The following is a 66258-nucleotide window of genomic DNA, read 5'->3' as shown; positions in this document are numbered from 1 at the left end:
CCGAAACTAAGAAAACACAAGGAAAGTAAAAGGTCAGCAAAGGTGAACAAAAAAAAGATCTAAGACACCGATGTTAAAAGGAACTTACAAATCGAAGGAAGAAGAGGCCCAAACTTTTTTAAAAAACTTGGCCATTCACGAATCCCTACGATGTAAGGGAGGAGCCAATCTACCCAGTCATAAATGTGAGCGACCAAAGGAGGAGGCGAGATCTTGGCTGCATGGGAAGAAAACAAGAGGTCAAAATCCACGACCAAACACAGGAGAAAAATCAGATACCTACAAGCAGGAAAATTAGGCACTTACGAGCATAATTCCAAGCCTCAGGAAAAACGTAGACATTGGCCACCACGTCCTAGGTTCTGACAAAAAAGAAGTTGAACCAGAATTGACGGTTGGCTTTGTCGTCCATCTTCACCACCAAGCACTTGCCTCCTCGATGGTGAAGATTCAACACCGTTCCCCTATAAAAGCTAAGGGAGAACAGATGTATTAAGTGTCAAAGTGTCAACTCGACCCCGGCTAGCTCGGCAAATTTGGTAAGCATCTTTATAAGTTTATAAACATACGGAACAAGCTAAGATGGGCAAATGCCGTAGTAATGACAGAACTCCTTGACCAACGGTAGGAGAAGAGGGGAATAGTCGACTTGGAAAGGGTGAGCGTAGAGGGCACATGCTGAATTTCCCACAGCGGGAATTAACTCGACATGAGTGGCAATGCCGAATTTGGCCTTAAGCTCCGCCAACTCCTTTACCATCATCACTGATCAGAAATCACCAGGTACGGCCTCAAGGGCTTTGGTAAAGTCGGATCTGGAGTCAGGGTTGCGTGGTACTATTTCCTCCACTAACGGGAAATTTTCATCCTCAACGGCAGTAGAAACACTCTCCACGAGAAGGGAACACAATTTCCAAGGGGACAACACGACTCCCCTCCCCAGTCTCAGAAGGTAATTTAGACATGGTTCAAATAAAGGAAGGAGATTAACAAGCAAGAAGGAGTGAAGAATAATGAGAATCGCTGGGGAAAAAAGGGTTTAAAGAGTTTTGCAAAGAAGACAATGGAGAGGCTACTACTTAAAGAAACGAGAGAGTTGGTAAAAAAGTTTTAACATTGATAAACTTTACCCTATTTATAAGGTTGAGAGGCGCCGGAATCGAAACTGCAGGCCATGATTAACACGAAAATATAAGTGATAGAGCTAATCAAAGGTCATGCCCAAATCAATACAACACGTCGGGAAACAGCGTCATTATGACGCATGATGTCATGCCAACACCTTTTCCCTTGGCCCAAACGGCTCTAACAAACTTCTCGGGAAATTCAAAAAAATTCAAAATATGTGAACCTCAGAAGGCCACATAGCCTTGTCTCCATGACCATGGCTTCAGCCAACACGGAAGAATTGTGTCATGAATAACATTGTCCACTCACCGACATCGTATGCAGGAATGACCTCGATAAGTGGAGGGACTAACTGTATGGGTCAAAATTCATCTTAAGTAAAAAACGGTGCTAGTAAAACATTCTTAGGATACCACGTGCTGAAGTAATCTAATTATCAGCAAAGGCCATAGTCGAGGAATCAACAAGGACCAGGGCCGAGGTCGAGGACTCTTGACAGAAGTATAATGGCTTGTTTTCAAGATAGGATATTAGAGAGAATATTCTAGTGGATATTCTCTGCATTTGTACTATTATGATTTTTCATTTAGGAACATGTTCCATATAAATAGAAATACATAATGATAAGGGACATGTGATATTCATTTTGTAAAAAAATACACTTTGACTTGAGAAAGAGAATCAGATCTCATTGCTAAGATACAAACATTACCTTTTCACTGAGATTCTTGTCTACACTTTTCCACCAGATCCGAGAATAACTCAAATATTAAAGGGGTTGTCCATCATTTATCATTGTTAGAAAGAACATTCACTTATTCCATTATTTTTTAGGTGACTCATTCATTCTAGTTACTTAAATGCTATTTATTGCTATTCATTGATATTGAATGCTACACTATTGTCTTTGATTTTTGGAATATTTATTGCATGCTATCGCCATTGTCCGACTATATCTGCACAGTGTTTGTTGCTTTTTTAAGAACTCCATCTTAGAGATATTATTGTTAGCTAAGATTAACCCTCATTTATATAAATTTAATTATTTGAACCAAGATCTATATTTTTTGGTCAAACAACTACTTGCATCATCACCCAAGCGCAAAGAGAACACCATATCTTGTAAAACAAGAGCATATACTATAGCTCCCTTGCAACTCTGCTATGCAAGGATAGGTATTTTGTATCATTCAGTCCCATTCTTCTAAAGTGTTCTTGTGTTTAACGAACTTCATGCAACCAAAATAAGATACTTCCCCAGGGGTTTTTTTCTTCCACTAAAAAAACCCTTGGCCATTCCTTTCCAATTCTCCTAGGCCAGGTTCACGTCTTAATGAAGACTCTCCACCCCTTAATTAATGAAGTTTAAGACTTTGGTTTTCTACGATAACTATACATAATTTTTAATAGTAAAGTTTTTGTCCATTTCCTTTTTTTTGGGGGGGGGGTTTCATTTCTTTCAATATTTTGACGACTTTGTGGAAAATCTAGGCAGTAGGTACCCAACTAAAAACATTAAGGTAATGATAAGAGAGTAGACCAAGACCTTTATAAACCTTTAAGAGTGCCCTAATGTACCTGATGTGGGATATCATATACTTCAACTTCCTCCAACATGTGGAACCCAATTTTGAGGTTCTTATGTGGACTTCACAATATTAAAGTTCACACTCGGCTACGATTGTATACATACACGTGCAAAAATGAGCGTCTCAAAAGTTGATTTTGACACTGTATGAAACAATATGAGTATCCAACCCAACACTTTTAGACAATGGATATAGTTCAAAACCTTTATAAATCCTTTCAGATGCCCTTACAAAAGGGTATGTGGAACAATATATAACTCAACAAAATTAATTTCGCTTAATCATTTTCTCTTTAATTTTCTATACTGACCAGTTTTTCCCTTAAAAGTGGTTAGTGTACAATGAGTTGAACTTTTAAGATGGCAAATTGTAATCCTAGAGGTTTAGATGGAAAAATGAAATATAGCCTAAAACTTGAAAACTTTAAGAATTGTATAATTGGAAAGATGATACAAATCTATACCTTGTTTTCTACACACTACAAGAAATAGAGCAACCTTCCAAGCTTAGAGCTCAAAGTACACATCTTCCGGAAGAGAAGGGGTCTCTTGGCATCCTTATGGATCAACTTACGGGTGCTTTAAGTAAAATTGCTTCAACAATGAATAAGGGAGGCTCTAACCGAGAGCATATGCTTCTATAAAGGAGCATTTATTTTACAAGGTAAATAATCTTATTAATAATAGAAAATTTTCACGTAAACAAGCAGTATACCAAAAAGTTAAAAATCTACACCAAAATATGATTCCCCTTCTCTAAAGAAAGCTAGATCTACTCCATAATATGATTCCTTTCTCTAAAGGAGGATTTCTAGCGCTCTAATTCCTACTTCCTTTTAGCGAAATGTTTAACAAGTTATTTTTCTTTAAAAATTGAAGCTTTTCAGCATACTGAAAAGTGGAAACAAATTCTTAACCTATCTCCACTAAATTCACTATTTCAACCCCTCTATCACAAACTTTTCTTTTTGGTGGGAGGTCAACTGGTCCAGTCATCATGGCTATGTAAGAATAAGAAAAACATGCATGCGCAAACATAATACTTTAGCTTGTGGGTGGAGAAAAAGGGAAAAAAGCATGCACGCACACATAAACATAGGCCACATTACCTTAGAAGCATATGTTGAATCAAGTGGCGCACTGTTATGTCAGCGTTGGCCAATTCAGTGAATTTCGTCAACATCATAACCACCTTAAAGATATAAGAGGCGAGCTACGCAGGGAACACGTTGTAGTAGAGGCATAACTCTTCAATCAACGGTAGCAAAGGGAACAAATAGCTGATGATGAACGGATACGCGTAAAGGGCGCAGAAGCTAGGACGATGGACTTGCACTTCGTCGTCGCCCGCAAGGACCAACTCCACGTGACCAGGTAGGCCTAGCCTAGCCTTGAATTTGGTTAATCGCTCAACCGTCATCATTGATTTAAACCTCTCCGTCACCACTTCCGTCACCTTGTTAAAATCGGGTTTAGCCTCGAGGTATCGAGGTACAATCTCCTCTACAGTAGGAATGGTTTCCTCCTCAATGGCGACTCCGCCATCTTCCCCCTGGTCAAGAAAAACAATGTATAGAGAAATAGAATAATCTTCCATATGGATATCTAATGGTAGGTCCACCATTGTTGTGGAAAGAGATAGTGAAGCAAAGAAAACAACAGAGAGATAAAAGGGTTCCGCGAAGAAGAAGAAGAAGCTCTGCTTATGAAGTAAAAGGATTTTGGAAAAGTTTCAAAATCAACAAACCACCCCTATTTATAAGGCTTGGGGGCACCAGAATCAAAACAGCAGGCCATGATTAGCACGAAGATCGAAACGACAGAACCAATCAAGGGTCACACGTGAATCAATGCAACGCATCGGGAAACGATGTCATCATGACGCATGACGACATGTCATCATTCTTTCTCTTGGACCAGATGGTTCCAACACACTTCCCGGGAAAATTCAAAGAATTCAAAATGAGCGGTCCTCAGAAAGCCACGTTGCCTGATCGTTACGGCAACCACGACCTGTATAGCCAGCTTATCAAGCTTGACCACAAACGACACTATCCACTCACTGACCTCGTCCGCGAGGACGACCTCAATAAGCGGAGGGACTAATTATATGGGCCAGAAAATATCTTTGCTATAAGCAAGCCACGTCAGCACCATTGTAGCCTTCATCAACCACTACGTGCTATCAGTAAGGTCCCCATAAAGATCGGCCCCAGGACGAAGTAGCCTCGAAGCAATAAAGGGTGCGGTCGAAGAGTCAGCAAAGATCAAGGTCGTGAAGTTACCGTAGTTCAAGGTCGAGGTCGAGCATCTTAGACAAAGTTATAACAGCTAGTTCTAAGATAAGACATAAAAGAGAATATTCTAGTAGATATTCTCTGTCTCTGCACATGTACTATTAGGGTTTCTAGGAACATATTCCTTATAAATAGAAAGAGACACAATGATAAGGGACATGAGATATTCATTTGTAAAAAACACATTAACTTTATAGAGAGAATCCGGTCATATTGCAAGCATACAAAACAACCATTTTACTAAGATTCTTGTCTAGCATTTCCACCGGATCCAAGAACAACCTAAGTGTTCAAAGGCTTATCAATCAGAATTGTGAGAAAGAAGTCACTCACACGTTTTATTTACTTAAATGTTATTTATTGCCATTCATTACTATTTAATGCCACATTCCATTTTTTGAAATCATTGAATGTTGTTATTATTGCTTATATCCGTTGCCATCCGGACAAATATACAAGTTATTTGTCACAACACCAATAGCTTTATCTTTAGGATATTATTTTTAATTAAGATTAACTCTTCTTTATTTAAATCTAATTGGTTGAATCAAAATCTATATTTTTGGTCAAACAATAATTACCCTCCTCAATCCGAACCAAGTTAGAATTAACTATCGTGCTTTATTCTACCATCTTCAGAAGTGTACAGCAAAATAAAAAACAAAGTGCGCCTCAAAGCAATTAAACTCGACTATATGGATCATTATGCACTTCGTTCTACGTTTGCCATTCTTTAACATTACAGGTTCTCTGCATTTTTTATTAACCTACAGATCTCTAAAACAGACTTAAAAAGGCTCCTAACAATATTAAACATAATTATAAATCAACCGATCTAAACTAGTTACTCTATCCGTTTCAATTTAGATGAGGTAGTTTGACTTGACACGGTGTTTAAGAAAAAAAAAAAGGCTTTTGAAACTTGTGGTCTTAAAAACTTAAGGGATAAAAGCTTTGTGAGAACATGATATTTGTGTGATTATAAAAGTTTCTCATTAAGGATAAAATGAAGAGTTTAAAGTTAAATTATTTTCAAATTTAAAAATGTATCATTTATTTTAGAACAGACTAAAAAGGAAAGTAGCTCATCTAATTTGAAACGGAGTGAGTATATAATTGCATGTTTGGCCAAGCTTCTCCAAGACCACCAAAAAAATAAAGTATTTTTTTTCAAAGTTGAAGTGTTTGGCAAATATTTAGAAGAAAAAAAGCGTTTTTGAATAGACGCAGAAGTAGTTTTGTAAAAGCAGAAAAATTAACTTTCTCCCCAAAAATACTTTTAAAAAAAATACACTTATTTTTTTAAAACTTGGCCAAACACTAATTTCCGTTTAAAAATGTCTTCCAAATTAATTAGTCAAACAAAATGTTACAATTGTATGATCTCGAAATAAGCTGAGCTGGGCAAACCGCTATAAGTCAGAAAGATTGTATGATGTTTTAAAACAACTTCCTTCTGTGATTTTACCTTTCACCTTTAACATTCTCAAGCATCATATCACACCTATGAAGCACTAATATTCCATATTTTTTTGATAAAGTGGTGCAGTTTCAGTCTTGAACCAAACCACCGTGAGAATTCTAACGGAAGCCACATCTCGTATGAGCCTCGATCATGTGTTTTTTCTTTCAAAAACAACAGAATTCTCTCAGCATCGTTGAACAAAAACCATCGAGCTTGTTCCCTATTTTCCCCAAATTTTTAGAATCATAGCTTGCAAATTGGTGAGACCTAAACGGGAAATCAGGTGCGAGCACAAGATTTTAGCTGAAGAAAAACGAAGAGAGCGAAATCTTGTGTGTGGAATTGCAACAATTGTGGCCAATTTTTCTCCGAAAAAAGATCTTGCTTTGCTGCTGGAGAGAAGGAAAATTGAGTTCTTTCGGTTGAAAGATTCATTTCATGGAAATTATTAAAACAATCTGGAGAACTACTCAATCTTCATTTGAAACGTGTTTGTAGACTAAATTTCTGGTTGAAATATATCATACTGTTGTTTTCTTTAAAGCTTTCTGCCTTTGCTAGTTTCCTGCAAGTTCTTGGAGACCAATACTTAGATGAAATTGATTCTAGTTTAGAGGTCTGGCCTCCTTAGAATTCTCACGCAGTTTAGTTAAAAATATGGACCATTATGTAATAGGATTATTATTTTAAAGATACCGGATTGTTTTGGATTTTTTCTCCAACTTTATGATAGTCCGGCATCAAATTTTAAAGCATGCTATTTCAGCAAGTTTTGGTAACTGTCAGGATTTTACCACGAGTTTTAATGGATCACCAAAATCCTTTTTTGCATTGTCGCTGAATTCTCGGCGCTTCAAAATTCTGGTGTCGCTAAGATTGCTTCCCAAAAATCCGACCACAGCACTTCAAATTTTTTGGCTGGAGCTTATTTTCTCAAGACTTATGTAACAAGATCAAAATTTCAACGGTGATTCTAAAAAGATCCTCATAATTTTTTGATTTGAGAATAGTATATTTGACCCATAATTTCAAAAGTAGATTGATTTTATCAAGTTTAAATATTAGATCCTCTTCTGTATATACACACTAATGCATTTATCTTTTGAAATGCAGACTTATCATATAAATAACAAAGATTTTCCAAAGAGAGAATTAAATTGAACCTTTTTGGATAAGTCTGTCAAAGCACGTTACTATCACTAGTTGAGGATAAGTTTAATTGGAAAAATTGCATTAAAATTGTTTGAGCTTGTGTTATTTTATTGGATCTTTTCTAAAAAATTTAGAAAGCAGACTCTTGCATTGTGATTCATCAAAAGGGCAGGTTAATACAATTTATACATACAAATACAAAGTGAAATAAAAAATAACAGAGAAAGTAAACGAGAGGGAGACTAGAGCTTCTGTATACAGCTTCATTTAACGACACCGTTTTATCTCCAGAAACTCAAAATTTCTCTTAAACCCTACTCCTCTCGTTACACACACAACTTCCAAAAAACAAATGGCTCTCTTCAGAGCTCGAATTGCTGCTTCTTCTTCTCTTCTCAGCAATGCCATCCACCGCTCTTTCTCTACCAGTAAACTCTCTCTTTCTCTATTCAATATCATATCTCTCTAAATCAATACAAAATCTCTACAATTTAACCTCTCTTTTTTTGTTACAATTTACAGGTCCATTTGAAGCATTGGCATCCAAAATGAAACCGTCAAAGGAGCTGGAATCAATGATGAACCAATTCAGTCTAGACATCAGTTCCCAAATCGGAAGTTGCATGCCATTAGGCATGATGCGAATTGGAACCCTAATTCACAATATCGAGATCCGACCCGGACAAGGCGGAAAACTAGTTCGTTCAGCTGGTACGTCGGCGAAAATCCTAACCGAACCCAGCGCTTCAACTAAGTACTGCGAAGTGAAGTTACCGTCCGGTGTGAAGAAATTGATTGACGTTAAATGTAGGGCTACGATAGGGCAAGTATCGAACCCGGAACACGGGACGAAGAAGTTAAGGAAGGCGGGACATGCCAGGTGGCTAGGACGGAGACCGACAGTTCGAGGTGTGGCGATGAACCCGGTGGATCATCCACATGGGGGTGGTGAAGGGAGGAGTAAGAGTAGTGGAAGTCATGGCAGGGTTTCGTTGACTCCTTGGGGTAAACCTACTAAATCTGGGTATAAAACTGGGCCTCTTAAGAGAAAAAAGTAGGTATCTTTTGGGTAATTTGATGGATATTTGTTTGTTTAAGATTATTATGTTTTTGGATGAAGTTTATGGAGAGATAATAATATTAGCAAATCAAGTTTGAAACTTGTTTATCAAAGAGCCGATTTGAGCATTATAGGTTCGCCTTCATTATTCTACCACAACTTAATTGATTTACTACATTCGAACTATATTATTTGTTCTTATTAAGTGCACTTTTTAACACATACCGGGTCTGAGCCAAAGTAGGTTAGATGATTGCATTTTTTAAGACTCTAAACTCGGTTAGATGATTGCATTTCATTTGCTTTATGTTTTCTTTCTCCATGCCAGTATTATAGTATAGTTCTTATTTTCTTAAATGTGGAGTATAACTTGGATATCGTTGATTCTTGCTCTGCATTTGTGGAAGCAAAGGTATGGTGATGTCTTTCACTATTATCGTCTATTCTGTCTTAGGCACGCGCACAGGAATGTATTATTATTTCTAATGTTGCTTTTCCTTTCCATAGCCTCTGATAATGAAGTTTTTGTGTAAGTTGCACGCTTATTGTTTCCAACATAATTTTGAGTTTCTTGAGTAGTTAATGAGTTGTTGATGTGACAATCTGCCATATCATATTTATGCATTTCCTTCAATAAATAGAGTTTTGTTTTTTCTCTGAGTTTTTCTTGGTATAGTCTTACCTCGTTTTCTTGTATTTCCCTGATGTTTTACATAAATTACTTTTTGATTCCATTCCTCAACTAGATTGGGTAATTGAGCCGTACCTGTTGTTGTACTTTTTGCTTCCATTAAGATGATCTTGCTCAGAAAGTCGAGGCTTTCTCACATGCTGTGTTGTGGTCTTGAAGAATTCAATTTGTTTAGGTTTGGGAGGTGCAGCGATTTACCTCATGAAGGCATAATAAATGGCTAATTCAATACAAAGTCTCTTATGCTTGATGGCATGCTTGGATTTGTTTTCTTGGACCCTAGAGATATTATGTTCGTAGCTGTGTTGTTTTGTGCTTTTCCATTATGACAAGAGAAAAGTTGAACTGGTCTATGGATGTGTTGTCATACAGTATACAAGTGTTGTGAATAACTTCAAATTTGACTCTTTGATATCTGAAATTTTAGATAAGTGGGTAATCAACATGATGGAAGTGTTGAGAGGGGTATTGACTCTTGGAATGCCATCAAGATATTTGATATGCTAGTCAATTAAAGAATTTGGCTTTGCGCATGTGTTGTTTGCTTAAGATGTTTACATAAATGAATTTATTCTCACTGGAATCACTTTTTTACATGGTATAAGACATGTTTTCCCCCCTTTGTGGTAAACTTAACATTTGACTCTTTTCTTGTCACATTTGAGTTTGATAGAGCGTCTCTAGCTATAACTTTTAGTTCCAAGTTAACTATGAGTTCAAGGACAACCGCAGGCGGCTGTTCTTGGCGTATAGTGCTGGCTTGTTACGATAAGTCCATGTGCAGACATACTTAGTGCTAAATAAATTATGTATACTTGCGATAAGATTGAGTCCACTTTGTACATTTGCTGAGCAGACCACTCAGACATTTTAGAAAAGGAGAATAAGGTACCTAAGGTGTAACTTAGTGGTCAATGAAGTTAGTGTAAACCTTGGAGACCAAGTTTCAAATCCCTACCAGACAGTAAATATTAGGTGATTACTTCTCATATGTCTAAGCCTTAGTGGATAGAGTTGCTCGATACCTGTGCTGGTGGGAGGTAGTAGGTTTAGGAGAAAAACAATGCTGGGGCAAGATCAACCATGCCTATCAGAATAAATATTGAGTCATTGAACTGTGATCAGCAACCTTCCTAAAATTCAAGTTGACATTTTGAGGTTGAGGGAAGATGCTGATCAATATTTGATGTGCAATCTCAAGATATAGATCGAAGGCCCAAGAGCTTGACCAAAAATTCTAAACATTTAGTGACTGCGCCGGTTGATTCTATTGGCTATGATATTTACTCCAGATTAAGTATTCTCTTCTCTTTAGTTGTAACAGGCCATTAAACTGTCTAATTAACTTGCTAAGCTTTAGGCTAAGTGCTATTTGGACGTATTGGTGCACTATCAAGAGACTGGAGATGTTACTGAACTGTTTCAATTAGAAATGATAATATGAGGAATGTACCTTGTATAGTTACTGGGAGGGGAGGGTGTACGAGCGGTCATTTTTCAATTTAAAGAGGATTAAGACACTAACTCTTTGTTCTGCCTTTCAATACAATACTATGGGTTTTAACCCCCCTCCTCAGCCTCTATTTTTTGCTAATTTTTTCAAAGTGTTTTACATTTTTTTCAGTATCCAAATTATTAGTGCTTCAAAGCTGCTCACCTTTTGCAAGGTGCGTGAGGTTCTTGTTTCTACTCAATATTTTCTTTTTCAAATTTCTGCGTGGAGTTCTTCAAACTTATTCATGATACACTGCAGTGCAGCCAGTTCAAACAGAACACAACAGGCACTTATAACATAATATTCCATAATGATCTTAAGGTATTTTTGTTTTCTTAAATGACAAGGCTAGATTTCTCACTTCTGCTATGGTAACGCCCTGTCTAACATTTTCTTGAAAGCAACAGCGCATAATCTAACATTTGAACTCTTAAGAGTAAATTATCTGCTTGTATATACATTTAATTTCGAAGGATTACTTTGGGAAAATGGATGTAATCCATGTTCGTGAATGAGAGTTTCTTTAGTACATGTTTTTTGCAAATAGAGCATATATATTGAGTTGAAGTCAGGAAAAGGGTTTGTTTATAAAAATAGATACACATCGTATCTTATTGTTGCGAGACTTGACTTGCCCACAACTTCATGTCTTACTAAATTAACAACCCAAAAAGAAAAACGAAGACAGCAAATTTGTGTATAGAACCTTCGTTCTCCTATTGTTGCAACTAAACGGTCCTAAAAGGCTAAAAGCATATGCACTTTGGATTGATGCAATAGGAAGTGATGTATCTGATTAATGCTATAAACAGACAGTCGTTTATTCCTAGGCAAATCAACCAACTAGTTAAGAAAATTTCTGTCTTCATTGAGGCTGTCACCTTTCTCGGTAAGGAAAGTAGAGGTTTTCACATGCAAGTCTCAATTGACAAGTAAATCAGAGCTAGAAATAAATTTTCTGATGTATAGTTTTGTTACTATATGGTATGTCTAACTTGTCCTTTTTGTCTTATATACTTCCCAAGTGTATTATAAGGCATCCCAATATGAATTTTGCCCAAGGGAATGCCCCACAAACTAGTAATTGCTCAGGATAAGGACATTAGTTGTCCCAATCCTCAATGTATTTACCTTTTGGATTCTAATATATAGATTGAGGTCCAGTCTAAAACTCACACCATATTGGTGATTTTTTAACTTAAAAAAAGAGAGACTTGAATGCATTACATGAAGGATGTGAAGAAGTGTACTATTATCTCTGACAATATTGAGTCAAATTAATATCTATGGTGAATCTCCCTGATAAATAATTAAACATTATAATTGGATCACCAAATCTCTATGACATACAACTCTTTTGATCATTTTCTAGCAAAAGCAAAATACATCGACAACCACTTTAATTTGTCCACAGTTTTCATATTTTATCTCAATTTTGTTTCATTCGAACACTTTAATCATATTTTTACTGTGTTATTTAGACACAAAAAGCTAACATGTCAAGGTAAGCGTTACTCACATTTGTGAAAAACGTGAACTCTTCATACTTCTTGCTGGAAAATGTAATTTTTGCTGGTCTGATATCAAATCCAAAATTTGCTATCAATTAAAATGTTGGAGCTGATTTAGTTTCCAATTTCACGGGCTATTGAGTTCGCTTCGAACGAGTGAAGGTGAATCGAAGTGTTCCTGGTGGTTTTATAGCTCGTTGACTGGTGGTGTTAAAATTTTGATTTCGTCACCGATGGATTGAAGCATCTTCGAGGAATCATTCCTAATATTATTGACTATCTCATAAACTGTAAGTAACCATTTTACTGTTGGAAATGTCAGCTCCGACATTATATTGAACACCGGCAAAGCTTCAATTGGCCGGAAATGGAGTTCCGGCGGTCCAAATCGAAAAAAACCCAATGCGAAAAGCTTTTCTGCTGTCATGGCGAATGTGTCTAAGCTTTCTCCCACTTACTTCATCCAGCCAAACTCCATGCTAATGCAAAAAGAAATTTCAGCTGTTCCGAGCATACAAGTTATTCGACAAAATGACACAGTGAATTCCCACAAGTTATATAGCAACAAATTGGTGCTAAAGGACTTCAGAACTCATCTAAAGTCGTAAATTTCACAATCATATAACTATAACTTTTTTTTTTTTCTTCATGTAACTTAATTTTATCACACAAAAATAATATAACTATTACTTTTTTTCACCAAAATCATATAACTATATTTTCTCATAAAAATCATAAAACTTTTATTAATTCATACAAAAAATCATAGTCAATAGTATTTTCTTATTTTCTTATTTGGTGATTTTTTATTTTCTTATTTTCAGTCTAATAAATAATAATTCAATTAAAATAGGGATATGCCAACCCGACTTGACTCACCCGACCCAATACTCATATATAAAAATTAAAATAATACTAAAAATAAATAGTAAATCCTTCAAAACATGATACTTTTATCTTTTATTTTTCTTTTCAAGATTTTTATTCAAATCAATAGCATTTATTTTCAAGTGCTCTCTAATTATACCTTTTATTTCCTTATTTTTGTCAGAATCTTATGTATTCCGAACTAAGTTTCTTACGGGGAAGAATTTATGTTTAGTATTATTTTAACTTAAGTATATGAGAATTGTTGGGTCATTCCTATTTTAAGGGAAAAATAAAAAATTAATCAGCCAGCCGAAACTAATTGCTTTTGCTAGCCAAAATATATATAGAATGTGTATATTATATGTATATAATACACACATATATATAAAAATAAATATTTTATCGACTATTATTTTTGGGAACGGCTAAAAATATACTCATATTTCTCCTATTTTAAAAAAATACTATCGAAAAATTTATTTTTCGACCGCTATAATTTTTGTGTGAGTTAGTGAAAGTATTATGATTTTTGTGTGAGAAAACAAAGTTATATGACTTTGATGAAAAATATGATTTTTGTGCGAGAAAACAAAGTTATATAACTTTGTGAAAAATAGTCACAGTTATATAAGACCAATTGTGAAATTTAATCCTAAAGTTCCTACTGATGCCGGATTGCAAGCAGACGAGTGCTGATAATAATCTTTCTTCTTCTTTATAGCTTCAGCTGGTCGGAAATCGTGGTGAGACGACACAACAGGCCCAACCTTAACTCAAAAAATTAGCGAAAACACTAACTTGATCGATTTTGCAGTTGTAAAATCTGCTACCTGAGTTTGCTTCTGTCGAAGATATTTTCAGTTCTTCACATCACAAGACGCAAAAATTTGAGAGCCCGGTGCTCTTTTCGATATTGCACTGATAGCCTTCTTCAATCGAGCAAACTAGGAGAAATTTGAAAAAGATTAAAAAAAATAAGAAAAGGAGACCTCTTAGCAAATCTGGATGTGGAAATCCAACTGAGATGGAGAAAGAAATATGAATGATTGACGAGAATGGAAGAAGAACTTGGCCATAACCTTTTAAAACCTTTTTTGTTTTAGTTAAATTCACCGGTTTACGTTTTATTCGTTACCATGACATGTGAATTACAAGGAACTTCTGTATTTTGGTGCTTATCAATTTTGTGTCTAAATGATATAATAAAGACCCGCTTAAAATATTTAAATAGAACAAACTTGAGATGGAGGGTTTAAGTGCAAATATAACTCTTTTGTTCGTTTCACCTTCTATAACTTGTGCTTGACAAATTATTTTGTCACAAGATGATCTCTTCGTGTCATAAATGATTTTTGGTCATGTTCTAATCCTTTTTGGTAAAATTACAGATGTTAGCTCTTTGTTAAAAATAAAATAAAATACAAACATTAGTAATCTTCAGGTACTGCTGAAGCATCCCTGACGCTGTAAAAAAAGTTTGGGAATAGATCAAAACTCATAATCTTCAGGTCTGTTTCCTTTTGCTCAATATCACTTCATTCTTTTGCAGTTCATTAGTAAACTTGATAAGCCTCTATGGCTCTTTTATAGAGCATGGTAAAAGATATTTTTCCTGTCAACTTTGTTTTTCTCTTAACGATGGGGGTGCTAGGGCCAACGCCAACTTTACTACCAAGGCTTAGGCAGATGGAAAGAAATCACGTAGTATTATTTTTTTGCTCCCATTGAAATTTGAAATCGAGACCTCATACCTCATGTTCTACTTCCACTTCATGTACCATTAAATTACACCCTTGGGTTGCCTTAACTTCTTATTTTCGATTGTTTTTGAATTATATCATTTATGTTGTATCCTTTTGGAGATTCTTTTCACTTGTTAATTACTTGGATGAACTTGAGAGAAAATTATGGTCGTCCATGAAGACATTATACTTCTATTTTGTGTAAATAAACATTTCTTTTTGAACCACTGAAGTTCGATCAGTCTTTCAACTCTCCAAAATTTTGCCTAAGACAAGGTCAAATGCGGAATTTAGTGCTTGTGTACTTGTTTTGCTAATATTTTTGTCTTACTTGTCTTTGCCGAGGTAATCATGTTAGCTATGCATCTTATAATCTTGGAAGCATAGCTGATGTATAGTCAAATAAGTGCTACAAGGGTGTGTGCTATGTTGAGATTATAGAATTGCAGCACATCAGTGTATTATATTTATCAGTTAGTTAGCTGAGATTGGTTGAATAGTTACAAGGGTAGTTTAGTAATTAGCTGTCATTAATGTTTTGTTTTTCAATATACATGTATATATGTATTGTAGTTAATAAAGAAAAAGAACACACAAAAAATTTCTCAATTTTCTCTCTCTCGTACCTTCCCTTTCTCTCTCTGTAGAAGCTTGAGGACAACCAACAATGGAGGTCAGTCCGTCATGCTAGCTTCACTTTTGTTATGGTATCAGAGCTTAGCTCTAATTTCTCAACATAAATCCTCCTAAATTTCATCAATTTCTCTTCTCGATTCTTAAAATCAGCAAGTACGAGCTCACGCCTTGACGGAAGGGTTTCTGAAAATTTTCATCTAATTTCTTCAAATTGAGCAATCAATTGCTCCGATCCACTTCAATCGATGGCTGGAGACAAGGAAACTCAAAGTACAACTGGTAATTTGGATTCGACTAACCTACTGTACATGCACCCATCGAAAAGTACCGGAACGACGCTAGTTCCTGTTGTTTTTGACGGAACCGGATACAGATCCTGGAGAAGAGGAGTCCTTAGGGCTTTGTCAGTAAAGAACAAAGTCGGATTCATCACAGAAAAGTGTAAGAAGCCTAACACTGATGAAGCGACCTACGATCAGTGGGCTCGTTGTGATGATATGGTTGCATCGTGAATTTTGAATTCACTCTCAAAGGATCTAGCTGATAGTCTACAATATGTCAACGACGCTAAGGAGTTATGACAAGAGTTAGAAGACAGATATGATCAGACTAATGGAGCGAAACTTTATCAACTGCAAAAGGAAATTAGTGACCTTAGTCAAGGGGCTTTGGACATCACATGGTATTACACTAAAATGAAACGACTTTGGGAAGAATTGAACACCTTGAATGCATATGCACAGTGCAATTGTCAATTCACTTGTGGTGCAAAGGCAAATATGCATAAAGCCGAGCAGGATCGAAGACTAATTCAGTTTCTAATGGGCCTGAATGAAGTTTATATAGTTGTGAGAGGCAGTATATTGATGATGAATCCATTGCCCAGCATAGCTCAAGCTTTCTCTATCCTTATCCAGGAAGAAAAACAGAGAGAAGTCAGACCAAACAACAAATTGGTCATGGAGTCCACCTCATTGAGTGCAAATGGACCCGACAATGCCAAGTTTAGGACCAATTACAATTAGAGAGGAGGCAGTATTGGGCCAAACCCATACAATTCAAACAAATCAAACTATCCAACTGCTAAGTCTCGGATGTTCTGTGACTATTGTAAAAGGCCAAGACACACCAGGAACAATTGTTACAGAATTCATGGTTTTTCACAGGACTTCAAGTTCACAAAAGGGAAAAATACAGCATCTGCTGCAAATGTTCGTGTAGATTGTGAGGAGATGGAATAAGGAAATCAAAGTCAGGGACTTCAGAACCTAACAAAGGAGCAGTACAACCAATTACTTAGCTTAGTGGAGAAATTCCGAGGAAGAAACACAGGAGAAGGTCCTAACAACAACATGACTTGTGGAGCTACAAACTTTGCAGGTATTCTAGCTTGCTCTACCTATAAAGAGATTGCTGAAACAACAGTGTGTAGATATTCTAAATCAATTGCTGACTTGTGGATATTAGATAGTGGAGCCTCAAATCATATGACATATAGAAAATCCTTTTTAAAGAATGTTAGAACCTTGATATATCTTTTCCTAGTTACCTTACCTAACGGATATAGAGTGAAAGTGACAGAAATTGGAGATGCATCTCTTGGTCCTATGCTAACCTTAGTTAGAGTATTATATGTGCCTACTTTCAAATACAACTTCATCTCTATTCACTCCTTAACTGATTATCTCAATTGCATAGTTAACTTCAGTACATACCTTTGCATGATGCAGGCCCCTTTAATGAAGAGGCCTCTGGAGATTGGTAAGGCAATGAGTGCATTGTACTTCTTTTGCCCTGAGTGTCATGGGTGTTCAGAGCTGGTTCATTTTCTGTTCCTATCAATCTTTACTCTCATTCTTGTTTTCCTACATTGACTGATGTTGTAAATACAGGAAAGAGTCACAACTCACCCATACAATCCTTGTCAAGTGTAAATAAGTCATCTCAGTCACATAACAATGTCAATGTAAATACTCTTTACTCAAGCAATAAAACTGACTCTTCTTTTAATGTGAGTTCTCTTTTGTTGTCTTTATCATCTCATGAAAATAACAATGAGCATCTATGGCATAACAGGATGGGCCATGTACCCTTTGTAAAAATGAGAACTATCTCTACTATACCTGTTGAATTTTCCCACAAGCAGCCATTCACTTGCCATGTCTGTCCCATGGCAAGGCAGACAAGGTTACCTTTTGGCCAAAGAACTTCATCCACTTCCAGAATATTTGAACTCTTACACATGGATTTATGGGGGCCATATCACACAACCACACATGACAATTACAAATACTTCCTTACCATGGTTGATGACTTTAGTAGATCAACCTGGACTCATCTCTTAAGTAGCAAAAGTAACACTCTTCAAGCCATCAAAGCTCTTGTTTCTATGATTGAAAATTAGTTTAGTACATCAGTCAAGACTGTTAGGTCAGATAATGGGCTAGAATTTGTGAACAATGAAAGTATGTTATTTTTTCAAGAGAAAGGCATAATCCACCAGAAAACTTGCCCATACACACCACAACAAAATAGTGTGGTTGAGAGAAAACACAAATACCTGCTAGAAACAGCTAGAGCTTTACTTTATCAATCCAAATTGCCAATGAGATACTGGGGAGAGTGTATACTAACTGTTACATATTTGATAAATAGACTGCCTTCTTTAATTCTCAACAATAAATGCCCTTTTGAGCTCCTTCACAACAGAAAACCAACATATTCACATCTTAGAAGTTTTGGTTGCTTGTGTTATGCCACCACACTCAAAACTCACAAAGACAAATTTGAACCTAGAGCCACTCCTCATGTGTTTGTAGGATATCCCTTTGGGACCAAAGGATATAAAGTCCTTGATTTAGCCACAAAGAGGGTACATGTGTCTAGAGATGTTATGTTTCATGAAGATGTTTTCCCTTTTGCCATTTCACCTGAACATTCCTCTTTCCCTTCTGTGTTGCATATGATAAACCGCAATTCCCCATGTCCCAATTCCACAGTAAATACACTTGATGATCATTGTAATCATGATAGAGATGCATCAAATTTTGTCACTGAAAGTCCTATATCTGATACACCAGACATTAACCTTTTGTCAAACTCTACAAGCACACCAAATCATATTTCATATGTAAGCCTAAATCCAGAATCAAATGCTTCATCTGTAGAACACTCAGAACTCCACACTGCACCTTTCAACCAAGCACCACATAACATAGAGCCTAATATTGATCAATCAACTAATCAACATAGAAGATCAAGCAGGACACTTAGCACACCCTCACACCTCAAAGACTATGTCTATACACTGCCCAATTTACAACCAAAAAGTCACTTAAACAACAACACAAACCTTGAACATCAATTAGCTCCTGCTTCACTTACTCCTAATTCAATTACTTCCCTTTTCTCCAACAATCATTCTGTGTCCTTTAACATATTGAGCCATGATAGCCAGCAATTAGTTAAGAACATTTCACATGAGTGTGAACCATACTCTTATAAGGAGGCAACCTTGAATCCTGCCTGGCAAGTAGAAATGACACAAGAATTTGAAGCTTTATATACTAACCATACTTGGGATCTAGTTAAGTTACCTACAGGAAAGAAGGCCATAGGATGCAAGTGGGTGTACAAGATAAAGCACAAAGCAGATGGAAGTATGGAAAGATACAAAGCAAGGCTTGTGGTAAAAGGATACGCACAAGAAGCTGGGATTGACTATACAGAAACTTTCTTCCCAGTGGTTAAGATGACCACTGTTAGATCGCTGATTAGCACTGCAGTAAAGAAAGGATAAGACCTTTATCAGCTGGATGTGAATAATGCATTCCTACATGGAGATCTACACGAAGAGGTATACATGGAAATCCCACAGGGTCTGAAGGTAGAAGACACACAACTTGTCTGCAGACTAAGGAAGTCTTTGTATGGCCTCAAACAGGCTAGTAGACAGTGGTATGACAAGCTGACAGAGTCCCTGTATTTTAGAGGTTTCAGACATTCAATCAATGATTACTCCTTGTTCTACAAAAAGCAAGGTGAGTCATCAGTTTTTGTAGTTGTATATGTTGATGATGTGATCCTTACTGGGAATAATCTTGAGGAAATTAAGGCACTGAAGACTTACTTGCATAATCAATTCAAAATAAAAGACTTAGGCAAGTTACACTACTTCTTGGGGCTAGAGATGCTTTACAAGGATGATGAAGTGTTGATCTCCCAAAGAAAATTCACCACTGACCTACTGAAAGAGTATGATTGCCTGAGGTATTCTGCTATTTCATCTCCACTAGAGTCTTCAATCAAACTGAGGGCTGAAGAGGGCACTCTGCTGTCTGACCCATCATATTATAGAAAACTAGTTAGGAAACTCAACTTTCTCACAAACACAAGGTTGGATATTGCATACAGTGTACAACACCTAAGTCAATTTATGCAGGCACCAAGAGAGCCTCACCTGAAGGCTGCTATACATGTACTCAGGTATCTGAAGAATGATCCTACTCTAGGCATCTTTCTGTCCAATAATCCTTCTTACAAGGTCACAACCTATTGTGACTCAGATTGGGCAGCATGTCCTGACTCAAAAAGATCTGTAAGTGGGTATCTAGTGCTCTTTAGAGGTAGCCCCATTAGCTGAAAATCAAAGAAGCAGACTACTGTCTCACTATATTCTGCAGAAGCAGAGTACTTATCACTGAGAAAGGTGGTTGGAGAGCTGGTATGGGTGCAGAGATTATTGGAGGAACTCACAGTTCCATGTACTGATCTCATTCAAGTGTTTTGTGATAGCCAAGCAGTTGTACACATTGCTAGGAACCCTGTGTTCTATGAAAGGACAAAGCACATAGAAATCGATTATCACTTTGTGCGAGACAAGCTACATGATGGTCTAATTACGCTTCATCACATTTCTACTCATGATCAACTAGTTGACATTTTAACAAAGGCTCTCACAGGAAATAAACATTTAGACCTTCTAGACAAGTTGGCAGTGAGTTCCTCACCTCCAACTTGAGGGGGGGGGGGGTATTGAGATTATAGAATTGCAGCACATCAGTGTATTATATTTATCAGTTAGTTAGCTGAGAATTGTTGGATAGTTACAAGGGTAGTTTATTAATTAGTTGTCATTAGTATTTTATTTTTCAATATACATGTATATATGTACTATAGTTAATAAAGAAAAAGAACACACAAAAAATTCCCTAATTTTCTCTCTCTCGAACCTTCCCTTTCTCTCTATGTAGAAGCTTGAGGACAGCCAACAATGGAGGTTGGTCCGTCATGCTAGCTTCACTTTTGTTACTATGCATCGGATTGGTAAAGTGTTACAAATTAGAATTCCGAGTGTTGTAATTCTGAGATCAACCTTAGATGGCATTGAGTGGAATCACAATGAAGGCAACCATGATTAACTACAGGTCCACTTTGAGATGAAATTACTTGTCGGGAATGCCAGCATTGCTTGGACAGAGTTTTTCACCACTTTTTGAATTTGGAATCTGTACATACGTCATAGCTTCATGACCCGATGATTGCCATGGTTCATCAAAGTATTCACTATTTAATTGCTCCTTCCCCCGTACAAAAATAAATGAAGAAATTTATGTTTGGCATTTTCATCCAAGGGTATTGGTAGAGTTATCTGGTACCTGTGCACATGGGAGGTTGCAAGTGGTATCAGGTGGAATTTGCGCAAGCTGCCCTAATCATCGCCATTATAAAAAGAATATTGGCGTTTGGGAGTTGGTATTTCTCGTCTATGACTCAACTCAATCCAAGAGATTTCTAATGTGTGCAAGAAGAGATTGAGTTGGTCAATTTGATCACTGCTAACTATTTTTGTTTCCAGTTTTTCTTTTTTGGTGCAACGGGTATTATTGTTTCAGCTGAAATAAATGTCTATCACCTCCCTTTGGTTTAATTCCTGACACGGTGCTTGTAACTTTGCGATTTACAGAATCCTACAAATAAGCGAGAGATACATTGTTGATGGCAAGGACAAAGTTGGTTTTCTAGAGATTGCGAGGCTATTAACCCAACATTTTCAGAAGGCTACTTAAGTTCCAGTCAGGCGGCTACGTCTGTAAACATTGGGTACTTTGTGTTTGTGGATACTGAACTTTGTTGTTTACCTAGCTGGCTAGCTTTTTTTAGTTTCTAGTAGCTCTTCTGTTTTCCTTCACCCTGGTTTGAGTTGCCAAGGAGGGTCGATCAGATGCTCTTTAAATCAAGTGTTTTGAAGTTGAAACGAAAAGCAACAGGGTAATGGTAAAACTAACACCACCATTGTTCATCCATCCCAAAGATCCTTCCTTGTTCCTTTCACAATTTGAAGTTAAGGAGGTGGACTACACTTTTATCCCCGGTTGTGGTGCTTTTGGTAGCTGCAACTAATTTGGCGAGGCCGTCAACTTCAGCATTCTGCGCACATAGAATCTGGTCGAACTGTCATTCGTCGAACTCGGGCAGCAACTTACAGATTTCGGTCTGATATTTTTGCAACCTTTGTTCTTTGATTTGCAAAGTCCTTGTGACTTGGTTGACTACGAGTTGGGAATCACAGCACAGTTTCAACCACTTTTCCCCATAATTGAGTGCTAACCTCAATCCTGCAATTACGGCCTCATACTCGACCTCGTTGTTAGTCATATCTAGGCATCTTATGGACTGGAATTACTTCGCTGGTATGGACCTTGAGTACGAGTCCTAATCTAGATCCGAAGGCGTTATATGCGTCGTCGGTGCATAGGACCCAGAGGTCTTGTGTTTGGGGAGAAGCTTGGATGACTTTCTGCTCGACTTAAGGCATTAGTTTTTCACTGAAGTATGCGACAAAGTCGGTGAGCACTTGCGACTTTATAGCCGTTCGCGGCTGATACGTGCTATCATGCTCGCTTAGCTCGATGTCCCACTTGGCCAGCCTTCCCGATAGCTCGGGTTTATATAAGATGCCTCTTAGGCAAAATGTGGTAACGACCGAGATAAGGTAGAACTGGAAATAAGGTCTAAGCTTTCGTGAAGCTATGACTAGTGGCAGGGCTAGTTTCTCGAGGTGCGGGTGCCTCGTCTCGGCGTCGACGAGTGTTTTGCTAATGTAATAAATGGGAGATTACGTACCTTTGGTTTCTCAACTCAAGAGTGCATATAACTACTTCGGAGACAGCCAGGTAGACGAGGAGATGTTCCCCCGGTTTGGGCTTTAAGAGAGAGGTGGTGATGAAAGATACGCCTTCAGTTGTCGCAGAGCTTGTACGCACTCGGGTGTCCACTCGATGTTGTTGTCCTTTTTGAGTACGCCGAAAAAGCTGTGACATGTGTCAGACGACCGCAAGATGAATCTCGATAAGGTGACAATTTGACCAGTCAACCTTTGGACTTGCTTCTTGGTAGTTAAGAGTTCCGGTATTCCTTCAATGACTTTGATTTGGTCTGGGTTGACCTCGATCCCCTGTTATGATATTAAGAAGCCCAAGAACTTCCTAGAGGCTACGTCAAACACGCATTTCTATGGGTTTAATTTCATTCCGTACCGTCTTAGTATGTCGAAAGCTTCCTTCAAATGGTCGATATACTCCTCTGCCTTTACGGATTTGACCAGTATGTCGTCGATATATACTTCCATGGTCTTCCCGAACTGATCTTTAAACAGTTTCGTGACTAATCTTTGATATGTAGCCCATGCATTCTTCAGCCCAAATGGCATGACCCTATAATAATATGTTCCTCGGTGGGTGATGAACGTGGTTTTCTCCTGGTCCTCTTTTTCCATAAGTATATAGTTATAGTCTGAGTACGCGTCCAAAAAACTCAACAATTTGTGCCCAGCCGTTGCGTCGATGAGTTGGTCGATATGTGGTAACATGCACTAATCCTTTGGGCATGCTTTGTTCAAGTCCGTGAAGTCTATACACATCCGCTATTTCCCATTTTTGTTTTTGATCATTATTACGTTGGCGATCCGTTTGGGGTACTTCGACTCCCTGATAGAGCTATTTTCTAATATTTTCTCCACCTTCTAATGGACGGCATCATTGATGGCGGGATTGAACTTATGTCTCACCTGCCTTACCGAGGGGTAGAACGGGTCGACGTTTAATTTCTGCATGGCGATCTCCTTGGGGACGCCCAACATATCTGCATTGATGAAGGAGTTTGCAATCGATGTAGGCCTTTTTGCTACAGTCGCTAGGGTCTAATTGAACAGGATCGAGGTCCTCTACAGTCGAGTCCGCAACCTTAACCATTTCGGGATCCATGTTGATGTCCCTAGTATCTTCTTGTGTTGACCTCGGCCCTGTTGATTGCTATGGCTTTTTTCCTTATCTTTTTTTTGTTGGGTTGTCGTGATGTCCAAGGCGATGCGGTAGCACTCTATGGATGTGCAATGTTCTCCCCGTATGTTGAATATCCCCCAAGGTGTTAGGAATTTAATTACTTGGTATACGCTGGAGGGGATGGCTCTCATAGAATGTATCCACGGTCGTCCTATTATGGCATTGTATGCGGTGGCCTGGTCCATGATGTGGAATGTCGTCTCCAGCGTTACGCCGCCATCCAAGACGGGGAATGTAATTTCTCTCGATGTCTGTTCAACTGCATTATTAAAATCGGTTAGTGTGATGCAGCGTGGCACTACTTTATCCTCGAGTCTCATCTGGGCGAGGACTCGGGGATGGATAATGCACACTCTACTTTCATTGTCTACCATGATACGTTTGACATCAATATCTAAAATGCGCAAAGTAATGATGAGAGCATTATTATGAGAGAAAGTCAAACTGTAGACATTTGAATCATCGAAGATAATACTTTCTTCGAGTCCGTCATACCGTTCGCAGATGATAAATCGTTTGAGTTTGTGAGTGGTGGTGAATTTAATGTCATAGATGGAGGCGTCGTCGCTACCGTCGATGATCATGTTTATTATACGAGCTAGTGACGGCAGCTTCAACGGACCTTGGTGTTCTCATCCTCTGGTGAAATTATTTCTCCCCTTGTCGCCCAGCAGCTCTTTGAGGTGTCCATGCCGCAACATGTTTACAACTTCTTGCCTGAGGGCGATGCAATCGTTTGTGTTATCGTCATGTTGATTGTACGAGTTGGTGATGGCAGCTTCGGCAGACCTTGGTGTTCTCGTCCTCTGGCAAAGTTATTGTTTCCCCTATCGCTTAGCAGCTCTTTGAGGTGTCCCTGGTGCAACATGTTTACAACTTCTTGCCTGAGGGCGATGCAATCTTTTGTTTTGTGTCTACGCTCCTGGTGGAACTAGCATAGGTCATCGAATTTTCTGGTGCTCGGATCGTACCTCATCTTTGGCGACCACTTCACCTTCGTTCCGAGCTTCTCTAGGGCATAGACTATTTCTGTAGGTGAAACACAAAAATTATGAGCAGATAATAAGGGGGCATACCTCTCTCGTTCTGGTGAGTCCCCGTTCTCGTCCTGGATGGGCCTTTCTCATGGTGGAGAGAAGATAGGGCGGGGGCCCTGAAGTATGGCTGGTGTCGTTCCCTGTTGGGTCGGGAGACCAGGTGATCTTTCCTGATGTTGTCTCTTTGTAACTCGGCTTGTACCGAGATGAGCCGATGAGTTGGTCCGTTAGGGTCATCCTCATCTGCTCGGAATTCGGCACAATAAGCATTATGGGTCTCGTCCCAAGTGGTTGGAGGGTATTTCATCAATCAGCTCAATAGTTTTCTAGTCGCTCTTGAACCATCTCTGCTCAACCCTATTTGAAAAGCCGCGACCGCCATCCCCTCGGTTTGGTAGGGTCATCCTTACCCTGTTGAATCGGTCGAGGAAGTCCCTCTCCTAAGGACCGATTGATGGCGAATATGTCATTTACTCTTGTCTAGGCTTTCCTGGCTCCGGCATGCGCCGTTACGAACTTATTGGCCATTTCCTCGAAGGTTTCTATGGAGCGGGCCGGTAGCTATGAATACCATGTTAATTCCCATCCCATATAAGTTTTGCCAAATTTCTTCACCAAAATAGAAGACATTTGTTCCTTGGTGAGGTCATTGGATTCACGACGGTGACATAATAAGTCACGTGGTCTTCGAGATCAGTCGTTCCGTCGTATATTCTAAGATACGACGACATTTTGAAGGTTTTTGGTATGCCATGCGGAGCTGCTTCTTCGCTGTACGGATGCTCTACGAACCTGCCGGCATCCCTCTTTGGCAATAGCTTAGGGACGCCCAGTATCTTGTCGACTCGTTCTTGGTATTCTTTCATTTGATCTCTGAGTGCTTTATTTTCATTCTCTATTTCTTCCATCCTCTTTAGAATAGCGGCGAGGGCGTTGATACCCTCATTATTAGTAACATTGTGAGTTATACCTGGTGTTGGAGGGTCTGGTTGGTCGCCTTGTTCGTCTGCTCGTTGTACTGTGTAGGTTTTTGCAGTCTCTATAGCCGTGCATGGATTGGGCTTGTTGAGCACGCTTACTAGCGTATCGGTCAGCCATGCTTTGAGGAGCTTTTTCACGGCTGGTGGCGTCCCTTCTTCTGTGGACGTAGAGGCCCCTTTTCCATTTGGTTTTGTTATGCTACAATGGGGCGGAGGTGACCTCTCGCGCCTAGGGGAGGCAGTGGGCGTCACGTCCTTGCCCAATGTTTCACAGCTCTCGTTGATAGCATTCATGAGGTTGCTAGGGAAATCACCTATTACTTTTGTCCTCTCTCCTTGGTTATCTGCCATGTAGGTTTTTGTACGTACAAAGAAAGAGAAAGATCTCGGGGTTTGTGAGGTTAGTGACTCACGTTAGCTGTAGATCCAAAGGAAACTAAGAAATCTCCACATACGTCGCCAAAATGTTTGACCAAAAATATAGATCTTGGTTCAACCAATTAGATTTAAATAAAGAAGAGTTAATCTTAACTAAAAATAATATCCTAAGAATAAAGTTATCGGCGTTATGACAAATAACTCGTATATTTGTCCGGATGGCAACGGATAAGCAAGAATAATAATATTCAATGATCCCAAAAGATGGAATATGGCATTAAATAGTAATGAATGACAATAAATGACGTTTAAGTAAATAAAACGTGTGAGTCACCCGAAAAGGGATGAGATCAGTGGATATTTTTTCTGACAATGATGAATGATTGATAAACCTTTGAACACTTAAGTTGTTCTTGGATCCAGTGGAAATGCTAGACAAGAATCTTAGTAAAAAGGTTGTTGTGTATGCTTGCAATAGGATTAGATTCTCTCTATAAAGTCAATATATTTTTTTTAAAATGAATATCTCATGTCCCCTATCATTATGTCTCTTTTTATTTATAGATAACATGTTTCTAGAAACCATAATAGTACATGTGAAGAGAATATCTACTAAAATATTCTCTTTTATGTCTTATCTTAGAACTGACTGTTATAACTCTATCTAAGATGTTCGACCTCGATCTTGAACTACGGTAACTTCACAACCCTGATTTTTGCTGACTCTTCGACCGCACCCTTCATTGCTTCGGGGCTTCTTCGTTCTGGGGCCGATCTTTGTGGGGACCTTACTGATAGCACGTAGCGGTCGATGAAGACTATAATGGTGCCGACGTAGCTTGCCTATAGCAAAGATATTTTTTGGCCCATACAATTATCACCTTGACCAAACAAAGATGATAAGATTAAGACATTAATGTTGCCATTTGTGCAAACAGTTTTCCACTAAAGATTATTTAAATCTCTTAAGTCTTAAATGACCAGTTCAAAGCACGAAGACTTCGGTTTTCTTGTTGACATGTTTCGCTCATTATTCGTGTTAAAAGAATCCTATTTTAACGTAGTACCGGTTCGTAGTCTTTTACAAAGTTTCAAAGAAAAATGTCCGATTAAATTAGAATCTGATAATATACATGATATATAGTTATTAGAAGATGCGAGAAAGTTTTAAAATGACATATCAAAGAAAAATGTCCGATTGAAATAGAATTTGACAGATATACACGATAATGTGATTGGAAGACGTGCGGAAATTTTAAAATGACATACCAAAACAAGATAATGCAAAAGTAATAGTATTATTATATGTCAATTTTAAAGTTTTTGAGATCGGCAAAGGTTCAAATATATGTACTTTCGAAAATGATTTAAGAATATCTCTTGTTATACTATTGGATTATCTATACCCCGGCAGTCATACTTTGGGTTCAAATATACCCTCCATTTAAACGGAGGGACACGTGTCATCGTCTTGTTGATCAATTTTATATATCTCCTAATTAATTAGAAAGACATATTACCCATACCCGAAAAACAATTTTCTAAAGCAATTTTTCTTTTGTAAAAACTGGAAAAAACTAAATTTTTTTACTAAAAACTGAAAAAAAACGAAAATATTTTTTTTCCAATTTTTACAAAAAAACTGCTTTAAAAAAAACTAAAAAATATTTTCTAAAATAATGTTTTTGTAAAAACTGAAAACAAAAAATTGAAAAGCAATTTTCTAAAGCGTGTAAAAACAGGAAAAACTGATTTTTTTTTTAAACTAAAAACTGAAAAAAAAGAAAATATTTATTTTTTTTCAGTTTTTACAAAAATATTGCTTTAGAAAATTATTATTTTTTTAGTTTTTACAAAAATAATAGCTTTAGAAATTATTTTTCAGTTTTCTAAAGCAATATTTTTCTAAAAACTGGAAAAAAAATATTTTTGATTTTTTCAGTTTTTAGTAAAAAATAACATTCAGTTTTTTCCAGTTTTTACAAAACATTGCTTTAGAAAATTACTTTTTAGTTTTGTTTTTCAGTTTTTACAAAAATATTGTTTTGGAAAATATTTTTCAATTTTTTTTAAGCAGTTTTTTTTGTAAAAACTGGAAAAAAAAAATATTTTCGTTTTTTTTTTTCAGTTTTTAGTAAAAATAATTTCAGTATTTTCCAGTTTTTACAAAAAAAAAATTGCTTTAGAAAATTATTTTTCGGGTATAGGTAATGAGTCTTTTTAATTAATTAGGAGATATTTAGAATTGGCCAATAGGACGATGACACGTGTCCCTCCGTTTAAATAAGGGGGTATATTTAAACTCAAAGTATGACTGCAGGGGTTTAGATACCCAATAGTATAACAAGAGGTATTTTAAAACTATTTTCGAAAGTATATGGATATATTTGGACCTTTGCCCTTTTGAGATTGATGGGCTATTGAAGGAGAGATTAGTGTGTGAAATGAACTGAAATACAAAATAGGACAAACAAAAAAAATAGTGAAAATAACACGAGCTAGCTAGTTTTCGGACTGATAATTGAAAAATAGCAAGCGTTTGCAAAGACATTAAAAAATAGTTACTATTTTGTTGCAACACGGAAAGTTCCAGCATAATATACTAGAGATTGGTGCACATGTGTATGAACTTCCAACATATTATGCTGGACCTCTAACACACGGAAAGTTCCAAAATAATATACTGGAGATTAGAGCACATGTGTATGAACTTCCAGCATATTATGCTGGACAAGTATATTATGCTAGAACTCTAGTATATTATGCTGGAACTCCAGTATATTATGCTGAAATATTTTCTGAATTTTGAACAGTGTTTTCATCAAATTCATCTTTACATGGAAAGTGGCTAAATTTCGAGCACCTGTGTATGAACTTCCAACATATTATGCTGGACCAGTATATCATACTGAAACTCCAATATATTATACTAGAACTCCAGTATATTATGCTCAAAGTTCACATGTAAAAAATTTGAACTCTAGTATATTATGCTGGAATATTTTCCGGATTTTGAACAGTATTTTCGTTCAAATTCATCTTGGCTAAATTTCGATTACTTTTGAAACTGTAATTATTTTTTAATTACCACTTGTAAATCTGGCTATTTTTGAATTTCGTACAAAAAAAAAAACCAGTTAAATCCTTCGGTTCTGTATTTTAAAATTTTAAACACCCTACATTCTTTAAACTACCTTGAGAAACATTCAATAACCTTAATTATAAGATTGTCTAAATCACCCTTCATATCTATCTTAAACAGTAAAGATAGATTTGAGAGGAAAAAAAAAGTAAAACTTGTTTTCTGATACGTCACCTTGCTTGAATCAATCAATTTAACATATCAAAATGACTAATATTTGGAATAGAAGGGAATAGTTACAACAGTGGCTAACATAATACATTTGCCACTTCATGTATCATCAACATCTACCAAAATGTGACCAACGTGCAATGTTATGCAGCTATGGCAGAGATGAAAATATCATGATTTGTATGAACAGACAAAACATTCACTAAGTTAAAACTCAGCAACTCCAAACAGCAATACATTAAGTCACAAACTCACATTTGTCAAGTTAGATATATTCTCGAACAGCAGACAGATATCAATTATGTCATTCTACAAACAGCATCTTAAATTTGAGTTTATACGGAATGCTAGAATTGGTATACCCGCATAACAATTACATCCTCTCGACGATAAAGAATGAATTAGGCAAACATTATTACCCTGTTTCAATTTCTCTGCAAGATCATTCGTTATATTGGCTAATGGCGACTTTCACCCAAACCAAAAAAAAAAAGATGGGGCATTTGATGCAATAGTGTACCCGATGTTGATAAGGATTCTTCTCCTTTGTTCACCAAAATTGCAAATTATGGAAGTAGTGCACATGACCTGAAATGGATAAGCACCTGAACTTGAGATCAATCTGGATATAAGAACGAATGATTCCAAGAGAATGTAATATTCAAGTGATAAATTGTCATGCACCTCTTTAGCAATACAGCAACCCTCATCCAGATGAACGAAAAACTCAAGACAGATATGTTATTCCTCTTCGGGTTGGAATTCAAGATCTAATTTCCTCTTTAAATGTGATCTGTCAGCACTGCAGGTGAAAACAAGTTCAAGAGATTTATAATGATACCACATCAAAGTAGTTACAGGTCCATAGAGTGTCTATCGACTAAATGATAACTTCCCACATCCAAAATCTTGATAATATTTGGTTGTGTCAGTATTAGCATTCATATAGTCATTGCCTAGCACAGGATCTTAAGAGCAATCATCTTAGTAATGTTTACAAGACCTTATCATGACTATCATAGATATTACTATTTCTTTGACTACCACAGATATTACTTTATTTTTTCAGATATTACAATTCACTAGCAGTTAGCACACTGGGATATTTCCTTTAAAACAATCCACCAATATAACATCTGTTTTAGTTCGTTCTCCATTTTTTGCAAAAAGTTTATCTCCTTGGGGATAACAGTAACCTGGCCACTAGCTGAACACCCCTCCATCTATTCCTGTTCTCCCCTGCACATGTGGTTTCGAATAACACAGGTCCCACTTATTGTGAACACAAAACCATGCAATGTATAGAAAATGCAAACAAAAAACCCAAGACGTGCATAAGTTTAACATATCAAGAAGGCCAGATACAATGCCAAAACAATATCTGCTTCAGATACCCAATTTTTCTATTGAATGAACAATCGTACTAAAGAACAAAAGAAAGCAAAATATTATAAATCAAAACATTCAAACTCTTAATCATGCATTAATAACGAAATACATTCCGGACTTATTTCCTTTCATGATTTCTATGATAATCAGCGGAAAGAAAGTACTACAGTCCCTAGTTAGATGATCTTACAATAAGACACAGGCTAAAAGAAATTGCATAATAATACGTTGAGAATCTATAAAGCTTTATTACTTGAGGCCCACCAGTGTGTGAGTTCATAGGCAATGGATGTCTTTGGTGCATAACCATATCAGTACTCTACTCCCCCCACCCCATAAAACCCCCCATTTTAAACCAACAGAATGACACCAACAGTATATTACCAAAATGAGATCAAGAACAATGCAAGTAGCCTAAATGGTTAGTAAAAGATATTGCAAAGCATATGAGCTATACCTGTTAATGGTCGGTCTAGTAGGTGGTCTCATCCCAAAGACTGAGAAATCCAGTGACATGGGTACCTGTTCACTCCTCTCACCGGCATTTCCATGGTCATCCATCTTCTCTGGACGCATATTTGCCTCAAATCCTTCGCGCTGTGGCATCACTCTCCTTGACTTTCTTGGTGGAGACAATACTACAGGACCATCATGTGAATTGAAATCTGAAACCCTAGGGTTTGCAGATTCCCGCTTAGGGGGAGGTCTTGGAAGCAGAACTGGTTCCGTAGGTAGAGGTCCTGAAGAGAAGTACCTAATGAAAAGGGAAAGTTCAGCACCCACATCAACTGCAAGTCCGCAGACTAAACAAGACAAAGAAGAAACGTACCTATGCTCCAATGCTTGCTGTGCTGATATCCTAGCTTTTGGGTCGTATGAGAACATCTTTGACAGAAGATCTAAAGCATCCTCAGTAGCCGTTGGAAACAATGTTTTAAGTGGCTGTCCAGGGACATATTGGTACTCCACATAATCAGGCAAGTAGACCATATCAGCCCACTGCGAAGGCTTTGGGGTCCCAAAAGTCGCAAAAATCTTTCCCAGCTGATCAATATCACTGTTTCCCTAATATAGGCACAGATTACAGAACAAATTATTGGTTGAAGTAACAACAGGCAGATAGGAATAGTAAAGGCAGTACGTAAAGTATGACAGAAGTTCAAACAATTATTCCATCAAAAGAATTTGGAAAATGGTGCCAGCAGTAATTTTTTGGTGTATTTGGAAAGAAAGAAACCAAAGGTGTTTTGATGGCATTTCAACTCCAATCTACTCCCTCAAGGCTGCGTTAATCTGTTTAGTTGGAACTATCTCACCCCTGTTAACAGTGCTGATATTTTTGTGGATTTTATTAGCTCCATGATAGTAGCATAGGCTTTTGTACTGGAGCTAATTATCCTATCTCTTTTGTACTCGTTGCATCTTCTTGATGCCCTTTAATGAATCTAATTTACTTCATAAAAAAAAAAATAGTTCAAACCATTATTGGGAAATTGGAAGGAACTTATCGCACTAAAGGGATCACCACAGGAACAAGGAAAAAAAGCTCAGTCTAGTTCCTGTAAGTAATTTGCTTTTTTGCTATGGCTTCATTGTCAACCGTCCAACTGCATGTGAAGCTCTCTAGAATAAAACTACAAGGGACAACTGGTTTACATCTTATTAAAGATACAACAACAACAACAACAACAACAACAACAGACTCGGTGTAATCCCACAAGTGGGTCTGGGGAGGGTAGTATGTACGCAGACCTTACCCCTACCTTCAAGAAGGCAGAGACGTTTCCGAAAGACCCAGCTTATTGAAGATGAAGAAGAAAATATATACATGTCTTACAGTAAAAGATGCATATAAAAAGAGAGTTTCTCCCAGAAATGGAGAAAGTTATTAACAAAGGTTATATTATTGAGAAAATAAGACAGTCCACGTTCAGGAGTTAACATGAGAAACTCTTCCTGAGAAGAGCATTTCCTACATAGTACTATACAAAACATCAAATAAACCAGGTAGCTTGAGTCATGGAAACTCATGATTGCATCGACCAATTTCATATAAAAGGACAAGGATAGTTTGTGAGAGGGATTGCCATGACTATAGACATTCACCTGCAGAAATGGTCGACGCAGGAGGAGCTCAGCAAAGATACATGCAGCGGCCCAAACATCTACTCCAGGTCCATACTGCTTTGCACCAAACAATAACTCTGGTGCTCTGTACCACCGGGCAAAGACCTAACAGTACCCATCAGATTAAAAAGTGCTCTTTACAGTAACAGTAACAGAAGTAGAGACGGGGGAAAATGAATCTGGATTCTACTGCTACATGCACTAATTTGACAACATCTTGGTCAAATTTGTACAGCTTTTCAAAATTTGTCGTATGCATACCACAATAGGACAATTCTTAAGTCTCCAAAAACAAGGTCATACCATCAGTAATTTGCACAAACATTCTTTATTATTGTGGAATGAAAGGTATAGACTAAATAAAGTACATACAAATTTCGTTGAACAGTAACGAAATTGTGTACTGTTCAACACTAACTATATAAAGAGATAGGAGTAACCATGTCAGGTTTGATCATCTCAGATACAGAAAGGTGCAGTATCGGATCACATCTCTTTTTTTTTCCATTACGCATTTTGATAAAAGAACCAAAAAAAATGGTAAAGAAGAAATCCTCCAAAGAAAGTCCAATTCTCAAAACAGATACCTCCATATTTGTTTATACAAGTGGGAGAAACTAATAACTCATATCAAAGGCAACTTTAATGAGTGGGATCATTCCAAGTTATTTTTAGGTTTGATGAAGTCATGTCATGAATTTCCACAAGGAGAACCATAATATGAAGACAAATAAAAAAACTGCAATGAAGTAGCAAGATAAAAAGTAACTTCTGACAGGATACATGCTCCAAGAGTTATACCTGGTGAGTGAATCTTCTATCAGGGCTACCAAATAGACGTGCTAATCCAAAGTCAGCAAGTTTAAGCTGCCCCTTAGGTCCAATCAATAAATTGTTTGGTTTCATATCTCTGTCAGGAAGAAACAGCAAAAATTTAAGGAAGCTGAACACAAGTTGGAATCAGGTGAAAGCGAGAACATACAAGCACATACCTATGCAAGACATATTTCTTGTGACAAAAAGCAAGTCCTTTCAACGTCATCTGGATATAAGATTTTATATCCGCAGGTGAGAGGAAGATATTTCTATCACGAATCACAGCCTCAAGATCTGTCTCCATGAACTCAAACACAAGATGCAAGTTTCCTTTGTGAGGGAAGGCATCAATCAATTCAATAACGTGAGGATCCTTCAGCTCTTTCAATAATTTTATTTCCCTAAGGGCAGTGAAATTCACCCCTTCTTTCTGTTTCCCAAGACGAATTTTCTTAATAGCAACAGTTTGGCCACTCTGCAGAAAATGAAATTAAAGCATACATCAGATAAATCATTATTTCAAGAGACAAAATGAAACCAAATGTTTAATCAGCTATTTAACTAAGCCTCAATCCGAAACCATCTGGGGTCAAACTATATTGAGTCCTTTATATCCATTCCGCCTTATTCAAGCCCATTTCATCCCAATACTTCTAATTAATTTGTCTATTAAGGCAAATTAACCACTCTCTTAAATTAGAGGTTCTCAAAATCTCATACAGCTTATAGGGTTATGCCTTACTGCGATTAGGTACAAAGTGAGCTCCAAAACCACCAGCATCCATCTAAGATCTAGCACTAACAGCATTTTTTTTGGGTGCACAATACAAAAGCTTACAAAGCTCAATTTAACATTCAACTTTGCACGATAAAATTTATATGAAAACATATTCCAGCTTTCATAGACATCAACAAAAGAACAGCTTGGGACTCCTTTCCTCACTCGGGACTAGCTATGTGAAGATTGGAGATAGAAACAACAAACATGGCATTTAACATTCAACAATAAACTATGGTCAAATGTTAATCCCAAACTAGCCGAGATGTAATAGCTTGACTAATTTATGCTGAACGTCAACCTACAACAACCCTCCTCTTTTATGGGGACAGGACTTGGGACTCCTTTCCTCACTCGGGACTAGCTATGTGAAGATTGGACATACAAACAACAAACATGGCATTTATTATAGAATTCCTTCAGCACCCAAGGGTGTCGCCTAGTGCTCAATGAAGTAGGTGCAAACCTTGGAATCCAGGTTCAAATCTAGTCGAGACAAAAACACTAGGTAACTTCTTCCATCTGCCTAAACTCTGGTACAGAGTTGCCGCTATCTACACTGGTGGGAGGTACCAGGTACCCAATGGTCGAGGTGCATTTTACAAATTCTAGAATTATTGAAACCAAAGATGGAAAATGGAAAGCACCGTCACACCCACGAGCTAGCACTAACCGCTTTTTCTTTTTAAAATTCAAAAACCTTCAGAGCTTTCAATCAGTCAACATAAAAGAATGTTAAATTTCAAGGAAAAAACATCAACAATTCATAGAATTAACAATCAAAACATGAATTAAACAAAACCCTAGAAAATCTTCAAAACCAAATACTGCAAAATGAAAAACGGAGAAAAACCCATAAGCGTTATAACAAGAAGTACCTTAGTATCAATGGCCTTGAAGACAACACCATAAGTACCTTCACCTAAAACTTCACGTTTTAGGTAACGATCTGCTACTTTTTTTGTCAATAAATTGTCTACTTCTGTCATTTTTACTGCTAAATTTTTATGGGTTTTGCATCTGTTTCAGTGGTAAACTGTTACTTTTATATAATACTCAGCTAATTGGAGTATATAGACGACATACGATGAAATGGGTCGCTAAATTTTTATCGGATTTGTGAAATTGTTCACAAGGTGTTTGTTGTGTGTTTCAGTGAAGAAGAAGAAGAAGAAGAAGAAGAAGAAGGGGAAGGGGGAAAAAAAGCAGGAGCGTGTAACTCTGTTAGCGTTTCAATTTAGTGGAGATTTTCACTTTAATTTAAAAACACCAAGTGTTTAGTTTATTTATTTATTTATGTGTTCAGTCATTTCTTCGTTTTTTTCTTTTTTATTTTTAACTTCATTTTCTTTTTTAATTATTAAGAAATATGAATATACTTATCCTACTTTAGGTCCCTGTTTTTTTTTCTAGCTACATTAGTGGCCTAAGCGTAAATTCAAGATATAAATTTTATAAATTTAGAAGCTAAAGTTATTAAGTTTAGCTAAACTTGTATTTTATATTGTGCATCCGCCTTTGTTTGTGAGGAGTCTTTGTGATCTAGCTCAAGACTTTGTATGTCGAGATGATAATGTAATTTTTTTTTGTTAAAAAGAACCTGCGACCGCTATCCTTTGGGGTGTATATAGGTAAACCCCTACGCAGGAGCGTAAATCGTACTAGGCAAGCCCCGTACGATGGATTCGATCGAGGAGGTGTAGCAGTTGCTACTAATAATACTAACCACACCAGAACTAACTTATATTGATATGCAAATGGAACTACATTGATGAATTAACAAAAAGTTGCAAGGAGTAACAACTGAAAGAAGAAGGAGATGAGAAATAGAATTACAGAGATATAGATGAGAAGAGAATATTCCCAATAACTTCGGCCTTATATAACCAACCCCTATAACCACATTACCCACATCTCACTACATAATCACATAACTTTGAAGGCATATGTCTCACTCGTTTGCCCGTTCCCATATTGTCCTCAGTAGCATCCTTCGTGGACTCCACATCAGCACCAAACTCGACAGCCCCGTCAACAAGTTCACTTTGTGATTCTGGATTCATAATATTACCCCCTCCCCCTCCCCCCCCAATCTCCAATTAGAACCTTGTCCTCAAGGTTCAACCCAGTAGGTCTTTCATTATTAACAAAATCAATCAAATGAAGTGGTGTAATTTGATTATTTGGTTGCCCTGAATATTTTCTAAGCAGTGATATATGAAAGACTGGGTGGATTTTCGCAGTTACTGGCAATTCTAATTTGTACGCCACTTCTCCAATTCTTTTGAGAACACGAAATGGACCAAAGTACTTTCTTCCCAGTTTGTGTTGCCTTTGAAGTCGAATTGATGCTTGTCTGTATGGTTTGAGTTTCACAAAGACCCAATCTCCTACCTCAAAGTTCAGTTCAGTTCTTTGTTTATCTGCTAGCGCCTTCACTCTTCGCTAGGCTTTAGCCAAACACCTCATTACTTTTGAAGTAAAATTTATTCCACAAGATCACTAATGTTGCTGCCCAAAATATACCTAGCAATTGTTGGTGGTTCTCTTCCATAGAGAGCTTGAAAAGGGGTCATACCAGTTGATGTTTGAAGTGATGTATTGTACCAGTACTCAGCCCATGGTAGCATGGATATTGTTCGACACACTTGTTTAGAGCAATAGATTGTCCATCGTTTTGCGGGTGATAAGTTGCATTCATAGTAAGAGTGGTACCTTGCATTTTATTGATCTCTTGCCAAAAAGAATGGATGAATCGAGGATCACGATCAGTCACAATAGTTCTAGGAGGACCATGTAATCTTGTAATACCAACCACAAAAGCCTCAGCAACCGTACGAGCAGAAAAAATGGATGGTAAAAGTATAAAATGCCCGAACTTTGTGAGCCGGTCAACTACTGTCATAATGGTGATTTTTTCTTTGGAACAAGGTAAGCAAGTAATAACTTATGTGGATGTATCCTCAAATACCATATCCGGCATTGGTAAAGGTTGTAAGAAACTCGGGGGATGATGATGAATATCTTTCATTTGTTGGCAGATCTGACAAATGCTCACAAAAGACTGCACATCTTTCTTCATGTTTCTCCAGTAAAAATTAGAGGCCACACGGTGATAGGCCCTTGCAACCCCATAATGTCCACCAACTGTAGAAGCATGGAATTCATGTAACAGTTGCTGACGAAGTGGTGAATCTGCCGGAATTACAAAATGTCCCTTATAAAAGAGCAATCCATCTTTAAAAACATAATCATTGCGCAACTCGGGATGTTGGTCAAGTTGTAGTTAAATTTCTAGTAATTCAGGATGGCTTCGGTTCAATTCCTTTAACTCATTAACTAATGCCGGAATTTGAATAGAAATAGCCATAAAATTAGCTTCAGGATTATGCAACAATGCATCATCAGCCATGTTTTGTTTTCCCGACCTATAGATAATGCGAAAATCATAGCCTAGTAATTTGCTCAACCACTTCTGTTGCTCCGGAGTTTGGATCGTTTGAGTGGTAAGATTTTGAAGTGCCTGTTGGTCAGTGAGTATTGTAAATTTGCGTCCAAGTAAATATTGTCGTCATTTACCAACTGCCTGGGTGATAGCAAACTTCTCTCGGTGGTAAGTAGAAGCTCGTTGCATGCGAGAGCTTAACTTTCTATTGAAGAAAGCCACGGGACGGCCCCTCTTAGATAGGATTGCGCCTATCCCTACACCAAATGCGCCTGTTTCTTGCTGAAATTCCTGACTGAAATCAGGAAGTGCAAGAACAGGAGTCGAACTTAGACACTTCTTCAAGGTTTCAAATGCTTCATGTGTTTGCTCATTCCATTGAAAGGCATCTTTGCGCAGTAGGTCGGTCAAAGGAGCTGCGATGGAAGCATAATGATAGAAGAATCTACGATAATATCTAGCGAGCCCCAAAAAACTATGAACATCCTTCATATTACTGGGAGGTGGCCATTGCTGGATGGCAACAATTTTTGTCGGATCGACTGCCAATACTTGATGAGATAGTATGTGACCAAGATAATCAATGGTTTGTTGGCCGAATAAACATTTGCTCCTTTTGGCTACTAACTGGTGATGTCGGAGTAGTTGTAGCACCAATTGAAGGTGTGCCAAATGAGCAATCCAATCAGGACTATAGACGAGTATATCGTCAAAGAAAACCAACACGAAACGTCGTAAATAAGGTCAGGATATGTCATTCATGGTGGCTTGAAATGTGGAGGGAGAATTGGATAACTCAAACGGCATAACTAAAAACTCATAATGGACATTATGAGACCTAAATGTTTTTTTCCCAATATCTTCTGTTCGAACACGTATCTGGTGGTACCCAGAAAGTATATAAGTCCAGCTTAGAGAAGTACCAAGACCCATGTAATTCATCAAAAAGCCCATCTATCGTAGGAATTGGAAAGCGATAATGCACAGTCAGGGCATTGAGGGACCGATAATCCGCACAAAATCACCATGTTCCATCCTTCTTTAGAACTAGTAGCATCGGAGAAGAGAATGGACTAGTACTGGGTCGAATGATGCCTTTTTTAACATCTGAATGAATAACTGCTCCATTAGCTTTCATTGAACTTCACTTTGAGGTAGGAGATTGGATCTTTGTGAAGCTCAAACCATACAGACAAACATCAATTCAACTTCAAAGGTAGCACAAACTAGGAAGAAGGTACTAGGATTTTCGCAGCTACTGGCAATTCTAATAGCGTGCAAATTAGAATTGCCAGTAGCTGAGAAAATCCACCTAGTCTTTCATATATCACTGCTTAGGAAATGTTTAGGGCAACCAGATAATCAGATTACACCACTTCACTTGACTGATTTTGTTGATAATGAAAGGCCTACTGGGTTGAACCTTGAGGACAAGGTTCTCATTGGAGATGGGGGTAATGTTATGAATCCAGAATCACAAAATTAACTTGCTGACGGGGCTGTCGAGTTGGGTGCTGATGTGGAGTTCATGAAGGATGCTACTGAGGACAATATGGGAATGAGCAAAATGAGTGAGACATGTCGCGACCCTTTTTCTCTCGAAAACAGGTTTTAACATGTGACAACTCTTTTAAATGTGGGTATTAAAATAGAAGAGTCGCCACCTAACCATTTTGAGGTGCGTTAGGGCACATAATTGCGAGTAACTTTGTTTTGACTAGTCTACGTCACCAAAGATCGGGTAAGGGCTCAAATTACCTTAAATAGAAGGTGTTAGGCACTCTTTGAGGTCCACAACTGTGGGTCCCGACCGAAGTTTACACTATGTGGGATTATTGAATTATAATTGTCCTATGTGATTATATAAGCGATGGAGACAAGGAATTTAAAGGTTCTAATATGAACAAGTGTAAAGGAAATCGGACAACAATCAAACTATATAGATAATCGGTGCAAGTTCTTAGAGGTTACAAGGTACAACTTAATTATTTTAAATTCAACGACTAAGTGCCAACAATAAACATATAAGAGAGGGGGGGTCCTAAGTTTTTTAACCTAAAGGATCACCCCATGCAACATAAATAATACTTTGCAACTCCCTTAGGGTAGGGGTTGCTCATATTATTCAGCGGGTACAAACTATCATCTCCTGCTACCCGATTACTATGTTAAAATTGTTTACTTAAAGCGCTCTTATTTAATTCTAAACCGTCTCATATGTGTGCGCTACCCGTCCCATGCCTATGGCCTAGGAGGTTTTGGACCTACTATTTGGGTGGTTCTAGACTCTACTTGGGATACTCAAAATGATAAACTAGGCACGTATTCAAAATATATAGGACTTCATATAAAGACAATAAATGGCTCAAATTAGCCTCCACACATAAGCAGCAAATTGCACGCAGGCAGTTTCATACATTATGCGGCAGACAATTTCAAATTAGAACATGTTAAAGTCATTAAGTCATATAAACATGGTCTCTATGTGATTCCGATTTTCAGTAGTTTGTACAAGCAGTACTGCAGCTCCAAACTAACGGATTGATAGATTAAAGGAATTGCAGATCCTATAGGCATGATCTCTAATTATTGCACAATGAAGCAGTACAACTGTTTGAAAGCTCAGAATTAACATCGTTGATTTTTATATGCATGTTTCTTATTCGAGTGACAATATCCTATAGGTAGAATTTTTAACAGTTGACAATTGGACTTGATTTTATAATACTTTATCCCTATAGGCATGTCATCTATGTGGGGCAGTATAATGAAAGTAACAAAAATAGCTGATTAATTAATTAAAACCTTATAGTCATGTATCTAGATGAGCATTAGCAAATGCATGTATTATTACATCCTATAGGCATGTTGTCTAATAATTAAGTAATGTGTTTGATCCCTATAAGCATGTTGTCTAAGAGCGTAAACAGGTGTAGCAATTACTTAAACTAACATGCTTTGAATAATGTACAAGTATTAGACAAGTTAATTGAAGCGTGTGTGATTCCTATAGACATGATTTCTATTAGTGTGTAGAATCAAAGCACGTCAAAACAAATATCAAACAAGACAATTAAACCCTATAGACATGTTTTCTACCCGTTCATGCAAGCATTAGAATACCTCATCCCTTTTTTTTACTAATTTTTCCATTATTTGTTATTACAAGTTATTACAGGCCCAACTGAGATAATACAAACTTGAATATGACAAAATATAGACTAAAACAAATATAAGCCCACTAAAGTAATTACAAGCCCATTCAAAAGTAACCCAGGGGGTATCCTTAGGCCTTCTTCAGTCAAACAACAATCCCAAATCACAAGCTCATAAGACAACTAGAGTGCACCTGAATACAGTTCCCAGATCCAACAACACACATGGACCAATCCCAAGCCCAATGAATAACTTACTTACCCAAATGGATGCCAGATTATACAAGTGACGAAATACTCATGGAACATTTTAAACACTTAGTTCCTAAAGCTGTAGCCATCAACAACTCTAGCCAAGACACATAAACAAGATTATGCTAAATTGAAAGGCACACATGACACATGTGAAGCAAGTTCTTGCTATGTTTTTCAGGACAAACAGGTTCACAGTAACAGGATTAAGCACTGTAAGATAGCAAAACATTCTAAGTAGAATTTCAACGTGAAGCATGATCCATAACAGCCTAAAAGAGGCTTTAGATACAAGAGTCCTAATCATGAAAGTCTAGTAGAATCATAGTCAAAGAGGATAGCAGTTTTCTCATGAAATCCTCTAACATGGGAGCCTAATATAATCATAAACAGTATAACAAGAAACCTGAGCAAAGAACCTAGCATGCTCGGTATTAGTCATAACACAGAGACTCCATGTTACACCCCATGTTTTCGTACGTGAGAGTATATCGTAAGTCAATTGATGTAAGCTCGGAAATGAGTTCACCTTTGAAAGTACATAAAGTAAGTTAATCATGTTACCTTGGAGGTTACAAGTATTTAAGATCATGAAAAACAAGTACCAAGAGGGTTTGAAGGTTTAGAAGCTAAACGAATTGAAGAAAATAAGTTTCGTCGAAAGTCAACAAGTTGGGAATGTTATAACATGTACCTTTGGGGTGAGACTATGGTGCTAAACATGATTAGGAGGTTATTTTGTGAGTTTTTTAAGTCTTATGATAGCCGTGTGTTACATTTTGAAGTCAAGCAAGTTGTGGAACAAAATTTGGCAAAGGTCACCACAAGTTACATTCATAAATGTGCTAAAAATTAGGTCAAATATATGTGAGCTTACGGGATGATCCACCTACCAAATTGAAGATCTATGAGTCTTGTTTTTAATGCATTAAACCGTTCATCAATACGATATCGGTGTAGATAGATATTCACATTTTTGCTAGACTGCGCAGGAATCCCTATGGGACCCACTTGGTCGGTGGTTGACCTTCACTTGTTTTTCTCGTTTTTGGGATGAGATTTGCTCATTTTTCATCCTCCTTCCATCCTCACACTCTCCAAACCCTCCCAAACAGTTCTCCCAAGTCTCCGAATAAATTTCAAAAAAATACACCGTAATCCAACATCAAAGTTAGCCAAAGGTGAAGAATGACCCTTTTATAGTGTTGTGATGTGAATAAGGATGATGGTGAGCTAAGTTAAGCTTAGGGTTCGAATTTTATCTACTGCCTAAGGTATGATTAACTTCTTTTTGATAGTGTTTAAGGTTAATTACATGTTAGTTGTGTTGTTGGAGTAAATGATTACAAGATAGCACATGGAAGGGGAAGAGATGTTGTTATCTTTTGTTAGGTTGTTTTAAGGCTATATATATATATATATATATATATATATATATATATATGGAAAAAATAACTTGATTATGATATGGTTTATGTTGTTATGCATGTCTACATGTTTATCAAGTGAATTGGTGAAAGAAACATATGAAACTTGAGATTGGAAGTCAAGATTAACTTAAGTCACTTTTATGGTGTTGTATTGCCATTGAGGGCTGTTGTAAGCTAAATGTAACTTGGATTTCGACTTGAAGCTACTGTAGGAGGTATGTATATTGTGTTATTGTATGTTCTTAAGGTTATCTTGATATTGATTAAGTCAAATGGGTGGACTAGACATGAACTAGTGAATAAAGTTGCTAATTAAGGATAGTTGGAGTTGTGGATTGTTTCCTTTGTTATAAATATATGGTATAAGGCTGGAATTATTGATGAATGACTTTATTATCATGTTAAAGATAGTGTTATGTTAAAGTAAGAAGTCTATAAAGGGTTATATGGGGTATATGGATTCCAATCGGAGCTTGCCGCTCGTCGTGAAGTAGTTGTAACTTGTTGTTGTTATATGGTGTCATGTTATTGTTATTTATATGCTGCTGGATTTCTCTGGTTGTTGTTGTTGTTGATATATGGTATTGGAGGAGGCCCTTGTCCTAAGGGAGATGCTGTCGAATTTACGTCAACAAGCTAATAGCTTAAGTTACGGACTTAGCCTTTACTCAGCACTGATTTTAAATCTCCTTATGCTATGGTAGATTGAGTTGAGTTGTTTGAAGAATTTCTTGGAAGGTATTAAGGACTCAACTGAGTTAAGGTATGTTAAGGCTATCCCTTATTTCCTTTTGGCATGATGCATATGATACAACGAAACAAGCAAACACACACTTTTCACAAATGACTATATTCTTAGAAGTACTGGGGATGTCTATGTTCTTGATTCCCCATGTGTCCTATTATTATATCGTTTGTTCATGGGTCTCAGAAAATACGTAAGTTGATAAGGTTTATTTCATGATATTAACCGAAGGCATATTGATCTTATGACATTCCGAGAGATCTTATTGACTTACTTCTTATGCATTACATTTATTTATACACGTACATTGACCCATGACCAGATGATGTTATATACGCGTATATTATATGTATATTGGGTATGGGAAAAGGTGATGACGTTATACGCACCACCACCTGATCAGCTGGTATACGTTGATGATTTCGCCCACAGAGGCCGAGATGATATGATGGGATGCCCTTAGAGGCTTGATGATGTTATGCACACATATACCTATGCATGATATGATATTTATACGCACATGGATGAAATTATAAATGTTTCATGATTCACAGAGCTATTCAAACTTACAGGTTGAGTCCTTTACTCCATGTTTCTTTCATGTCTTTTATATACTACTTTTCATTCCTTACATACTCGGTACTTTATTTGTACTGGCATCCCTTTTGCCTGGGGATGCTGTGTTTTATGCTCGCAGGTCCCGATAGATAGGTTGATAGTCCTCCTAGTAGGCTATCAACTCAACAAAGGGTGTTGGTGTACTCCACTTGCTCCGGAGTTGCCTATTTGGTCAGTATGATTTGGACATGTATTGATTGGTATGTCGGGGCCATGTCCCGACCTTTATGACATTTATGTACTCTTAGAGGCTTGTAGACTGATGTCATGTATATAGATACTTGTATGGCCTTGCCGGCCAATAGTTTGAGTGTACAAATGATCATGTCTGCCTTATAAGCCCGTATGTCATATGTATAAGTTTCTATATCATGTTGGATCGTCCTATGTCTAGTATTCCCTTATTTTTATTTTGGTTATCTCATGATGGCCCTTGTGGACCATTTACCCTTAATGGTGTGATAAGAAAGATACCTTACGTTGATACTCGATTGAGTAAGGCACCGAGTGCCCGTCGCGGCTCTCCGATTTGGGTCGTGAAAAAACTTGGTATCAGAGCAGTTCTGTCCTAGGGAGTCTACAAGTTATGTCTAGTATAGTCTTGTTTATAGGTGTGTTGTGCACCACACTTATAAGTAGGAGGCTACATGGCATTTATGAATGTCAATATTTCTTCTTACACTAGATCGTGTGGTAGAGCTCAGTTTTAAGAATTCAAACTCCTAAATTCTATTTTATTCATAATACATCGGCACCTACGTCTAGATAGGCAGTTCGTAAGAGATTGAATGTGGCTGTGGAAGAGTTGAGTAAGAGGAACTCAATTTTGTATCATGCTTATGATGGTAAATGTAAGGTCTTCAGTAGATTATGTGTGTACTAAGACGTGTAAGATTCTTGATAAGGAGCCCTAAGGCATGAATATCTATCCACCCATAAGGTAAAAAGCAACAAGAGAATTAGAAGGAAGATACAAGTTTCAACAAGTAAAAGAAGCAAGGCGAAGAAGGGTACGAGGTAACCAGTTAGTGAAGATTATCAGTATTTACAATTCTGGCAGAGAAATATAAGTATTCTGAGTTACCTTCAACAATAACAAAGATATATACAATTGCCCACACCCATCTCAGTTATGCCCTATGGGAGCTAACATATATAGTTTAAGAGAAGGATGGAATATCATGATCCAGCTGAGGTTAGAGTAACTCAAAATGGTGATTGGATTGTTAGTATTAGCTGATATTTCCAAAGGATATTGCAAACATGGTACTAGTTCTCCTTGTGAGACACCTCGATGGTTCACTCTAGAATAGTACATTTAGATATGAAATACTAGAATGTCCAGAAAAAAATTAGAAGATTGGCAGTGGAATCCTAGAAGGGATAAGTATTTACCTTTGTATGAATCCCGCCCCTAGTAAAGAGAGAATGTTAAGCGACCCGAAGAGCCAATGAGATGGAGATGGAACAAGGGGAGCTAAAAGTGAAAGAATGTATTGTTAAAGTTTTCAAAATAAGGTGATAGACAAAAATATTAGTAGGAGAATAAGATGAGAGTAAATGAAGCATCATGAGTAAGGTGTGATAAATGAGTGATAACGGTAAATCAAAATATGACAGAATGATAAAGTCTATAGTCAAGTGAAGGAAAAGACAAGAGGTGACATGCCTTGAGACAATAAAACTGCATAAGCCATAAAGTCATACCCTCATTTCGAGAAATGAGTTGGTGACTCGAACATGATTACCAGAAGGCTAAGTTAGACCCCCGGAGTAATAGAAATCAGTATGGGCTAGTGAACAAGACAAATTGAACATGAATTGGGGACTGAAGGATTTGATAATAGTCGGCATTGTGAAAATTTCAGAGATGCGTTCCGGAAATAATAGAATGAACAACAAAAGAATAACCTTTAAAGTTCATTCAGGAAGACGCTTCCCTAAAGCAAGCAATATGAGTAGAGTTAAGCTTAAGGGACTAAGTGTGCCAGTTACACTAGGTGTCACCCTCGTGAGTAAGAAATTTCGTTATCCTTGGTACAGAAGGGTTACCGCAAGGCGAGTAAGAGTCAGTGAAGATGTGAAAAGATGCCAAAGATGAAGATAGTGGGGATGATGGTGTGATAAGGTATTAAGTAGGAGTTATATGGTTTAGGTAACTATGGAATAGTAAGGGAAGAATGTGGTAAAAAGGCTAAAGGAATGAGATTGCATTTATTTAGATTCTACAAATATGTTACGACTCTAGAACATTATGAAAGTACGATGTCGGGGAGAGGCAGTAAGAGTTTCCAGCCAGGATGCTATTGATAAATAAGTGTGAATGGACATTTGATACATCAGGAGCCAATGCGAGAGATAAGTTAAGACAAGGGACATATCCCAAGAGAGATTACGTAGATTATAGATATGAGAATGGATAAATGAGTAGTTATAAGTTGATTCAGAAAGAGCCTAGTTATATCTAGACAAGAGGATACAGACAAATCAACAGATCGTTCAAGATAAATGTAGTGAACTCTAACATAGTGAATTCAGTTTTGCAGAAATGACATCGTAATCCTTGAGAAATATTTAGATAGAAGTTAGGGTAGTTAAAGGTACCGTACAAGTATTACGGAAATAAAAGAGAGTGTCACTAGGAAGACAGTCAAAAAATTCAGTTCAGAAGCAACTTTACGAGCATAAGGGCGCGGAAGTAAGTAATTAGGGATAATTATAGGCGAGCAAGAACATCAAAAATTCAGTCAGGTATATGATGTAATAAGCTCGTAGCTTTACAAGAGTCAGAGGACCTCCCCTAAGTACTACCATGAAAGACTAGCTGAGGAAATAAGGGACAAGGCTTCATCTAAGCATAGTAACTTGAAGAAGAAATGATCTTGTAACAAAGTCTTACTACAAAATTGTATGCACTCTATAAGAAAGTGACACCTATCATAACTAATGAACGGGAAGTCAAAAGTGATATTTGAGATCATACGAGTTACAGGGAATTCCAGTATTCATGGGTAACATGATAAGCCAAGTATCCATGCAGTAAGTGGCAGAACGACCAGGAAAAGTAATTGCTTACATTTGAAGACAAATGAGAAGGCATAAAAGGAAATCTATAGTGCTAGAAAGTTAAAGGAAGGTTGCGAGTAGTATAAATAGATATGTGTAGGTCGCAAGCTAAAGTATAGTAGAGAGACAATTATTTTTGGTAGATAGGAGTAAGGATAAGAAAAGATGAGTGAGAAGGTGACAAGAATAGGTAATGCCTCGGAATTAAGCCCATCAAAACAAGAGAGCTGATGATTTTCGTAAGTTATAGAAAGCTCAGTATAGCTTGAATGAACTTAGGGGAGTCTAAGACTAGGAAAAATTAGAAGAGATGAAATGCTGCCATGGTAGAAGAATACGAGTGTAATGGTGATAGATAAAAGGATGACGTTTAGGACTTTGATTGAGTAATGATTTAAAAAAAGGGATTTCATTAATTGCATAAGACTAGAATACCCCTATAAGATGTCGCGCCCTATTTTCTTGCGAAAGTGGGCTTTGAAGTGTGACAACTCTTTTAAAGGAGGAATTAAAAGAGAAGAGTCGCCACCTAATGAATTTAAGGTGAGTTAGGGAACCAATTTGCAAATAACTCTGTTTGACTAGTCCGTGTCACCAAAGATCGGGTAAGGGCTCAAGTTACCTCAAAGAGAAGGTGTCAGGCACTCTTCGAGGTCCACAACTGTGGGTCCCGACCGAATTTTAAACTATGCGGATTATGTAATTAAGCTAGGTGATCAAATAAACAAAGGAAAATATAGAAGTTGAAGAGTCTTATCATGACACATGATAATCTATACAAATACTTAATGACTACAAGGATGCAACTACATTGGTTTATGCTAAATGACTAAGTATAAATAACAAGTATATAAAGAAAAAGGGAGTCCTAAGTTTTTTAGCCTAAAGGATCACCCCATGTAACATAAATAATACTTCGCAACTCCCTTAAGGTAGGGGTTGCTCATATTATTCAGCGAGCATAGACTATCATCTCATGCTACCCAATTACTATGTTGAAGTTGTTACTTAAATGCACTCTAATTCAATTCTAAATCGTATCCTATGTGTGCACTACCTGTCCCATATTATGCCTATAGTCCACGAGGCTTTGGTCCTACTATTTGGATGGTTTTAGACTTCACCTAGGTTGCTCAAACTGGTAAAACTAAGCGACATTCAAAACAGATAGGACTTCACAGAAAGACAATTAAAGGCCCAAGTTATTCCCACACATAAACAACAAATGCACATGGGCAGCTTAGGCAGTACATAGTTTCAGAATCGAGACTTAGAGTCCTATAGGCATGGTTTCTAGGTGATTCTGAATTCCAGTATCGTATATGCATCGCTATTATTCTAAATGGCTTAGGTGAGGAGGCAGTAAACTATTTGCAGACTCAGGATTATAAGCACTAATTTTAAATAGGCGTCTTAGGACGTGTGACACTGTCCTATAGACATGATTTCTAGTAGTGGCAATGAAACAGCCTTGAGAGTCTAGTATTAACAACATTGATCCCATAGCAGTTCTTATGCGAGTAACGACATCCTATAGGCAGGATTTCAAATAAGTGATAACTATTCTTGATTTTATAACACTTTACTCCTATAAGCATGTCATCTAGGCGGTGCAGTGTAATGAAAACAACATAAGTAGTTGATTAAAAGATTTGGGTCCTATAGTCATAATATCTAGATGGGCAGTACACTAAAAGTAATGGAAGCAATTGACCAATAGATTATTTGAAATCCTATAGGCATGGTTTCTAGGTTGACAAAGCATATATTATACATCCTATAGGCATACTGTATAAACGCATAGTAATAACATAGAAATCAAGTATAGTGACTGCTAACATGTTTGAGGTAGTGAGTATTAGTCAAATTAGGTTAGATATGTGCGGTTCCTACATACATGATTTCTATTAGCACACAAAAGTAGAGCAAGTCAAACAGAATAGCAAATAAAACACATGGGCCTTATAAGCTTGTTTTCTACCCTTTATGCAAGAATAAAGCACACTCATTACCCATTTTCACTAACTCCCCAATTATTAGTTTACAAATCATAACAGGCCCAAAATGAAGAATACATGCTCGAATATTACAAGCTAAATGAGTACAAGCCCAATAAGTATAACATGCCCAAAGAGGAATATCCCAGCAACCTCAAGTTCTTCAGTGATCTCATTCTTCACACAAAATAGTAAATCTAGGTATAGGTAGACCCCTGGACATTAGAGTGTATCAGCTGCATGACTCGAACACATACCCATACCAAGTCTGAAGGGGGAACTAACTTACCCAGCAATGCCAGCCTTAACCACATGAGTAACAAGTTGTTCATAAATTAATCAAACCCCTCGGAGTCCATACACGTAATTCTTAGGACTGCAACTAATAGTAGTTTAAACCAGAGCAGGTAGATGAGATCACACAAAGTTATATACATAAGATCCAAGAAGTTCAGAAGACGGGATGGAACATCACAAACCAACAGACAATCCCAAATAGAGTTTCAGGATATAATATGATCTAAGATTAACTTATACACAATCTTATCAGAGAAATCTTACAGAATCACAGGCGGAAACAAGTAAGATACCTAGCATGAGCGTTTGGTACAAATATAATCAATAACAAACAGGCTAATGAACATAGTATCTAACAATCCACTCAACTGGGCATGCAGACTTTAACATTATCAATCATACACGAAGGTTTAAATAGCACCAGGACTCATAATGGGCAAGGGTATGTCAAATATAGGTTAACATGACTATCCTGCACTAGGCTTAGTAACATATGGGGGAAGAGGCTAGACATGAGGTTTTCCCTAAGGTCTCAAACAGGATTGCATAAGTCAAAGCATACATTAGAACATAAATGACATGGAAAGCATGCCCTAGCTAATCAATACAATATCAAGAACTTAGCAGGTTGGACATGAATGGCTTAACAAGGTCTTAAACATATGCATGGATTCATCACAAAGGTACATGATAAGGCAAGGAATGAGTATTAGTTCATAAGTAGCAGGGAAAACATGCCTCGGCTAATAACATGATTTGAAGTTAATTCTAGAAAAGTATCAAGTTGCGCATGAATGACTCAAGAATTAGAATAGGTTCTGGGAATGACTCGACTCATCACAAGAGTACGGAACAATTCAAGAAACCAAACTCAGAATAAGCAACAATAATAAACATTCGAGCACATACATTAACAAGCAGGCTTAAGAAGGCAGAATCAAGGCAACAAATAGGCAAGTTGGGCAACTAGAAGGTATAAAGCCTCAACAAGAGTTTTAAAGCATATAATGGCATGTTGGTTCATAAACATTCTCAGAGACGTAGATATGCATAGCTGGAATTCAAACGGAAAGAAATGAAATTGCAAGAGTCATAGATACTTACTAGCTACAGATGAATGAACAAGTAAACAAGAGGAATAATTTCAGCAACACTCGAGAGTCAATAGCAAAACAAACAGTAGAACCCAGGAATCTCAGTATGTCAGAGTTCCCAAAGGTTTAGAATGAACCCCGGGCAGTGCTCACACTGAGAAAGGTTCGATAATCGAATTCTGGTGGCCTTGGATTTCAGCTGGCCAAAATATTGAGCCTCAGAGTAGTATAAGACAAGAAAGAATAAGAGAACAGTAGTTGTTTCAGCGATTAAGCTCCGTCCAAAGGGAAAATTGGGGAGGGGTTATATAGTGGTAGAAATAGAACAAGCAAACATGGAAAACAATTACTCAAACACAAATAAGGAAAGAAAATATCACATGCAATCGATAATAGAACCAGTAAAGAAACAAAAAGAAAATTCAAACCTTAGTTCGAGGGAAATCAAAGAATCGACCAAAGATCTTGGTGAATCGGCCTTATATCACATTGTCATAAATGTATATAGACGAAATACCGTCTTGATCTTGAAGATTGAAGATGATTGCACATAACTCCAGGCATGGTACTTGTCAAAAATAAGCAATTACTAGGTGATACCAAAATCGTGTAAGTAACAAGGTGACAGAACATATATGGAAAGGAAATCATGGAGGGGTTTCATATTAAGGTCGGAATCAGAGAGGATTAAGAGATATGTCGGCTAGGGTTTCCTTAGAGAAGAAGAGAATAGAGAGGATTTAGGGGTGATTGAAGTTTGAGAATGGGATTAGGATTTGGGGTGAGGTAATATAGGGAAAGGTAGGGATTTATTATGGGCCATTGATCATTTGAGATCAACGGCCAGGATAAAAAAGGGAATGGGGCGGGTCATTTAAACGGGTCACGACCAGGTTCATTAAAAGAGATGCTTGATTTGGGCTGTGGAGGTATTGGGCTAATAACTTGGGCCAAATTTGGTCCAAAATTAGCCCTATGTTAGAGCTATAAATTAAATATACGAAATACATTAAAAATAGATTATAAAAAGACTAGTAAATAATTAAAAATATTATTTATGCAGTAAAATACTTGAAAATAATAGCTTAACATTATAAAAATATAAGAAATATTAGTTTAGCATAAATAATATAATAAGTATAATTATGTATAGAATATAGGTCGTTATTGCACAATTGTGTAAATAGCTTTAAAAATACAAATATAATTGTATAATAAAGTAAAATATTATGAAACATATATGTGGATGCATATAAGTTATCACAACAATATTTTAAAGGGGTAATTAATACATATTCAAATAATTTAATTGTAAGAAATTAATTTTAAAGCTTTAAAAATTATGAAAGATTTAGAAAATACTTGTATGATTCTTGTAAATTGGTGATGATGCAGGAATGATATTGTAAAAGCATATATGATATTTATAAAAATATGAAGGCAAAATTGGGTATCAACAGCTGCCCCTCTTTACCCGGGAATGATGAAAGAGTTGTCGGGTAAATAAAATAATGACCAATTTTGTCCGTAGTGAGTGAAGAATGACGTGTTTTGAAAACATAATGGGGGTTGAACCCTAGTTGTTGAGTTTCCTACATATCCCTGGTGGATGTAATTGTTATAAGAGTTGTTGTGTGTTTCGGAAAAGGATCTTTTGAGTAGCATAGTGTCGTGAATAACAGATAATTTTAGGTGGGGCTATGAATGCAAATTGAACATTACGGATGTACAAGACATATATTTGAACGGTTATAGAACAAAGGGTAATCAATTGCTGATTATCGGTTACGTTTTAGGTGATCGAAGGATTTGAACATTGTGAACGGAAATCAGGACGCGAATTGCTCCTGTTTGTAGAACAGTTACCTCCCGAGTTACTTGCAAAACTTAGAACATGATGCACGCGAATATATATGGGTTATCGCAAAATTTAAACATGATGCAAATTCCCATCAGACCATGAGAGTTGTCTTTGGACGATGAGGATGATGTCCTTAGGCTATGGCGTCCTGGGCCATGAAACGTATGATAAAGGATTCGTAGGTCATGAAATGGTGTCCTCCGGCCATGAGGATGGTGCCTTTGGACTATGACGCCTTTGAATAATGATATGTAGTTTCGAGAGATCCTTTGGCCATGGCATGATGTCTTCGAACATCGTGGTGATATTTCAGCCCATGAAATTCAAAGATGCGGTGATATCGATCGTTTGATAGAGGAAAAAGGTAATGCTTAGTCATATGCGAGAACGAGACGAGACAAGGCTTAGTCTTGTATGCGATGAGGGCAATGCTTATCCCGATGCAAAGAGTGGAGACAATACTTAGTCTTATGCAAGGAAAGGTAGTGCTTAACCTTATGCAGTATGGAGGCAGTGCTTAGCCTCATACGGAGAATGGAGACGGTGCTAGTCTCATGCAAGAAAGGCGGTTCTTAGCCTTATGCAATAATAGAGGCAACGCTTAGCCTCATGCAATGAATGGAGACAGTTCTTAGTCTCATGCAAGGAAAGGCAGGGCTTAGTCTTATTCAGTATGGAGGGTAATGTTTAGCCTCATGAAAGGTGAGGGCAGTGTTTAGGCCTATGCAAGGAGTAAAGACAAATCTTAGTCTCATACAAAGAAAGGCAATGCTTAGCCTTATGCAATAATGGATGCAGTGCTTAGCCACATACGAGGAATAGAGACAATGCTTAGTCTCATGCAAAGAAAGGCAATGCTTAGCCTTATGTAATAATGGATGCAGTGCTTAGCCACATGCGAGGAATGGAGACAATGCTTAGTCTCATGCAAAGAGAGGCAATGCTTAGCCTTATGCAATAATGGAGGCAGTGCTTAGCCACATGCGAGTAATGGAGACAATGCTTAGTCTCATGCAAATAAAGAAAATGTTTAGCCTTATGCGAAGATGAGGGAAGTGCTTAGCCCTATGCAAGAAAAGCAATGACTAAATACGAGAGGGCAAATTATTTATTAGCTTGACGCATTTGCGTTTGGTGACTTTTGTCAGTGTAAAGATAGTGATCTTGTTGTGTGTGTATTTGCGGACGTTCCTGTTATATCCATTGTGCATGTATCCAAAGGAAAATTATGAGTTTGGAGGGGGGAAGGTTGGTTTGTACTCTCGATTCCTTGCTTTGCCTTTGCTCTAGTCTTGAGGTCCTGCTTGAGTCACCCCGGGTAACGTCTGGCTACTATAAAAAATAAAATTTTCGAAAAACATGCATTTGTGATAAATTGTTTATATAAAATGTAGTTGTTTGAAATATGTGATAATGCATAAGAGCGAATAATTTTGTCGAATTGATGATTGTGACACGCTTTTGAAACATTGCAACCTCCTTAACTCGGAATTTTGAGGATCCTCCTCAAAATTCTGCCCTAGTTTAAATGCATGCTTCTGGCGACACATTCCTTAATGATTCTAAATATGATGAGATCGGGAAAACTCGAGATCTTTCCCCAGTTTTTGACCATAGGTGAAATGAAGATTTTATTATGATGTGACCGAACACATAGGTCTGCCTACGTATCACTTCTTAAATAGGAATCAGGTCAAGCGCAGTGTAGGTTACATAAAATAAAAAGTGCAAACATAGTCTCAAACATAGTATCTCTTGACTTCGTCTGAATTGATAGGTTTTGGCCAAATCTCTCCATCCATCTCTGTGAGTATAAGTGTTCCTCCTGTTAGTACTCGATGAACCATGTAAGGGCCTTGGAAATTGGGTGAGAATTTTCCTTTTGCTTCATCCTGATGTGGGAAGATTCATTTCAACACTAATTTCCCCGGTGTGAATTGCATTGACCTAACCTTTTTATTAAAGGCTCTTGCCATTATGTTATGGTAGAGTTGCCCATGACACAATGCATTCATTCTTTTACCATCAATGAGAGCTAGTTGTCTATACAGGTTCGGTACCCATTCCGCGTTGCTGAGCTCGACCTCTTTTATGATCCTTAAGGAAGGAATTTCCACTTCGGCAGGGATAACGGCCTCGGTACCATAGTCCAGTAGGTAGGGGTTACCCCTGTGGATGTGCGAACAATGGTGCGATACCTGAGAAAAGCAAATGGTAGCTTTTCGTGCCATTTATTGTAGTTGTCCACCATTTTCCTTAGTATCTTCTTGATGTTCTTGTTGGCGGCCTCTATGGCTCCATTCATTTACGGCATGCATGTTGTATAATTCTGATGCTTAATCTTGAATGTTTCACACATAGATTTCATCAGGTCACTGTTAATATTGGTGGCGTTGTCAGTAATGATTGACTCAGGTACTCCAAATCGACAAACAATGCGGTCCCGAACAAAATCTGATACGACCTTCTTAGTTACATCCTTATAGGATGCGACTTCAACCCATGTTGTGAAGTAGTCTATAGCCACCAAAATGAACCTGTGTCCATTTGAAGCAGCGTGTTCGATTGGTCCGATGACATCCATGCCCTAAGCAGAGAAAGTCCAGGGTGAACTCGTTGTATTGCATTCGTTGGGCGGTACTCGTATCATATCAGTATGTATCTGGCATTGGTGACACTTTTGAACATATTTGATGTAGTATGTTTCCATAGTCATCCAAAAATACCCTTCTCTTAATATCTCTTGGCCAAAACGAAACCGTTCATGTGGGGTCCACACGTTCCGACATGTATTTCTTTGAGCAATCTAAATGCCTCCTTGGCATCAACACATCGCAATAATCCCAAGTCAGGAGTTCTTCTATACATAATTCCTCCGCTTTGAAGAAATGATTGGCCAATCTTCGGAGCGTGCGCTTTTGGCCAAGTACTCCTTGATGTCATGGAACCACGGATTTCCGTCAAACTCTTCTTCAACATGAGCACAATAAGTTGGCTCCTTATGAATTCCTATTGGGATAGGATCGATAAAATTCTTGTTTGGATGTTGTATCATGGAAGACAAGGTGGCTAATGCATCTACAAACTCATTCTGAATCCTTGGAACATGTTTGAACTCTATCTTTGTGAACCTCTTGATCAACTCTTGTACACAATGCAAGTATGGTAATATTTTGGTGTTCTTAGTAGCCCATTCTCCTAGAACCTAGTGCACCAATAGATCAGAATCTCCGATTACTAGCAACTCTTGAATGTTCATGTCGATGGCTAACCTGAGTCCCAAGATACAGGCTTCGTATTCTGCCAAATTATTGGTGCACTGGAACCTGAGTTTTGTGGATACCGGGTAATGTTGACCGGTTTCTAATACTAAGAAAGATTCGATGCCCACTCCCTTGAAGTTTATTGCTCCGTCGAAGAACATCCTCCAACCGTCGTATGCTTCGGTAATATCTTATCCTACAAATGATACCTCTTCATCGGGAAAATACGTCTTCAGTGGTTCATATTCTCTGTTTATGGGATTTTCTGCCAAGTGATCAGCCAATGCTTGTCCTTTGACTACCTTCTAAGTTACATAGATGATGTCGAACTCACTCAACAATATTTGTCACTTTGCTAACTTACCTGTAGGCATGGGTTTCTAAAAGATGTATTTTAGTGGATCCGTCCCTGATATGAGATATGTAGTGTATGCACAACCATAATGTCTCAATTTCTTGGCTATCTATGTGAAAGCACAACATATGCATTCCAACAAAGAGTACCGGGCTTTATAAGGCATGAACTTCTTGCTCAAATAATATATCACATGCTCCTTCCTTCCAGTTTCATCATGTTGTCCTAGAACGCAATCAAAGGCCCTATCCCACACAGACAGTTAAAGCAGCAGAGGTCTTCCTGGTTCTAGTGGGACCAACATGGGCGGTTTAGATAAATAATCCTTGATTTTGTCAAAGGCTTTCTGGAATTCTTCAGTCCAACTTGTTACAACATCTTTCCTCAGCATTTTGAAGATTGGCTCACATATCACCGTTGATTGTGCTATAAAACATCTGATATAATTGAGGCGCCCTAGAAAACTCATCACATCTTTCTTATTCTTTGGCGGTGGCAAGTCCTGGATAGCTTTGATTTTTTACAGGTCCAGCTCAATACCTCGACGGCTGACGATGAAACCTAATAATTTTCCAGCAGGGACTCCGAAGGCACATTTTGTAGGGTTCAACTTCAATTTGTATTTTCGAAGTCGATCGAAAAATTTCTTCAGGTCTGCTATGTGATTCGAACTCCTTTTAGATTTGATGTTAACATCATCCACGTACACCTCTATTTCCTTGTGTATCATGTCGTGGAAGATAGTCGTCATGGCCCTTATGTAGGTGGCCTCAACATTCTTCAAACCAAACGACATTATTTTGTAACAATATATTCCTCATGGTGTGATAAAGGCAGTCTTTTCGGCATCCTCTTCATCCATCCAAATCTGATGGTATCCTGCAAAGTAATCCACAAAGGATTGGAGTTCATGCTTGGCGCAATTGTCAATCAATATGTGTTTGTTAGGCAGCGGAAAATCATCCTTAGGACTTGCTCTGTACAGATCTCGATAATCGACACATATTCTAACTTTTCCATCTTTCTTTGGAACCGGCACAATGTTGGTTAACCAGGTTGGGTATTCGACCACTCGAAGAACTTTAGCTTTAATTTGTTTTATGACCCCATCTTTTATCTTCAAACTCATATCCGACTTGAACTTTCTGAGCTTTTGTTTTACCGGTGGACACATGAGATTGGTAGGTAGCTTGTGAGCTACTAAGGATGTGCTCAACCTAGTCATATCATCGTAAGACCATGCGAAAATATCCTCATATTATTTTAGAAACCTGATATACTCTTCTTTCTCTGTCGGTGATAGATGGAGGCTTATGTGAGTTTCCTTGATTGTTTCAGAATCACTTAAGTTAACGCCCTCAGTTTCCTCCAAATTAGACTTCAGTTTGTTTTCAAAATTCTCTACTTCTTCGACAATTTCCTCAGGTATTACATCATCTTCCAAACCTTCCGAACTTATATTACGTTGTCTCATTACATGTCATAGTCGTAGGTTCATCAGGATGTGTAATAATTATGCTGAAAAGAATGTAGAAATATAATAATAAATATTAAGAACAATAATGCATTAATAAAACTTTAAAATGTCAACAAGTACAACTCGATGTCTCTAGTAATTATTTCAAAACAAAATACTGAAAATGTCTTAAATGTTCAAAACAATTTGAAAAATAAGTCATGCTAATTTACCAGGCTACCCAGGAACTCGGCGAGCCCGGAATGGTGCAGTGGTCAAGTTCTTGAGAACAATTCCCTCTTCCTCCTCAACAATTGTCTGAATGGTAAGGTATTCCTCCTCAACAATTGCACTGCAGTCCATGTCTTCTTCATATAGAAACAACTTTCTCATGCCATCCAAAATCTCATCTTCCTCACATCCCCACATTATGTCAGCCTGGTGGAATATCTTGTGTAAAGGTGGTATGGGTTGTTCCAGCGGATAATAAGGGGCACACCATGGCGGCATCCAATCCTGATGTTCTTGCACGGTATATTCATACCTGAGTCCAAAGTTAGTAACATGATACTGTAGTTGTATGGGTTTGGTGATTCCCTGAAGCTTTTTACCAAGACCCTTGCCTAGTTCATATCATGTCCACAACAATATGCTTTCCATCTTGTTGCTCCACCATCTATCATTTTCAATTGCGTTAACCCGTTCAATGCGAGGATATGCTTCTTCCCCCAATTTCCTCTTATTTTTGATGACCGGAACGGTCTAATTGGTGTAGATGGGGTTGTTTTTATCTCCATGAATGATCACCTCCTGATGATTCCGCTTGAACTTCACAGCCTGGTGTAGAGTAGAAGCCACTGCCCCAGCTGCATGTATCCATGGTCGTCCCAACAATAGGTTGTAAGTAGCTGATATATCTAGCACTTGGAACTCAACATCAAACCAAGTCGGCCCCATATGTAGATCAAGGTTGATTTCTCCAATAGTGGCTCTATGAGATCCATCGAATGCCTTCACATTCATGCTTACCATTCGTATCTCGTGCATGCCCTTACCAAATCTTTTCAGGGTGTTCAGTGGACATATTTTCAGAATTGAACCTCCATCTATTATGACCCTGGCAATAAACTTGTCCTTAAATTGCACTGTGATGTGCAACACCTTGTTGTGACTCAACCCTTCTGGCGGTAATTCATCTTCGTGTAAAGTAATTTTGTGACTCTCCAGTACCTGTCTGACCATGTTAGCCATCTCTCCACTAGTAATGCCAGCGGGTACATAAGCTTCACTCAACACTTTCATCAAGGCATTCTTGCGTGCGTCTGAGTTTTGCAACAGTGATAAGATAGATATCTGAGCGGGAGTCTTGTTCAAGTGGTCAACAATAGAGTATTCTCTTGCTTGTATCTTCCTCAAAGGTCATCAGTGCCAGTCTCAACAACGAACGACTTAGGTGCAACTTCTTTGCTTGTTCCTCCCAGATTCTCAGGTGTGTGAACTCTGCCAGTTCTAGTCATACCTTGTGCGACATATGTTTCTTTTATTTTGGCTTTTCCCTTTTTTGCTTGCTTCTGCAACATAATCCCACAGGATGGCATCAGATTTGTAAGATGGTGTGGGAGCTACCATTATAGTGAAGGGTGTAGCTACCTCAACTTTAAATGTCGCCTGGGTTTATACCACAACTGGCGTGAGGGTGACCTGAGATGTTTTAGGAGTGTCTCCCTCTTGAATAAGTCTGATGGACCCTTCCTGATCCCACTCCTTATCAGTTTCTATCACGTTCATTCCCTCACCTCTGTGGTCCGAGAGAGGGTTATTGCGGACATTCGGTACAACTTCATTTGCTTGTATAACCTTAGTGTCGATCATCGTCTGAATCTTGTCTTTCAACGTGTGTCATTCCTCAATGGTATAATCCTTCATGCCTGAATAATAAGCACATGTTTTGTTAGGGTTGATCCATTGGGAAGGACTTTCCATAACAACAATAGGAATAGGGGTGATGTAACAGCGACCCTCAATCTCCCATACAGTTATGCTATGGGTTCATCAATTGGGGTGTATTTTCTAGGAGGTCTGCAGTCAAAATTTGGACGTGGCTTTGGGTAGTTTTGGCGGGCGGGAAGAGGTGAATGGTAATACACAGGTTGAGTGTTGTAGGTATGGTAGGAGGTGCCAGGGTATTGGTATTTTGGGGGTGAGGGTTGATATGTGGGTGGAGGTCTTTGGTATATGAGGGGATACTTAGGGCCTTGGGCTACCATCATGACACCCTTTTCTTTCTTGTTTGAAATACGTCGTAGTTGCAAGGCTTTATTTGTGGCTTACAGCGCCTCGAAATTAGTCACCATCCCGCTCTTGATTCCTTCTTCTATTCTCTCTCCCAACTTGATGATGTCTGAGAACTTGTGATTCTCGATGACCATCAATCTTTCATAATACTGCGGATATTAAGCTCTAACAAAGAACTTGTTTATTTGTTCTTCTTCAAGTGCTGGACTTACCTTTGCGGCCTCTGATCTCCAATGAGTAGCATACTCGCTAAAGGTTTCTATCGGCTTCTTTTTGAGGTTTTGAATATAGAAAATGTCTGGCGCATTTTTTGTGTTAAACCTGAATCTGTCCATGAAGTCTGATGCCATACTTACCCAATTTGCCCACTTATTCGGGTTTTGACTGATATACCAAGACAAGGCGTCTCCTGTAAGACTTTGCATGAACAGTTTCATGCAGATTTGTTCATTCTTACCCACTCCTACAAGCTTCTCACAGTATGTTCTTAAATGCACCTTCGAATCACCAGTGCCATCAAACATTTCGAACTTTGGACGTTTGTAACCCTCTAGCGGTTCCACATCTGGTTGAATACACAGATCTTCGTAATTCAGTCCTCCAACACCTTTCCCACCTTAAATGCTCTAGACTCTCTCTGTGCGTTTCTTGAGTTCCTCCGCCATATTTCTAGTGAGCAGGTCCTTCTCAGTCGGTTCGGGTATGTATAGGGTTTGCTGCGGGGTATAGGGTAAGGTTTCCACATATATCGGATTGCTCTGATAAGTTCCTAGAACTTGGGTATATGGGTGATCGTTGGTCAAGTTTTGGGGATCGAGAGTAGGTTGTTGTGAATTTTGGGGAGTGTTATAAGTAGTGGTTTGTGGGCATTGAATTGGATAATGGTGTTGTTGTTGAGGGGTTTGCACCGGTGGTGCGTTAAGGTTCTGGGGAGGTGTGGGATTATGATACTAGTGTTTTACAGGAGGATTCTGAGCTATGGGTGGCGGATTTTGATTTTGTGTGTTTTGTGGTGGTGTTTGGTTCTGGGTAATCGGGTTTTGCAGATTGATGTCGGGAATATTGAGTGTAAGGGAAAGGTTTGCCAGATTTTGGACCTGCTCAAGCTCGCCCTGTAGTTCCAGAATTTTTTGCTCCAAACGTAAGATCAACTCATTCTGCCCCGGAGTGCTTCTACCATCTGAAGTTTCAACATTTTCCGCCACAACAACATTATCTTTCCGGATACCACTTAAATTATCCATTTTCCTTTTTCCCTTGACTTTGCCTTTCGGATCGCTAGGTGGAGGACCTCTGGATCTAGTGTGGTATGCTAATGATGCCATTATGCACGAACCAAACTTTGGGAATGAGAATAATCAGAAAGAAAGAAAAAAGCAAAAGGTAACCTAGTTAGTAAGGTGAAATAAAAGAGTGTTCGCAATATTTAAACATGTTTCACAAAGTCATGCAATAATTCACGTCCTAATGTGGGGATCTCATTGTGCCTGAGGTAGGCCTAAGCGACACATAGACTTGGAGAAAATTGGCTCCAACGTTTGCTTCATTTCATTAATGCGAAAATGAGCCAAAACAATCTTTTACTAAATTGAGAATAATAATAATAAAGTTACTAATGGCATTAGGCCTTATTACATTGAAATCTAATCTAATCTAGAAAGCAGTAAAGAACATCATCTCCTAATCTATTTGGTCCCTGAATGACCTTCTCCATGCTTGGCTCTCTTGACCCTATCAATCATGTTCCCCAGATCGTGCATGCCCAACAACAAGTAAGATTTTGCCAGCTTTCCTCCTTCGTCGTCGTCCATGCCCTGACAATCCCAAAGTCTCTTCCTCATCCCACCTTCTAACTCCATCAATCCTTGCTCCAAGTATTCTAATCTATCCGTCGACTTAGTGGAAATCTCTTTTCATTCCCTTATCGCCTCTATGTTTTTCTTATGTTGCTCCAAATGCTTAGCTTCGGATTCGAACACCCTTTTGCGTAGCCTCTTGTACTTCACCTGTGCCTCAACCACTTCATCTATGATCCTATCTTTTAGATTGACTTCTAGTTTGACGTCCCCAGCTATGTCGTCTTCTATCCATGATAGATAGAAGTACATATGACTGGCGTAATACCTGTCCTCAATAGTTTCTCCTTCCACAATGATCTTTTGGTTCTACGTGTATTGCGCTTCGAACTTGAACGAGATGACATCTCTCTTGAAATCTGTCTTGTATTGGACCATGTTGGAAACCCGAGGTATGACCTATTTTCTTCCAGCTTATCTCATTACCCTTATAGGAGCATACGGGTAGATACCTCACAGCTCGATCAACACCAAGTGAGTAGTCCCCTTCGATCTGATGATGAACTCACTACTAGGAAACCATTCAAACATCCAATGCACCTACTCGTCTGTCAGATTGCTGACAAAACGCACCCAACCTACAATATTTCCAGGCTTTGCAAACTTGTTTGGAATAAAGGTCATTATCTTTTAGTGATGGTTGGCTATGTTGTCATTCAATGGCCTTCACAGAAGCTCTTGACGGTACTCTCCCCTTTGAAAGTGTTCCAGCAACCAAACTTGTAGCAATAGATTACAACCCTCAAAGTGTTTGAATCCCTGCTTGCACCGATCTAGAACGCGGCACATCTCAGCTAAGATCATGGGTATAGTAGAGTAAGTTTGTCCTTTGATGCCATCCATTAAGGTCCTGGAGACCATGGCTAAGCGAGTATGAATCCTTCCTCCTTGCATTGGAAATATCAACAACCCTAAGAAGCAGACAATGAACACATAAACCCGGTGATGCACCCATCCTAAGGATGTAATGGCTAGTTCGTCGTGATGAAGTCGATATGATTTGCTATGCCCATAAACCTCGTAGAGAAACTCAAAAGGGATGTATGACTTCTTTAGACAAAGCAGTTCATCATTCTTCATAAAACCCAACATTTTCAGAAACCCCCTATTTCTTCTAGGAAAGGAGTCATTTATATATTTCCAAATCAAAAAACAACTCTTTTCTCATCTCATGACATGGTAGCAGCCTCGATCAATTCCCTATTTGGTTGAATGTTCAGCAAAGATGGCAGGTCACCAAGTACTCTCCTCACATGATTTTTGTCACAAGGTGCAAGGTCTTTCCACCAGTCAAGTAGCAAAGGCGAGATGTTCTGGACCATACCAAACCTGGGAATTTCGCGCATCATTTCTGCAAACAAATAAAGTTAACCCGTTTCCCCCTCCAGATTTGGCTACTTACATAATACTGATCAATATGTTGGAATATTTTCTCCAAGTAATGCACATGACATGATAGTGTCCTTTGGGATTATGAAAATCTCTTAGGACTTTGGACAAGGTTTATCTAAGCAGGTTGTTACGTCAATAACGCTTCGACCCGTACTAGGTTTAGCATGATGCATGCACATTTCAAATTGGAGTGGGGTTTCTATAAGGGTCTAGACTGGTACTCCCAAGTGGACAACTTGAGAGGAAAAGGCACAGGACCATCGACTGAATCGTTGATCGACTAGTCTGCCGCAAATAAGCCTTTCCGATTTAAAAATTATGATTTCAGGAAAGCACAGACACTCATCAAGTGCCACTATGCGGATAATTAGAACGAGTGGAGTATAATGAAGAGCATGTTTTATGTAGAAATAATAGCACATTACCAAGTATTTGCATGGTAAAAGCACGTAAAAGCAATAAATAACATAGTAAATGTGAACATGAAAAGAAGAAAAGAAAGATAAGAGAGAGAAGTCAGTTTAGCTCATGAAAATGCGCGAGAATGTAATGAAGCAGGTAGGGAAATAGGGACGTGAGAGTCATAACATAGCAGTCTTAGACAAGGTGAAGGAGATGGAGAGATGCCATACATGTCATAGCAAATAAAGGAGAATAAGGAAAAGGATGTGCATGTCATAGAAATTTAAAACAGATAAAAGTGAATAAGGGAAGGGATGTGCATATCATAGCAGTTTAAAACAAATAAAGGTGAATACGAAAAGGGATGTGCATGTCATAGAAGTTTTAAAAAAATGAAGAAAAATAAGGAAAAATAATCCACATAAGTCAAGTTTGTTATGATAAGAGCCTAAGTATATCCCCAGCAGAGTCGCAATGCTTTCGCGCCCCATTTTCTTGCAAGAGCGGGCTTTGACGCGTGATAACTCTTTTAAAGGAGGCATTAAAAGAGAAGAATTTTCTCCTAATGATTTTAAGGTGCGTTAGGACGCCTATTTGCAAATAATTCTGTTTGACTAGTCCGTGTCACCAAAGATCGGATAAGGGCTCAAATTACCTCAAAGAGAAGGTGTCACGCACTCTTCGAGGTCCACAATTGCGGGTCCTAACAGAATTTTAAACTATGCGAATTATATAATTAAGCTAGGTGATCAAATAAACAAAGAAAAATATAGAAGTCGAAGAGTCTTATCATGACGCATGAGAATCGGTACAAATCCTTAATGATTATAAGGATACAACTACATTGGTCTATGTTAAATGACTAAGTGTAAATAACAAGTACATAAAGAAGGGGGGGGGTCCTAAGTTTTTTAGCCTAAAGGATCACCCCGTGCAACATAAATAATACTTCGCAACTCCCTTAAGGTAGGGGTTGCTCATATTATTCAGCAGGCACAGACTATCATCTCCTACTACCCAATTACTATGTTGAAGTTGTAACTTAAAGGCAGCTCTAATTCAATTCTAAATTATATATATATATATATATATATATATATATATGTTATGGCTGGAAAATAGGGAAAATAACTTGATTATGATATGGTTTCTGTTTTTATGCATGTCTACATGTTTATCAAGTTAATTGGTGAAAGAAACATATGAAACTTGAGATTGGAATCGAAGATTAGCTTAAGTCACTTTTATGGTGTTGTATTATCATTGAGGGCTGTTGTAAGCTAGATGTAACTTGGATTTTGACTTGAAAATACTATAGGAGGTATGTTGTTGTGTTCTTGCATGTGCTTAAGGTTATCTTGATGTTGATTAAGTTATATGGATGGACTAGACATGAACTAGTGAATAAAGTTGCTAATTGAGGATAGATGGAGTTGTGGATTATTTCCGTTGTTATAAATATATGGTATAAGGCTGGAATCATTGATGAATGACTTCATTATCATGTTAACGATACTGTTAAGCTAAAGTAAGAAGTCTATAAGGGGTGATATGGGGTATATGGATTTCAATCAGAGCATGTCGCTTGTCGTGAAGTAGTTGTGACTTGTTGTTGTTATATGGTGTCATGTTATTGATATTTATATGTTGATGGATTTCTCTGGTTGTTGTTGTTGATATATGGTATTGGAGGAGTCCCTTGTTCTAGGGGAGATGCTATCGAATTTACATCAACGAGCTAATAGCTTAAGTTACGGACTTAGCCTTTACTCAACACTGATTTTGAATCTTCTTATGCTATGGTAGATTGAGTTGAGTTCTTTGAAGAATTGCTTGGAAGGTATTAAGGACTCAATGTAGTTAAGGTGTGTTAAGGTTATCCCTTCTTTCCTTTTGGCATGATCCATATGATACAACGAAACGAGCAAACACACATTTTTCACAAATGACTCTATTCTTAGAAGTACTAGGGGTGCCTATGTTCTTGATTCTCCATATGTCCTATTATTATATCGTCTGTTCATGGGTCTCAGAAAATATATAAGTTGATAAAGTTTATTTCATGATATTAACCGAAGGCATATTGATCTTATGACATCCTGAGAGATCTTATTGACTTACTTCTTATCTATTGCATTCATTTATACATGTACATTGACCAATATCCAGATGGCATTATATACAGATATTATATATATATATATGGGGTATAGGAAAAGGTTTTGGTGTTATATACGCACCACCTGATCAGCTGGTATACGTTGATGGTTTCGCCCACAGAGGCCGAGATGATATGATGGGATGCCCTTAAAGGTTTGAAGATGTTATGTACGTATATACCTATGCATGATATGACATTTATACGCACATGCATGACATTATAAATGTTTCCTGATTCACAGAGCTGTTCACACTTACAAGTTAAGTCCTTTACTCCATGTTTCTTTCATGTCTTTTATATACTGCTTTTCATTCCTTACATAC

General features: G+C 37.8%; 4 protein-coding genes across 4 annotated transcripts; 2 read left to right on the top strand and 2 right to left on the bottom strand.

Annotated features, from left to right (window-relative positions):
• Positions 1-7898: 7898 nt before the first annotated feature.
• Positions 7899-8912, top strand: LOC104088268 (large ribosomal subunit protein uL2my, C-terminal part). Its single transcript, XM_009592918.4, has 2 exons — positions 7899-8058; positions 8153-8912. Exons 1-2 carry the CDS (start codon positions 7983-7985, stop codon positions 8686-8688), a joined length of 612 nt encoding a protein of 203 aa, XP_009591213.1. The 5' UTR covers positions 7899-7982; the 3' UTR covers positions 8689-8912.
• A 7418-nt stretch (positions 8913-16330) lies between these two features.
• Positions 16331-16660, top strand: LOC138898209 (uncharacterized). Its single transcript, XM_070184257.1, has one exon. The coding sequence runs from the start codon at positions 16331-16333 to the stop codon at positions 16658-16660; it is 330 nt and encodes a 109-aa protein (XP_070040358.1).
• Positions 16661-29923: 13263 nt separating this feature from the next.
• LOC104088267 (cyclin-dependent kinase D-3-like) lies at positions 29924-36029 on the bottom strand. The gene is made up of 8 exons (XM_009592917.4): positions 35674-36029; positions 34194-34492; positions 34003-34111; positions 33181-33306; positions 31904-32139; positions 31532-31828; positions 30370-30487; positions 29924-30273 (listed from the first exon to the last, which is right to left on the bottom strand). Exons 1-7 carry the CDS (start codon positions 35782-35784, stop codon positions 30427-30429), a joined length of 1239 nt encoding a protein of 412 aa, XP_009591212.1. The 5' UTR covers positions 35785-36029; the 3' UTR covers positions 29924-30273; positions 30370-30426.
• A 22562-nt stretch (positions 36030-58591) lies between these two features.
• LOC138898208 (uncharacterized) lies at positions 58592-59131 on the bottom strand. The gene has a single exon (XM_070184256.1). The coding sequence runs from the start codon at positions 59129-59131 to the stop codon at positions 58592-58594; it is 540 nt and encodes a 179-aa protein (XP_070040357.1).
• Between the last annotated feature and the right edge of the window lie 7127 nt (positions 59132-66258).

Source organism: Nicotiana tomentosiformis, chromosome 8 (assembly GCF_000390325.3).
Source record: "Nicotiana tomentosiformis chromosome 8, ASM39032v3, whole genome shotgun sequence".
Classification (NCBI taxonomy): Eukaryota; Viridiplantae; Streptophyta; class Magnoliopsida; order Solanales; family Solanaceae; genus Nicotiana; species Nicotiana tomentosiformis.
The sequence above is the reverse complement of the archived record's forward strand: the minus strand, read 5'-3'. Positions and strand labels throughout refer to the sequence as shown.

Bases quoted from the DNA above. Each gene is read 5' to 3' on its own strand.
- LOC104088268 (XM_009592918.4), top strand. From the start codon at position 7,983: ATGGCTCTCTTCAGAGCTCGAATTGCTGCTTCTTCTTCTCTTCTCAGC. The intron at 8,059-8,152 runs GTAAACTCTCTC...TACAATTTACAG, and splicing joins CCACCGCTCTTTCTCTACCA to GTCCATTTGAAGCATTGGCA.
- LOC138898209 (XM_070184257.1), top strand. From the start codon at position 16,331: ATGAAACGACTTTGGGAAGAATTGAACACCTTGAATGCATATGCACAG.
- LOC104088267 (XM_009592917.4), bottom strand. From the start codon at position 35,784: ATGACAGAAGTAGACAATTTATTGACAAAAAAAGTAGCAGATCGTTAC. The intron at 33,307-34,002 runs GTATAACTCTTG...GGGTACTGTTAG, and splicing joins ATAGAAGATTCACTCACCAG to GTCTTTGCCCGGTGGTACAG. The intron at 32,140-33,180 runs GTGAATGTCTAT...TGCCTATATTAG, and splicing joins TGCGTCGACCATTTCTGCAG to GGAAACAGTGATATTGATCA.
- LOC138898208 (XM_070184256.1), bottom strand. From the start codon at position 59,131: ATGAAAGTGTTGAGTGAAGCTTATGTACCCGCTGGCATTACTAGTGGA.